Raw genomic sequence first — 72089 nt, forward strand, 5'->3', positions numbered from 1 at the left:
CAAAGGCAGAGGGTCCATCTCTTTGAATGGAAAGAGTAGTGCTAACAATGTGTACTAAGTGTTGCCTAGCGAAATGAAAGTGGTCTCACTCTGCAATTCAAGAATGGAGTTTGTAGAATCAAAGGTAAAGATGGCAAATTGGTAGCCACCGGCATGCAGACTAATGGTAACCTATTTCATCTAAATGCAAATATAAGTACATGTCTTATGGCTAAGCTTGATGATAGCTGGATATGGCATAGGAGATTCTGTCATATGAACTTTGATAACATTGTGAAGGCTAGTAAGATCAAGGCAGTTAGAGGGTTGCTGGTGCTGAGCAAACTAGATAATACCTTGTGTAGAGAATGTCAATTGGGGAAAATGTCTTCCTCAACCTTTAAAGGTAAATCTTTCACTGCTGACAACTTGCTTGATCTTGTGCATACTGATTTATGTGATCCTATGAAAACTAGAAGTGTGCAGGGTGATAGGTACTTCATGATTCTCACTGATGACTGCTCAAGAATGATGTGGGTCACATTCTTGAAAGACAAGTCTGAAGCTTTTGGGAAATTCAAAGTTTTCAGAGCATTAGTGGAGAAGGAAAGCAGTAAAAGGATCAAATGTCTCAGAACTGATCAAGGAGGGGAATTCACTTCAAGTGAATTCAACAAGTATTGTGAAGAATTTGACATCAAGAGATAGTTGTCTACCCCCCAAACTCCATAATAGAATGGCCTAGCAGAGAGGAATAACCGAATTGTGGTTGAAGCAGCTAGAACCATGTTGATCCAAGGAAAGGTTGCTCACACCTTTTGGAGAGAAGCGGTGAGCATAGTAGTCTACACTATGAACCGGGTACTCATCAAAAAGGGTAAGGACAAAACTCCTTATGAGTATTGGATTGGTAAGACACCTGTGGTTAACTACTTTAAGGTATTTGGTAGCAAATGTTACATCAAGAGGAGTGAACATCAGGGCAAATTTGAAGCTAAATGTGATGAAGGAATATTTCTAGGATATTCCACCAAGAGTAAAGCTTTCAAGTTCTACAACAATAGGACTCAGAAAATTATGGAAAGCATTAATGTAAGAGTTGATGAATCCTCTAAGAAGACTGAGAAAACTGGAAGTGAGCAAGTTGTAAATGAACCGGTTGCAACCTTCTGGGAACCGGTTGTCAGTCAACCTAGTACCAGTAACAGTGTTCCTGAACCAGTGAATGCTGATACTAATGAAGATGAGGATGAAGAAGAAAAGCAAGAAGAACCAGTTAAGACCATTCCTCGGTATGTCAAGTTGAATCATGATCCCAAGCAGATCATAGGTGATAAGGATGCAGGAATCCTTACTAGATGAAAGATCAGAGAAAACTCATGTATGATCTCTGAATTTGAGCCTAAGTCATTGAAAGAGGCTCATAAAGATGAAGACTGGATCAAGGCAATGGAAGAAGAACTTGACCAGATAGAGAAAAATGGTACATGGTCCTTGGTACCCAAACCAGAGCATAAAAATGTCATTGGCACCAAATGGGTGTTCAGAAATAAGTTGAATGAGGATGGCACAATGATTAGGAATAAAGCCAGACTGGTATGCAAAGGATATGCTCAAGAAGAAGGTGAAGACTATGGGGAAACCTTTGCTCCTATGGAAAGATTGGAATGAGTTCGTATGCTTCTTGCATATGCAGCTTTTAAGAGATTCAAGGTATATCAAATGGATGTAAAATCTGCATTTCTAAATGGTGTACTTGAAGAGGAGGTGTATATTGAGCAACCAGATGGGTTTGCCCTATCTGAAGACAGTGACATGGTATGTAGGCTACATAAAGCATTATATGGTCTAAAGAAAGCACCTAGGGCATGGTATGAGCGCCTACATTCCCATCTTGTGAAGATTGGATTTGAGAGAACAAGTGAAGATAGCAATATCTACTTGTAATCTGAAGGAGATCAGATCCCGATCTTTGAAGTTTTTGGTGATCACATCATCTTTGGTGGAGATGATAAGATGAGTCATGAGTTTGCTGATGAGATGAAGAAAGAGTTTGAGATGTCACTCATAGGGGAGATTAAGTTCTTCATTGGACTGCAGATCCAGCAGATGGAAGAAGGAATCTTCATCACTCAGTCCAAATATGTCAAAGAGGTGTTGAAGACTTTTGGCATGGAAGATAGAAAACCGGTTGGTACACCGATGGTGACCAGTTGCAAATTGATAAAAGAAGATGATTCCACACTGGTTGATGAGAAGGAATACCAATCAATGATTGGTAAGTTGCATTATGTAGTGCATAGTAGACCAAATATTGCACATGCAATTGGCATCACTGCAAGGTTCTAGAAGAGTCCAAGAGAATCTCACTTAAGTGCAGTAAAGCGGATTCTTAGGTATCTAAAGGGAACAATTGACTATGGATTGTGGTACCCATACAACAATAATTTCAATCTGAAAGTATTCATAGATGCTGATTGGGCCGGTAATGTGGATGACCAGAAGAGCACAATCGGTGGTGCATTCTTTCTCGGTGGTAGACTGGTCTCATGGATGAGTAAAAAACAAAGGTGCATCTCTCAGTCTACAGCGGAAGCGGAGTATGTTGCAGCTTTCATAAACTACACTTAGACAATCTGGATGAAGCATGTACTAGAAGGCTTCAAGATCCCTCTATCTGAACCGGTAAGTATATTCTGTGATAACACAAGTGCTATCAATATATCAAAGAATCCAGTTTTACATTCTAGAACCAAGCATTTTGAGCTTAAGTATCATTTCTTGAGGAAAAAGGTTCAGAATAAAGAGATTGCACTGGAGCATGTGTCCAGTAAGGAGTAGTTAGCAGACATATTCACCAAGCCTCTCCCAAAGACAACATTTGTGCATTTGAGAGGTAAATTAGGGGTATTTCCCCTTTAGGAGGTGAACTAAAAGTGATTGTTCCACATCAGTCAGGTACTGAAAAGATAAATCTTTTGTTGATTGGTGTGTTTATGGATGCTACTCCTCAGGGGGAGCAGCATGATGAAACAGTAATGTTTGTACCTCCACTTTAGCATTGTTGTCAAAGGGGGAGAAGGAATGAAACGAAAAGATATCTGTAGCAAATGGGGAGAAGATGTGAAGCAGAGAAGATATCTTTTGTATATTGCCATCAATGCCAAAGGGGGAGATTGTTGGCATTATGTGAACCGACATGAAGACATAATGATATTGTATGTTGTCATTGATGTCAATATGAGACATAGTGTGAACTGGCACATGTGATAAGTAAAGAGAGAGGAACCAGCATATGTGTGAACCAGTTTATATGCCAAAGTGAAGCAGCATATTTGTTCAAAGATGTACTGGCATGTAGTTATGGGAACTGGCACATGGAAGCACTGTATGACTACTGGTTGGTAGGCAGCTTCCACTTCGGGGTTTCTGATTGGAGTACCTCAAGTTTGTGTGACTCAATTGGTGATCTTTGTGTGATGAGTTAGCAATATGATGGAGGACAGATCGTGTTGCCACATAAACTCTGTGCGCATGAAGGATCTTGCATGAAGAAGACTATTCCTATCTACCTCGGGAATGTGTGAAGTCTGTCAAATGGTGATAACGCGTGATGGGTTATTCGCCATCATGAAAATGGTGGATAATGGACAATGGAGAATCTCTTGAGATTGATTAAAGATTGTTGCATTTAATGCAGTATGATTCAACGGTCAAAATTGAACCGTTTGAATTTCTTAACCTAATAGGTTTAGGGTTTAGGTTTTTTGCTACTAACCTATATGTTTCTTATAAGGTTGATGTTGTGTTTCTTTCTGAAGTTGTTGGCAAAAGTTGTGAGTGTGTATCCAAGGGAAGTGATACGTGTTTCTTGCCAGACCAAAGGAGAGAAGAGATATCTGCAAAGTGAATGTGCAGAAGGTGAAGAGGAGCAATAAATGGATCTGCATTAGCATTGGGTGTTGTTAATAGATCATTGTAATACCTGTTGATCTCTAACCATTTCAACAGTTGTAAAATCCCCTAACAGGGTAGCCTTAACTGGCTTGATTCAAAATCCCTTAAATCGGGTGGTCTTAACCGGCTTGTTTTAAATCCCTTAACTGGGTAACTCAAGGCTGATGAGTTCTGAGAAGCTAGAGAAGCTTAGGAGATCCTTTCAACTATTGAGTTCTTAAAATCCTCTAACAAGGTGACCCTATTGGGTTTAACCCTTAACCGGGTATCCCTTAACCGGGTGATCCTTAAGGATCGGTTCCTACCAGAACCTATTATAATATCCTTAACCTGATAAGGCTCTTAACATAGCAGACTTCTAAAGAATTCAAAAAGCAGCTTGTGGGTATTCGTCCCCACCGTGGCTTTTCCTAGTTGGGTTTCCACATGAAAAAAATTGTGTCATGTGAAATGCTTTTGTCTTGTGATGCTTTGTTTTATCTGTTAAGCACATGAAGGTTCTATGTTTTGTGCCTATCTACAAAACATATTGAACTCACTGTTGTGAAGATCTGATGGTTAAGTTTTCTTTTTTATGCATGAGAATATAATGATATTGTCGTATTGAGCTAAGAGGAAAGCTTATTGAGTGATTGGTTCATGATTGATTGAGCTATACTGGATGTTACCAGTTGCACTCTATTTTACCGGTATCCCTGTTTATCAATCATTTGAAGTATTTGCTGTGATTCCAGTTTTGGATAGATATTTGTGTTTGTACTGATTCACCCCCCCCTCTTAGTACCGGTTTGGTACTAGTGGTTCATCATTGAGTTCTCAGCCCAAATATTTGATTAAATTATGTACACATCAAGCTATCAAAGAGAATTTTTGGGATTGGTGGCGGATGGGTTTTGATAAACCACCTAGCAATAGTCTTTATGTCCCCTAATATTTTCTTAGGAAGCTATATGTTGAATTTATCTTGGGTAAGCATGTCAACTACTTTGACATGAGAAATTTCCAAGGTGTGGGTGGAGAATGCCTTACGATATACCTGGGGCAATTTGAGTGGTACAAAGCTTATATTTTCTCCCTCCTACTATTCCTTCCCCACCTCCAATAGATAATCCAATCATTATTGTTGATACAGCTTCATAGAGCATCATGGCCATACACTCTCTAACTTGCCATTTGATTACCCAAACCTCTCAATTCAGTTAGTTGATTGACCTTGATACATTGGGTGAATTGGTTGATGGCGGTGTACCCTCATCATCTCCACATATTTGTGTGCCACATATTTACATTATATGCAAGTGTACATGTTTAGGTGCAATTGGAAATCCTACTAAGCCTCCCATCAACATAGTTGAGTACAAGGTCCTTCATATATCACATGTAGCAGATTAGAGGATAGGGGCAGGATTGTATGTTGGAGAGTCATCAAGTGAAAGAGGATGCAATAGTAAGACTTAACTTGTAATTTCATAGTAAATTAAATTATATTAAATTATTTTTTTATAAGAGATATTAGTACTAACATGTATAATTATGTGGGATTTTATTGTTCATGTCAGATAATGATTTGACATAGGTCTATCAGGCCACCATGACAATGATTTCATTTGACCTAGAGAGTTTCATGGTATATTTTTTGCACATACATGTTTACAAATTTTATATTGTATATGTATATTTTATTTAAATTGTCATTAAATAAACTATATATTAATTTATATGTCAATTTCATTTTACTCTTGTAAGAATCCCCTAGTGTGAGTGAGATGCCACAAATCCCAGCCTTTCACACCACAACTCTACAAATTTCTCATTTCCTATATGGTGTAGGTGATGGGGAAGAAGACATGGGGAGACATTGTAGCCAACTATATTGTAGATGCGAATCGATAGGCTATGTTGGATGAAATGGAGGAGATGGAGACCCTTCTAGACATTGGGCTCATTGCTAGGATATTCGATGCCACATGATAAAGTAAAACCAAATATTAAGTCGGGCTCTCATTTTGTATCGTGAAGTCTTAGAACAAAAGTTTCTAGGAACAAATTTGGCTGGTTTATAATCCAATATGGAGATCTATGTTCTCCAAAACAAATAGATAGGTTCTATAAAATGATAGAGGTAATGATGTATTCAATGTAAATGAGGGAGCTTGGATTGGTTTACCTCTAAACAATTATATAGTTTTTTAATATATGGGAGTTGCCTACATAAAAAATATATGAAATGGTAGGTTAATTTTTAAATTTTATATAAATTTTATATTATTTATACATCTATTTAAAACATATAATTTTGATTAGGGATTATCTTTTTTTATGTAGTGCAACATAATATTTTTACAATAAGCACTACATAAAAACAAAGATATATCCTCATCTAAACTATGAATTTTTTGATAGATGCATAAATATAAAATAAAAATGAAAATATTTTAAAAATTAAGCTACCATTTCATATTTACAATATATGGAAAATATTTTTTAAAAATTATTAGTAGACTTTAAGAAAACTTAATTCAAGAAGTTTAAAATTTATTAGTAGGCTTCGTAATGATAAGAAGTTTAGAATTTAAATATAAAAGAATAGATCTAAAGATTCAAATTTTAAAAATTAGAATAAAAAAATTGTATTAGGTAAAAAAAAATCAACATAATTAAAAGAAAATTTAAATATCTTTTTATGTAGAAAATATAATTTAAAATAAAATAATATAATTTTAAGCTAAATAAAATAGCTTCAGTTGATCTCTCACCAGGATATATTTAATATATCTCTACTAATAATATATAATTAATAAAAATGCTTATAATAAAAATTAAAACAATCAAAACTAAAAATCTAAATTATATTTTATATTAAATATAGTTTTAACTTATTATATTGAAATTTGAAATTATTATAATATAATTATAAATGTTTTAATCAATTATATTATAACCCTACCTCTAATTAATTTTTTTTTTCTATTTTTATGTTATTTGACAATTTTAATTAATTATTAAAAAATTTTATAATCAAAATAATTAATTATACTCTAAATTTAAATCAAATCAAATACTAATTCTAATCTTAATCATTATTAATTATTAAAATTATGAAAATATTGTAATTATAATTAACTTTCAAATTAAGATTAGATAATTATTATGATTAGAACTATTTAATAATTAATTTACAATAATAATTAAATAACAATTACTATTAAGACTTTTGAATTGGCTTAGCTTTACAAGATAATCAATAGAACCTTACAAAAATCCAACATTAATCAATATTTCATCTGTAACAAAATTATTTCCAAAGCCAATCAATAAAAGAATATAATAAACTATATTTATAATATGCTCTTAATTATGATACATAGTGATAAAATATCCCATCATAGTCTCTAATAACTCTCAAGATCACCTCTCAAGATCACCTCTCCTGCCAATGACCTATTTACAAGGATTTTCTTCTTCTACCGATGAGGTTAAAATAGTTAATGGTTGTAAGAAGGAACACACAAAGATAGTGATAAGGTGGAATTATGTTTGTATTTCATTGTTTTGTGATAGTATGTCTTTTTTTTAAGAGCACAATTTTTATATCTCGTGATCTTTTATTTTTCTATTGTTCTATTACTGAATATGATGTCTTATTTCCATATCTTATTATTAATCTAATAGAAAAATTAAAAAAACTATCATAAATTTTTCATATATTTCTTTATGGCTGAAAAAATGGTAGATCAAAAAGTTCATGTTTAGGATTTAAAATATCCACTCCTATAATACCCAAATTCTTTCAACCAATCACAATCACAATCACAATCACCATAAATAATATGTAAAATTTATAGAATTAGAAATATCAAATTTTAACTTTATAAATTTTATTTATAAAAAAATTAAATAAATAAAGTCTTATAATTGGTGGAAAGCCAATTTACTAATTACTAGTTAGGTTTCATTGAATAATATAATATTGCCTAACCACAAATAAAAATAATATATAAAAAATACAAAAATTATATAAAATAAAAAATAAAAATAAACTTGTGAGTTTTGAAAAATTTAAATTTTTGTACAACTTGAGTTGGTCTAGTGGTGGAGAATTTGTGCTCTTGAAATAAAGGTCATGAGTTCAAATCCCATAAAAAGAGTAGGGTATGTACACCTTATCAGCTTAGGCCCATTACTTATAAAAAAAAAAAAAAAAATAATTAAAAATACATAAATTAAAATACAATTTGGATTGTGTTTTAATTTAACAGTTGATTAATTTTTGTTGGTCAAAAATTTATGTTCTACATTGAATTAAATTTAATAATAGCCATGTAAAAAGCTACATCTAACAACATTCAAAAGGTTTCCTAAATATATCACTCTTCAAAATTACCTATAAAAAAAAATTAATAATAATTAAAAATAAATAAATAAAAATAAAACTTGGATTGTGTTTTAATTTAATAGTTGATTTATTTTTGTTGGTCAAAAATTTATGTTCTACATTGAATTAAATTTAATAATAGCCATGTAAAAAGCTACATCTAAAAAAATTCAAAAGATTTCCTAAATATATCACTCTTCAAAATTCAAACATTTCCTTCTCTCATCATGTTTTATCTTCATCATTAGATACAAAAATATCACATTCTTCAATATTCAAACATGCCCCCAAGAAATATGGAAGACCATGAAAGAGTGGTGATATCATCATGCTTAGTAATCTTACACCCCATCCTCATCAAAATGTGGTCAATAATTGTTCTACTTATTGACCAAAATATAATTCCATATAATTTAAAAATACAAATATAGAAAATGATAATTGCCAATATTAAAAAATTTCAATAGATGTGTTGTGTTGTTTTTGTACTTTTAATAAAGATCAACAACACATGCATGACAAATGCTACTCTAATATTAGAAGTAATAATCTCATTATATTTAATTTTACACCTTTTCGTAATAATAAATAATTATCTTATTTTGTGTAACAATTCAAAACAATCCTATATAAAACTAACATTTTTCACTAACCAAACATATTTTGAAAAATATGGAAGATCAAGAAAAGTTTTTTCTGTCTGTTTTGGGGGAAAAGTTTGTTCTTATGATGTTGGAGGGCTCTGTGTGCTTTTTAAGTGATTGCCATACGAGGGCTTTTATTGCTTTTATGCTAGCCTTCCATCATGCTTCTCCTATGGAAGTGGTGAGTTTTCCTATGGAGGTGGACATCATTCTCTAAAAGAGGATAAGGTTTCGTATCTTTTCTAGTTGGTTCCCTCTCTTGCCTTTCCTATTGAGGTGGTGTTGTTTCTTATTAAGGCAGAGTTAAGTTATTTGAGAGAGGTTTGGTTTTGTTGAAGGGGGCTATTGCTACTCTTATTCTTGGCTGCAAGGGAGTTGTTGTTGTTCCTGGTAATTTTTCTTTTAAAAGTTGTGAGAGCCTTCTTAAAACCCATTGTTATCATGTTTTCAAGCTGGCCTACATAGAAATAAATTTAATTAACTTTATAAGTTATTAAGGTTGAAATCTTATGAAAGAGCTATAAGTGGACCAGAGGTTATTGTTCTTAAGGCATAAAGTTTGTATGCAAAACTTTTGACATGATGGTCATTGTAAGAAGTTCAAGTTTTAAAAGGTGATATACAGTTGAATAGTTGAGGTTGACATTTCTTTCAAGAACATGAAACATGCACCAATTGTCGTACTTCAAAAAGTTGACGAAAAAATAATTATTTTTCTTACCTAAAAGGTTGTTAATGTACAAATACAATATGTCAAATTGCTGCTTTATTTCTGGATTCCACTGTGTATGATTTTTGTTTAGTGGAATCCAGAAACAAAGCAGTAATCATAATGGACAGTGAATATCTAATCTTTCTAATTGCTGCAATATAGACCATGGCAATTTAAAGCAGTCCAAGAAATGGAGAAAAAACAAATACAAAACAATACGAAAGAAAGAAAGTAAGAATTAAAAAGAGGAACTTGATCATAAATGATTGACCATGAATTATTCCAGGTTAGAATAGAATATTGGATAATGTTGTTCTTTCTAGACTATAATGTGAAAATTTTAATTTTTGTGTATCAACATTTAGAATCACACTCTGTGTAATCCATCATCAGGATAGAAGAGAGCTAAGAGACACATCATTGTGAAAATTTGATATCATCAACAGAATATTAGATTTTGACTTAAGAATGTAATATGACATGAACTTCTATATATTCTGAGAGTAATACAAATAGGAAACCTAATTCAATCTAAAGTGAACTAGTTAAAGCTTAAATTAAATCTGATTACATGTGATTATCAACAAGAATGCATATTTAACTGTGTGACAGACTGAAGTTCAGACATAACAATGAACACTAAAAAATCAATTGATCCCAATAAAGTTAGAATGAAATATCAATATAAGTATTCCCTCAAAAAATTACGGGGCATGTTGGGAGAGGGTTGAATGAAGGGAAGTGTTAAATAGGAGAGAGGGGCAGGGGTTCCATTTTAAATGTCATGCAGAACTACCACTCTACATGCAATTTTCTCACCATTATATTTTTCTTTACCAGACCCAACAAAATTCAACACGCTAAATTACCAGCTGAATTATTACTGACAACGATAGATAGACACATCCAAGAAGCAATGATAAAACTCATACAGTATATACATTTATTGACAAGCGAGTAGAGATCAATCCGCCGACTTAACATTCGAGAAATTTTCTTTACAATTTTACAGCCAGAGTTTAACAATAACAACACACATTTAGATTTTTAACATCAATAACTTATCACTAACAATAAGTAAACTTAAAGCTCAAAACATGAAAGATTGCAGCATAAAATGATGAAAAGGTTATAGAGCACAGCTGCCCAGAAGAAAAAAAAGCTACTTTTTTTCCAACTATAAAACCATGTGTGATATATTTATTGTTATTTTTTCCACATAGACAGCAGTCCCCTAAGCTAACAAGCAAACTCTTACAGAATGGGTAGGAACCAGAAGTCAGTCCATGTAAGTTCTTAAAAAAACACATGATTTTGTATAAGAGAAAATGAGTAAACAACACAGCTTGGCTGCAAAAGGTATAAGTACCAAAAGTATTCCTAAATATTCAGTGTGCCTACCATATCAGCCCAGGCCGCATTTTTGTAACGTGCTCTTAGGTGATGAAACTAAGCGCCCTTTCACTTCCTCGCATTGTTTATTGCAACCACATTTGTTGCCTCTAGTACACAACTGATAATAAAATAAAGTTCTAGGGATACCAGCAGGATATGATAGACGATTTTGTAATGCAAATTCTAAGAGCTTTTATACAAAGTTTAACAATGCCCTTGTATAGAAAGGATAACACTACAGTGCAAAATCTCAAATACTTCAATACTCTCAGAAAAAGGTCCTATGATAAAAAACATAGAACGTTTATTTACATGAATAAAACTACATACTAATCTTTTTGCAGGATGTAGAATTTCAAGATTTGAGGTGTAAAGACCTAAGAAAGGACCTCAGCAATGGAAAAAACATTAATTGAGCAAAACCGAGAGAAATCAACCAACCCGGAAGGCTCAGGTCCCCACAGCATCTTTGAGATGAGTCAAAAAGATAAGAATTACAGTAGACTACTCCGGATCATCCATCCATATCTGTTTTCATAGGCGTTAATCTGCTTCTTCCTCATTGAAACCAAATAACGAAATTTTCCATGAAATAGACTTTGCAACATGTAAACATAAATGATTTGAAATGAACTTATCCACAATTATCTGAAACACTATTTGGAGGTACCATTATTGCTAGAAGAGGACTCTGAATTGGTATTGGATGATCGAAATGGCCACAGGAAAGACAGAGGATTGCTGTGCCTACCTTGAGCTTGATTCTCTGCCCTGATACCCAAATCTGAAACAAATCCTCTTCTAAATATTACAGAGGAATTTCTGGAGCTGCTGGACTCATTTGTGGTACTGCTGCTACCCCGGGGGCTGGAGAATCTGCCGACTGCAAAATCCCCACCAGGGAGGCCCCATATTGTTAGCCCCCCATTCTCTTCAGGAGTTGGGCCAATGCCATTCTCACCCTGCCATCAGCCATTTGCTGCCTCCTCTGCCGGCAGTTCAGGATGGAAATTAGGAGTAAGTCCAGCACTTCCACCAACAACTTCCCCTACGCCTTCGTGCCCTAGTTCTTCCACAAAACCCGAGTTACACTGAGGGCAGAGCTTCTCCTCATCCCTGGCAGCTGTCACGGCCACTTCACATTCGCACTGATAACACCAAAACATTGAAGTGGGCATTTTCAAAACCAGAGAGCCCTTTTTTCTGGGTTTGTTAATCTAGCAGAGAACTATTCAGAAGGAAGATTATAGAAGGAAACCAGAGCAAACCCAGATGGGCATAAATAAGACAGAAAGCAGACAAATACCCTACACAAATGAAGCAGTCAAAGGAAGAAAGGGAGAGGGAGGAAGTTACCAGGAAAACACAGGGAACAAACCACAAAACTGTCAATGGCTTGTTGATAAAGAAACGGCAGTATGGATTGATTAACACGTGTCTGCGATTTTCCAAACCATAAAACTGTCAATGACTTGTTGATAAAGAAACAGCAGTATGGATTGATTAACACGTGTCTGCGATTTTCTAACATGTTGCTATCACATTGTACGAAAGCACTGTTTTGAACCCACATAACTTCAACCCGAATAATAACCGAATAATAAGCAGAAATTTCTTTACCGAGTGAAGATAGAAATGACAGAATTTCACCGTTGGCTTTATGTTGGACGATCCACACGCGGAATTTAGGCAATAAGCAGAAGTTTCTTTACCGCGTGAAGATAGAAATGACAGAATTTCCCCTTTGGCTTTATGTTGGACGATCCACGAGCGGAATTTGGGGTCCCACCGTACCACTTTTGCATTTTTCAACGCCTCATTTTTACCTCGAAGGAGCCTTTTTGTTTGAAATGAAAGAGTTGAGTTTCCTTACTTGAAATGAAAGATCTGATTTTCCAATCTAACGGTTTATAACATATCCTAGTAGAGGCATTTTGCACAGTTAGATTTTGCAGTTTTTTCTCCTCCTCACTGAGTTCAAGTTGGCTTCTGAATAGATTGCAACTTGCTTGTACTCGGATGCTACGATGGACAGTGGATTATGTTGTCATTGTTTCCACTTGCTTATCTTCCCATTCACACTCCAAGTCTTACACAGCGAAAACATACACGATTTGTCAAGCGTATCATCAACGGATTTGGTCCATTCATCATCAGCCGGTCTTTCGTGTAGTGGTTAAAGTTGAAGCCCATCGACCGACCAAGCACATTCAATCAATTCAATGTGTACAGTTCAAGTATATGGACACATTCTGCACAAACAAAACATTTCAAACAAAAAAATCACTAACTTGGACAAACCCATCTGATTAAATACCAAATTCCACATAGGGAAAAAATCAGGTATGATCCCAATATTGTTTTTTTCAACACTACCTTTTAAATTTATATATAGAAATTTAAAAAAATCTTAATATATCTTATCAAAATTAATTATAGTTTGCAATATTATAACTTTATAATATTTTTTATCTTTGAATCTTCATAACGTGTGAAATGTTACACATATAGCCATTTATGTCTAAGTATTTAGTTCTTTCATTTTTCCCAAGTGGATGTCTTCTGAGTTAAGAGGAAATAAAAATTAAACTTTATAGTAGAAGCTTCAAGATTCAAGGTCTATATTTTGGATATTACTCAAAGAGGTCCAAAGACCATCACATATATATTATATATTTAATAGATAATTAAGCAATATGCTCCTCATGTATCTATTTATTACTAACTAGTAGTTAATTGAGTTTGTAAAATTATTGCCTAGAACTTAAAATACTCTAGTCATTGATTCAATGTCTACAAGATTACAACAAGCATAGATGAAAAGTTTCAATTCATATGAGGGATTAATATTTTGATATTTAGTACATGTTGTAAGAATTTTAATGGAACAATAAAATAATGCTATAGAAGATAAGTTTGTAATTCATACATATCAAGTTGTGTAGAAGTGTCTTCAAGGATTAGGCCCTACTCTAATGGAGTAAAGGAGACTTGCCACTATCAAAGCTAAATTTATGAAGTAGAATTCTATGATCATGTAAAGAAATCATAAAGAAAGATAGAAGAAATGGAAAAAGGTTCTCTATTTATAAATCATTCAATATATCGTGCATGGTTTTTATTTTAAAGGTCTCATTTGGATTCATTTATTTTAAATTTGAGATGTCTATATAAAGGAAAGTTTGCTTCTACTCTCTTTCAAATACAACAAGTTCAAGAAGAACAATGTGGATTTATATAATAATTTTCTAATTTTATATTATTATTATTATTATTTATATGAAAAACGTAGAAAAAAGAATTAGCTCCAAATAATATGGAAGAATTAGAGTAAATTTAAATGTAAGTGAACTACAAGCTATATAACTAAATTAAACACACATTTACATCTCAAAAATTTGAACTTGTCCAAAGCATGATTACAAAAGGGAAAATCTGAAATGCAACAATCAAATAAGAATGTCTATCAATATTAGATGTACAATGTTATTAACACTATTCATTGAAGCACCAAAACCTCATATGCCTATTTTGTTATTTTTCTTATATTTTTTTTTCTCTCAAATCAATCAAGGAAGCCATTATTTTTAACTATGAATAACAACTATTTTTCACAACAAATGCATCATTTAGTTAGTCATTTCAATCAAATACATGCATTCACATTAAACTATGTGTGTGTGGAATTCCATCACATCATCTGCTTCTAGAAGGCTAGGTAACCCCTACTTGAATCATATTCTCATCTTCACATCTGTCATCAACTCAAAAAAATCAATTTTGCATCAATATGTCGGTATACAAAAAAACAATCAATAATCATCATCAAACTTTCATGCATTTATAAATAAACATAATGATTAACTAGTCCATAATTTAAAAGTAAAATAAATATAAATAGTCAACATATTATTATTTTTCTACTTATGTCATATTGTGTCTAGAATATTAATAATAATGATGTTTGATAAAATTTAGGGTTGTGACACATAAAACATTGATGTACATTGTTAGTCATCCAGTTGATTGATCATTGTTTATATCAATCTTTTTTTGGTGATGTGTAGGAAGACAAATGTTTGTAGCAAAATCAAGATTTTCTTTTTCTATAAGATGTAGTTCAAACAGGATAAGAAAACAAGCAAGAATTTATCCTGTAACTATCATTCTCATAAATAATGTAAATAATCCACTTACAAATATTGAATTCGTGGCATTAACTCATGATGCTAACTCTCAAATTTGGAACAACTTTCTATATTTAGGTTGTTTCAACCATTTCTACTACTTAGTTTTCATTTTTTAGTGCAACCCTAGTTTGGAAGGACCAAAAGTTTCTTCTATATCTTGGAAGTAATTTCCACTAGTGGTATGAAGGAATAGACTATTATTAACAATACTGCTAATAAACCATTAACATGTGAGCATGTTACTACATATTTAAATATTAAGGAGACTCAAGTGTTCGCTTGGTGTTGCACTTGTCTTGCTTGCATGATCACTCTTCTCATTAATTTATTTTGCATGCTATAGGAATAATATTAAGAATGAACGATGCTTCCCTAGTGTTTGTATAGACACAAAAACCTTAGTTTTGTTCAATTATCTCCTTTAAAACTAGCACTTGGATAAATGAGCCAATTAATTCTTCATATTAGAACCACTAGTCTTTATGCTTAAATTTTCATTATTTTAAATAGTAATTTTATTTACATTAAAATATCCAAACGTGGCCAAGAATGGTTGACAAATTGATTAAAGGTACATTTTGGCAGATTACAGAAAAAAGTCAAACTAAAAAAATCTAGGATATAACTTGCTCAATAACAATACAAATTAAAATGATTAAGGTTTGAATAAGAAAAATGTGAAAAAAACCCAATGAAATTTTAATGCATTCTTGACAAATTTGTGGGTTTTAAACATTAGAAGATAAATAGATAATATCAATAGATTATATACATTTAATACATCCATGCCATCTATCGGAACTGATGTCTAGTAGTGGCAATTAATTAGAGTGAGTTCTTGTTAGCACAAATTCATTCTAATGAGCACTATTATAATGAGAATAGTAATAAAGATAAAAAATCATTTAGCTTCTTCATCTTAACAAAAACATTCACACGTGCTATATGGAATATGAGAAAAGCCTCAATAAATTAAGAGACATATACCATAAATAGAAAATACTTCATGTTCTAGGGCTTCATTTATTTCTTTGTGTTTGGTAATTGGGGGTTGAAAGGATCACACTTTTTCTAAAATTACTTTTATGTACTTTGACAAGTCTTACTTTGTTACTAGATATATATGGTTGTCTTAGGTCAAATTGAGTATTTTGTATAGAAATTTGAAGGCAACCAAAAAACTATCACAAAACCACATAACATCAATTGTTAAGTTTCTTAAGAAATCTAAACAAAAAACAAAACCACATAACATTAATTACTAAATTTCTTAAGAAATCTAAACAAAAAACAAAACCACATAACATTAATTGCTAAGTTTCTTAAGAAATCTAAACAAAAAACAATAACTTGCCAGTTCTTAGCAAATGAGAAGTACTCCAACTCTATCACAACTCTTGTTTCAATAATGTGTTTGATTAATTCTAACTTTATCTTGGTGATTTGTTGATTTGGGATGTGCATGTGAAGGAAAAATCATGAAGTCATTTGTAAGGAAAGAAAATGTTCTTTAGTAATGAAAAATCCAGAGTGCACAGAGGAGAAGCTGAGATGCTGAGAAAAAATAGCTTTTTGTTTAATTATGAGAGAAATAAAAATTGAGCAAGAGAATATAGTACATTGGGAAATTTACGACCACTAACATAAAAGGAGTAGAGCATGAATTGTGTTGATTCATTTCAAGCTTTTCTCTAAATTTTTTTTTTAATTAATTAATTGTTAAAAGGAATAATGACTTAATTTTTTTTATTAAAGTAAGCAATATTTTGAAAGGGTTCATAATCTTATATAGAAACACCAACTGAATTTGCAAATAGTTATAAACAAAACAAAAACTGCAAACCCGATAAAAACAAGAGTCATTACCAAACCTTAATGACTTAAATGTTAGACATACACTATATGTTTAATAATATGTGATAAAGAGTATTTTGTGATTTATGATTTGCTATTAGTTTTATATTTAGCATCATATTATATGTTTTTATTAGATTGATGAATTGATTATGTACTATTTTGAGTCAAATTCATATTGTGAAAGTGATCTCAAGTTTGTGAATTTGACATTTATTTGTTGATTCAAAATCTGCATTCTTAATATACAATAACATTTTATTTTTGGTGTTCACTTGTAATTGAAAATTTGTTTGTTTTGACAAATATTGTTGGTGATCATTACATATGTCAATAATTTTTCCGTATATAAAACCCTACAAAATAAATATGTCAAGAATTTTTCCAATATAAAACCCTACAAAATAAACAAATGAGAATATGAAAGAAAGCATTCACATTAGAATTTTTTTTTAAGCTTCTACATTTATGGACTAACAATGCTAATCTGTTATGTTTGAACTTTGGACTAATCATGCATATATAGAATAGTGTTATTCCCAATACCCATTACAAGTCGTCTAGTAAACCAAATAAAAACATATCAAATACAAAAGTATCACTATACGATAGCTACTAGAGAAAATTGGCAACATACCCAGGAAGATCACCTGTCAATCCGTTCTTTTTGAAATCCAAGTGTTGAAGCTGCCTACAGTTGGCCAAGGATGCAGGTAGATCTCCAGAGAAGAAGTTGGAATAAGTGGACATAATTTCTAATGAATTTAAAAATTTTACTTCTAGGTTTCCATGCATTGAATTTCTTGACAGATGCAGCTTCCACAGGAACGCATAGTTATTCATTGATTTTGGAACTATCCCATAAAATCTGTTCAAGATCAAGTCCAAATACTATAGTGCAGTGATATTGAAGAATGATTCCGCTAGCCTGTCTTCAATCTGGTCTTCCTCTAATGCAACAGTGGAGAGAGGAAGATGGAGTAGACTTCTGGGAACCCGCCCTACTATTTTGTTTCGTCTGAGATCCAGCCATATGTGATTGCTACAGATGCATATTTCAAGAGGAATAGAACCTTGAGCCTTAGTTGGTCCATACATTGATAACTAGTGAAGCTCTCTCAAACTTCCAAGTTTAGGTGGTCTAATACCTCACAATAAAGGATTATCTCCCATAAACAAAATGTTCATCAAAGAGAAATTGCCCAAGTTTATTGGAATGCTATATTCCAATCTGTTAGACTGTAGATAAAGGTAATTTAATAGGTGATGCGCTCTCAGTTCTTGGGAATGCTTCCTGTTAGGCTATTGTGAAAGAGTTCTATATAGAACAACTGACTACAGTTGCTAAGAGAAGGTGGTGTTTGACCACTTAGTGAGTTCCCTTCTATGTAGATGTACTCAATTTTTTTTATCAAACCTAAAACAGAAGGGATTGAACAGGTGAGATTATTATAGCCAATCGATATAATGTAATGCCCCGCCAAGAAACCTTAAAGGATTCAACTACAAACACTCGAAAAGCGTGTAAAATATTTTTTTTGTAAACAATACCGAACACATAAACATATAAGATAAACGTTGCATTAGAAAGTAGACAAGCGGAAGACATAACCTTAAACTCCTAAAGGGTTTCCAATGAACATCACTCAATTAAACAAATTAACAATAAGGTTGATTAAACTAGCTCATGATAGAATGACTATGACAAGATCATAGGAATTAAGTTTCATCAAGAGATAACTATAAGCATGATTGAATTCATACAACCGAGTTCAGTTATAATACATTTCTAAAGCTATAAACCTCATAATCCATGTCATTGCATTTAATCAATAATTCCATTCATACAAATACAAGATCTACCATCTAAGTCACATCATAATAAAATTTCATTTAGGTCATAAAGTCTCATAAAAAAATACATAATGGTTACATCAAATTACAACTTGCCATGAAGGCATACATGAACAAATGATACATCCAACCACATAAGGTCCAAGAGATACAAATATGATCCAGGAAGAACAAGAGGATCCAACTAGTACAAGGAATGGAGTAAATCCAAAAGAGCAATTGGAGCACCTATGAAGCTAATCCCTTGCAAGAATGGCACGAACAAAACACCCAATGGGAAGTGGCACTACCACCCACCATGTGGCCCAAAAAGGGACCACCCCTCCGTGCTCAGAGATAGTAATAAGGCCCTAAAGGAAACCACAATAAAGAATTACATGGTCTATCATGTACATTGAGTACTCACAAACAACATAAACATATAGATATGACTCTCACAAGAATGCTCCAAGTAAAACCAACACAAGACTACACACTACTGAACATAAGGGAAGAGTGCCATCACATAGCTAGTATGGGTTATCCTGGTGGGCCTCCATAGGCCCCGACCCCCATCCTGGGTTATCCTAGTAGCCTCTCTCGAACCCCCAACCCCCATCCATGACTCATGAGGACCCAACAAACCTTTCGTGAGGACACGGTGGTTGGTTTGCCATTCTAGGCCTTCCCACTACATCTTGAGTCTGTACAAGCACTCAACCATGAGCATGGCATAATTAATATTAATTAATATTTTAACCTTCCCAACCCTTAATATATTATTAGGTTATCACTTAATTATCCAACTTCATACGGGTTATCGTGACAGCCACTTTGGGCCCTGACCCCACTTGAAAGCCACTCTTCCTTATGACACTACACAACCTCCAAAGAACTCCAAGTCAAAACACAAAAGCCAACCAAACACTAGGAGGTCAATCAAAACTAAAGAAACATACTTGGTTAAACAAACCTTCTACCAAGGTTTAACCAACTGGATGTATGAAACAAACAAACTGGTCTATTCACAAGGCAAGACCACAATAGAGAATAAAGCATGTACATCCAAATCAAAGCTTAACTAATAAACTTGCACGATTGACTCGCATTCAACAACATACTAACATAAACACAAGAATTACATTTTTCAAATTAAACACCCAAAATCTTCCAACAGAGTAAATATCCAAGAAGAATTCACTTGCACACTTACCATATATCCATTTTAAGGAATAATAAGGACAGTTCAAGAATATAATTAAAATCTATTGTTATCCCATCGTAACTCTTTCAATTAATTAATTCCTCCTAGATAGCCTGAAATATACAACAGGGAAAACACATGAAAAGGGAAAAAACAACATATTCCCAATCAACTTGCACAAAGACTTGATTAAGAGTCCATACCCACACACATGAAAATTTCCCCTTAAATAAAATTAAACCCTTAGGTTCTTGAACCCAAAATGACTAATAGCCAGTTTCATATTTGCAATATCATTTCCAATTAATCAAAAATGAATACAACAAAACATACTTGAAATCAGAGTCATTATTTAATTCAAAAATAGGTCTTTTCCAACAAAAGCCATATTGACTAAGTTTAACCCACGAATACTAATAAAAACTTCATTTTCCAAAGTTATGACAATAATATCTAATTAGCATTAACATTTAATTCATACTTTCGCAATTCCAAATTTTACATTTATATATAAAAATATAGATCATACATATTTTAATTTGATAATTCTGAATTAGAATTAACCATTTTCATTTTCCAAACAACTTAATATATTATATCTACTTTTTTATAAATCAAATTTAATTATATAAAACAAAATTAACTAATAATTACATTTCAAACACATATTGTTGTTGGGCCCACGAAATGGGGAGGAGGGAGACAGTGGTTTGGTGGGACCCATGGTGTGGGCGTGCCATGGCACCCATAGCCGTGGGTACCCATATGGGCCCCCACGCTGTGGAGTGCCCACAACACCCACAACTATGGGTTCCCATAAGGCTCCCCATGCTGTGGAGTGGCATGACTCCCACATCTATGGGTTCCCTTATGGGCCCCCACACTATAGAGTGCCCACGACAACCACAACCATGGGTTCCCATATGGGCGCCCACGTTATGGAGTGCCAATGGCACCCACAAGGCAAATCCAATGCCCTCAAAAAATAGAGCCCCCCCCGCCCCCCCCCCCCCCCCAAATTAAATAGAACATAGTAAAAACATAAAAATAATTCCTTTCCCCTAATACGATAATTAACAAAATATATTTTACTCTCTTCTCCATTTTTTTAAAATAGAAAATGAAATAGAGATGGCCAAACATGGTTGTATTCAAACAACAAAACCAACAATTTCAAGATTCAAGATTCCCAATTCCAAATTTAATAACAAGGAGAAATTTATTTTCTTCTCCCATACTAAAACAGAGAATAAAATTTAATCAAACAAAAAAATAACACATCTGTATAAGGACAAAAAACAAAGCCATATTCTTTACTACCAAAATTGGAGAATCTGAAACCCCCATCCCAAATTTACAAAAAGGAAAGGAATGAACTCCATTTATGCTCACTAAAATGAAATTGATAACCGAAATACTCAGCCAAAGAGAGGATTTATCCACCAATTATTTCTTTCCAAACAGAGAGGGAAAGAAGAAAACAATTCTAGCCACACATGCTTAGAAAGACAAAAATAAACAAACAAAGGCTTTAAAACCCAACATTCAAATGCTTTCTTGGAAGAAGTTTGAAGAAGATCGAATGGATGCACACACACAACAAACCACACCAATCCTTCCAAATATTTTTTCATCAAAATAAATCACTTCAAAAACTCATCAACACCTCCAAGCAAAAACCCCCAATCCATAGCAGAGAGGAAATTTTTCAAATGCAAGAACTTTCCCACAGCAGAAAATTATTTTTCCCAAAATACCAGAACTTCTAGAAAAACCCCCATTCTACCACAGAGAATAAATTTTCCCAGAATGAAAAGAACCCTTATTTTGGAAAAATTCCCCAAATATAAAGGATTTTTTACCAAAAATATCTTTTAGGGCACAATACGTTTCCCAAAATAACAATTGAAATACTTTCCTCCAAAACACATTGGATTTAAATTTTAATTTGCATTTAAATTCCTCACACAATACAAAGCACAATATAAATTCCACCAATGATATAAATAAATCAATCATTCTTAGTTGTTTTGATTGATTTATTTATTTATTTAACCGTAAAAAGGTGCCTATAATACTTTATTCTTAATTTAATTATAAATGCAATACACATTAATTATTAATAATTATAAGGTATTAATATTTATTTCACATTAGATAATACTAGAAAAAAATTAATAAAGTCACAAAACACATAACACACAAACTCAACTAAACAAGGTAAAGACATGACTCACATATCAACGTCGGAAAGGTGGCCTAATTGACAAATCGGCAGGGTTCACAAATGACTAACAACTCTCACAATCGAGTAAGGCTAGGGACAATTTTTAGGGCCTTAAGACTATCTCCTCCACTTCCATCGAGTTAATTAGGTACGCTTAGACCTATGGAGCTAGGTGGAGTCAATACCTTGTACCTACAATTCCTGCATCATCGAACCACATGTATACATGTATATATACAAACATGATAACCACACCAGTGAAGGAGAATCACGAATTTCTGTGTCTCACCGAAGTGAGTGATCAAAAATCATCTCCTAACACCCCATATAGATTCTACACATACAAGAAGATAGATACATAGTGCTACTCATATATAAATTAAATGTGTTAGCCTATGGTCAGTAACACATAAATAAAATTACATTTCATCATCTATAAAATACAATGCATAAGTAGAATTAACATCTACTCATTCAAAGAAATAGTACATAATCAACATCTACTCCTCGATAAGAAATAATGCATAATCACATTCACTAAATCACACTCCAAAGCTCAATACCTAGATAAAAACATCAGAATCATAATGTATCAACAATCCACATAAGCCATTGAAAAGTCAACCATAGTCAACTAGGTTAAATAGAGTCTGATTAGGGAAGGGGTAGTACATATAAATTGGAGAGATGTAAGTAGCAACAATGCTTGGCTATTTCACATGTAAGCTTGTCATACATGTGTTGTTGGCCTTCATTAAAAGTATAAAGATGAGTGGACAAATATCTATAGGAGGTTTTTATATTCTTATGAATAAAAATCATTAATAATAGTATCTATAAAATTTTACATGCCCATTCTTAAACCACTCTCATTGTAATGATAAAATGTAAATTTTGGCTAGTGAAAAAATGGACAATTATTTACAATCTTTTGATATAAATGAGGCTTATGATTTGTAAGCATGATGAGAGCACTCCTTCAAATTTTGTATTTTGAAAGACTTGTTTTACTATTAAAGAGTGATATTTTCTTTTGAATATTGCTAGATGTAGCTTTTCACATGACTATTGTTACACTTAGTTTAATATAAATATAAATTCAAACAAAATATTAAATTAAATCATAAGCAAAATTGTATTTTAATTTATTTTTAAATAAAATAAAAAAACTATATTTTTTAAAAGTTACAAAATTATTCTATTTTATATTTTATATTAATTCTCATATTTTTATATTTCATTATTTGTACTTGTCTTTAGACACTACTATTGCATAAAGAAACCTGACTAGTTATTAATAAATTGGTTTTCTACCAATTATAAGCTTTTATTTATTTAACCTTATTTTTATAAATAAAATGTATAAAGTTAAAATGTGATATTTCTAATTTTATAAATTCTAAAAATTATTTATCTTGACTGTGATTGGTGAAAATAATTTGAGTGTTATAGGAACAAATTGTTTAGAATCCTAAACATGAACCCTTTTTTTTGCCATTTTTCAATCATAAAGAAATATGAAAAATTCACGGTACTTTTTTATATTTTTTTATCGGATTAAGAATAAGATATTGAAATAATACATCAAAAGTAGTAACAAAGCAATAGAAAAAAAAGCTTGGCTACTATCGAAAGTGGTTGTAATGAAATAAAATCAGTTCACACAACAAACAAAACAAAAGGTCATGAGAAAAAAATTAGCAAAACAAAAGATCACTGTTAGGATTAATGATAATCCCAAAGATACTGAGAGGGGGGGAGGGGGGGGGGGGGCGGTGGTGAATTAGTATCTAACCGGTTAACAGATTCTTTAACCTTATTAAGTATTTTGCATTCCAAAATAGTGTATCGGTAAATAAGACTTAATGCAGTAAATAGGAACAATAAAGACAACATAGAAAACACACCATAAAAAAAGATGTTTAACAAGGAAACCCAGTGTGGGAAAAACCTCGGTGGGATTTGTGACCCACAATATTCACTCACTGGACAATGAATGGATATTACTTACAATGTGGTGCCTCCACATGTAGGAAGGCCAACTGCCTAGAGCTCACTGCTCAATCTACAAAATGGAAGTCTCACTGACTTACAAAATGGATTATGAGAATCCAATATAATGTACTACTACAATTCAACATCTGCTATGCCAGGTTCAGTACTAGTTTAAGCTCATACTATAACCATAACCTTATACAAAATCTGTCTTAATATTCGCTTATCACTTCTACCATATCCATTATATGTCCATATCAAAATGATTTACAAGATCTCATACATATATGAGTCTATTACAATATGCCATGTCGGTTTTACAAAAGATATTTACAATTAAATACAATAAACAAAAGTCTATTCCTGTCAGCTGGAGTGCCAGTATACATTGCTACCATTGCCGGTGAAGTGGTTGTCAGTGCTGGTGCCTGCCGATGGTTGTCTGCCGGTGGTTTACTAGATGAATGCCACAAGTTTGCCTGAAGGTATCCACAAGGTTTCAAGGTTGTCATCAATGACAACACCTTCAATTCTCATTAGAGTGTATAATGCCAACAATCTCCCCCTTTGGCATTGATGGCAACACTCATGAGAAAAATCCAAAAATCTATTCCAAAAATGAAGTCCAAGATTTTACCAAAAATGTGTGCTCCCCCTGAGCAGATGATCTCCTCTGATTAGCCATCTTTCTCTGTCCACTACTCCCCCTTTGACATCAATGATAAAGGTTGTCAGAAATTGTCAAATGAGTGCAGAATTTCACCAATCACAAGGTAAAATTGGTTCACAAAGAACATTCGACCACATAAACTATATAGCCTCAAAGTTTGAGATACAAAAATTGTGCTCTTAAGACAAAGGACAAACTATCCACAAAACAAAAAATATATAGTTATAAAGATTGAAATAAAAACATAATTAAACCTTGTGCACTATCTTTGTGTGTTTCTTCCTACACCCATTTACTATTTTAACCTCATCTATGGAATAAGAAAATTCTTGTCTTTGTTTGAACAAGTCATTTACAAGGGATGTCATCTTCATAACTATTATGGACTATGATAGAATATTTTCTTACTATTTGTTGGTTTAATGGTACTATAGAATATTTTATCATTATATATTATAATTGTAACTAGGAATATAGGAAAAGGCATCAAAGCATACAATTAGACAACCACAAACCTAAAAGCTTATGAAAATAACTCCTAATTCAATCAATGAAAGCATGAAGAAAAAGAAATCAAATTAAAACAAACCAATGCAGATGTCTCCTTCATGTGATTCCATTGTTCTTCTTTCTCTTTCAAATGGATGTGGCTCTCACCTACAAAGTAAGTGTGTTGCAAGAAAGATAATGATGAAATGATAGAAAATTGGAAAGCGTAAGGATACTAGAAGCATGGTTGTTGAAATGAGCAATGAGAGCTCAATTTATAAAAAAATTAGATTGATTGGATGACTAAGATTGAAAAGATTTTTTGTTAGCTGGACAAACCAGATCGAATGCACAACAAAGTTGCCATTCAAGGAAGGATGATGATAGAAGAAAGCAAATGAGAAAATATTATGGGAATAAATAATAAAATCTTTAATTATCTTCTCATACATACCAAATTAGCAAGTTGAAAATATCATCAAGATAAATAGAAGAATTAAAAATAAATAAATAGAAGATAAATAGAAGAATTAAAAATAAATAATTTATCCTCTCACAAAAAGAAGATTTTTGAAGACGAATACCTCATTTTTTAATTTAAAAATTAAGATTAATGAGATATTGCCAAAAAGATTAATTTTTGAAAATCAAGGAAATATATTAGTTTCCAAATTTTAAAATTAGGAGGATTTTTGACAAGATTTAATAATTAAAAATTATTAAGTATCTCCATATAAGATGATAAAATAGAAGATTAAAAAATCAAGAAAAGCAGGAAATAAAGATGAATTAATAAATAAAATTTATTAATTATCTTTATTTTGGAGGAAGATAAATATGAAAATTAATAAAAATGATTTATTAATTTATTGCTTCATATTTATGAATTAGTCAATTTAAAAAAATGAATTTATTTAATTAATGGACAAAGGGGACAAATAAATAAATTATTAAATTTATTTATTTAGGACTTAGAAGAATTGTTAGTAAAAGGGGGTTTAATTAAAGACTATGCACATGATATGTTAAAAATAAGAGACATAGGTGTTGACTATTTTTTAGTGTCTACATTTTGCCCCTCTTTGAGACAATGTGATTTATGAGCGTTGTTTCAAAAAATAATTAAAAAGATCATGCCCCAGTAGATTGAGAGATGGAGGTAGGATGCCCCCTTGAGAGATTGTTTATGTATGAAAGAAATGAATGATCTCTCAAAACAAGAAAAGAATGACAAATGAAAGAGAAAATATGATGAAAGAGAAAAATGTTAATAAGAAGTGAAGAATGTTAATTGATTGTAGAAAAAGGGTTTATTGATATCAAATGAAGAAACTCTCGATTGATCAGATACAATATATAGCATGAGAATGATTGATTTGATGAATAGATAGAAGGATTGATGGGATAGAAGAAATGTGATATGGAAGAAAATGCAAGTGAGAAGTGAAGAATGATTAGTGTGATGAAATATTTCTTTCACAAATGAAAATAGTAGGTGAGAACCTTTATTTGATATGACAAAATGGATGTTATGTATCGTGGCATTGAAGGCTAGGGTGATAAGGCAATCCCTTTGTGTAACAAAAACACATTGCAGACAAGGAGTGAGTCAAAACATCCTAAGACAAGACATGTGTCAAAGGTCAAGGTATGTGCAGTGTTCATGAAGAGAGTGTACTTATCACAAACATCCAAGATGTATACATCCCCCAAAAATATATGAAACACTCTGCAAATAGAAAACAAAAGCAAAAATGATCATGAGCCATCCTGGCCACTCTAAATCACTCTATGACATCATCAAGTAGCATAGAAACAAGATAAAAGATAAATAAAAGAAAGATAAGATTCACAAGTTCAAACAAGTCAAACAAACTTCCTGATCTTCATTGCCAAAAGTGAGAATGTTGTGTTTAAAGGACAATCATGTTTTTTGGTTTCAGGGAATGCAGTACCCTGTCTAAGACATGAAACAGTCTAGTTTCTCGTATACCACACCCTACATAAGACCCATGATAATATTGACAAAGGACCAATAATGTTGATATTGTTGATTGATAGGACAAGTTCTATCAGTTTGAATGCTTGGTTGATTGAAAAGTTCATTTGTTAATGCGTGATTTTGTTAAGCGCAATGTTTAATATGTTTCTATCCAATGTCTACTCAAAATGTTTGTCTATGTAGAAGAGGGATAATATATTGATGAAATGAAACAAAAGTGATTGTTTTTGGATTTTTAATGTTTTCCAATTTTTAGGGTTTTTGAATATATTTGATTTTTAGGACCTTTTTTTGGGACATTTTATGAATGTTTTTGAATTATTTTGAGACATTTTTTGTTGTTTTTGGATTATTTAAGGACTCTTATTTTTATTTTTTAGTGATTTCTTCAGGACTTTATTTTGTTTTTTAGTTTTTTTTTTAGGACTTTATTTGATTTTTAGTGATTTTTAAAAAAAAATTCTTTGTATTTTCTCAAGATCATATTGAAGAATAGCTAAAAGAAACCTATGTATAATACATCGGAGGTGCATGTTGTTCACAAGATCTGATAGTGTTTCTCGCTCTGAGGTTGCATGTTGATAAGCACCTGAACCATATGTTGCAGTTATGATGAAAGAGCCAACCCAATTAGGTTCAAATTTGTCTTTGATGATCTCAATATATTGTGAATTCTTGGGGTTGGCTTTTAGGACCAAGTCTCCCACTTCGAAGTGTCTCCCTTTGTATTTCTTGTTATAGGTATGACAAAGATGGTTTTGATGTGCTTGCAAATGTGTCAAAGTTGTTTGATGTCTTTTATCTATCATTTCAAGTTGATGCAATCTAGAAACTCTGTATGCTTCATCATCTATCATGTGTTGTAAGGAGAGTTGCAGGGATGGAATCTCGACATCCAAAGGTATGATAGCTTCCACACCATACACCAAAGAGTAAGGTGTTGTGATAGTAGGGGTGTGGATAGACGTACGATAAGCCCATAAAGTTGGATTCAACTGTACATGCCAATCTCGGCCAACATCATTGACAAGCATTTTGAGTATTTTGATGATTGTTTTATTTGATGCATCATCTTGGCCATTACTCTGTGGATAATATGGGTTTGAGAAGTGATGTTGAATGTGAAACTCCTCATAGAGTTTACAGACATCTTTATTTTTAAATGGATACCCATTGTCAGTGACTATTGCAAGAGGGACTCCATATAGACATATGATATAATTCAAAATGAATTTAGAAATTTGTGTGCCAATGATATAGGTCATGGGTATAGCCTCAATCCATTTTGTAAAGTATTTTGTGGCAGTTATGATAAACTTATGTCCATTTGTTGATGTCAGGTGGATCTTTCCAATGAGATCAAGCCCTGATTGAGATATGACAGGATGAAGTTCTTGTGTTGGTGCGTGAGTGCAATCTCCATGTATCTGGAATTTGTAACACTTCTTAGCAAAGTCATAGGCCTCTTTTTCCATTGCTAGCCAATAATATCCAACTTGGACCAACTTTTTAGCCAAGCTAAGACCATTGAAATGGTCCCCGCATATACCATCGTGAACTTCATGTAAATTTGTTTGTGCTTCATCATAATCTAGACACCTGAGGAGGGTGTGGTGAAAGGATCGATGGTAGAACATATTTGGCAGCTTGTCTAATAAAGTCTCGATGTTGGTCGGTAGAAAGGTTTGGAGGTATGGTTTGGGATTTTAGGTATTCATAGATATCTTTGTACCATGGGGAATTAGGACCAATAAGGACACACACCAGATCTGATGTCAAAATTTCAAAATATAGGACTAACAACTGCTCTACCAAAAATTCATATTTGTCCATTATCTGAGGTATATCCAACATAGATGCAATAGTCATCATAGCATTTGTTGATTTGTTCTGAAGGTGAGGGACTTGATTAAATTAGATAAGAGTGAATTTTGTCTTGAAATTTTCTACCATGTGCTTGTAAGGGAGAAGCTTTTCATCTTTTGTATCATAGTCATCATTTACTTGGTGGATGACTAACTGAGAATCTCCATAGACCTGTAGATGTGTAATGTACCACTGAATTGCTATTTTGAGTCCAATAACCAAAGCCTCATATTCTGTGATATTATTGGTGCAATAAAAAGTTATGCTGTAGGATTTTGGAATTGCATCACCTTGAGGGTTTACAAATAAATACCCGCCCTTGAACCAAATTTGGTATGGGATCTATCAAAATATAGTTTTCATTCATTAGAAGATGTGACAACAAAGACTAATTCATCTGGGAAATTAGTCAACATTGGATGATCATCTTGTATAGGTGCATCCACGAGTTGATCAGCTATGACTTGTCCTTTTATTGCGTTTCTTTTAGTGTATTTAATATCAAACTCACTTAAAATCATGACCCATTTTTCTAGGTGATCTGTGAGAGATTCTTTGCTAAGAAAATATTTCAATGGATCAATCTTGGCTACCAACAAGGTCTTATGATTTATCATATAATGTCAGAGCGTTTGAGTTGCAAATACGACTACCAAGCATGCTCTCTCAATGGTAGAATAGTTTAATTCATAGCCCAATAATGTCCGACTAATATAATAAATAGCCCACTCTTTGTCTTGTTCATCTTGTTGGGCCAAAAGAACTCCTAATGTTGTATCTGTTGTGGAGATATAAAAAATGAAGTGCTTTTCATCTATGGGAGGCATTAAAATAGGTGGTGATAGAAGATAATCTTTTAAAGTTTGGAATGCCTGTTGAAATTGATCATTCCATTTAAAAACTACCCCTTTATGCAGCAGATGTTGGAAGGGGTGACACTTGTCTGCCAAATGAGCTATGAATCACCGGATTGATTGTAACTTTCCTTGAAGGCTTCTTAGTCGATGAAGATTGGTAGGAGGAGGCATATCTAGGATTTCTTTAACCTTTGTAGGGGAGTAAAAGCACAAAATTGTGTCACGTTTTAGCCCAACTTATCAGCACAAGTGAGTTTAAGAAATTCTAACTAAATATTAATTTTAGTCAAACATATAGTCTATATATATATTCATTATAGATATCTAATATATGGGCCACAACTTATCCAATTGGAAGTGTCTACTAAATGCATATTTTATACCACTTTAGGTCTAATTACTGAAAAAACTAAAATTAAAAAAACTCAATGTTTTAACAACTCCTACTTTTATAAATAATTTTTTTTTTGAAATGTAAAAATACCCTTATATAGATCTATAAGTGAATTTTCTAAAATATGTATCTTTAAATATTTTAATTATTTTTTATATTTTATATTTTATTTTTATTGAAAGTAGGTCATCAACACTAAAATATAAGGTTGATTATCTTGTCGAGGAATAATAATAAAATTTATTTAAAATTTTTGAAAAAAATATGATGTAGTAGAGAAAAAAATCTATGTCAAGATGATATAATTATTTTATAATTTGCATAAATAATTAAGAAAAAAGGTGGTGGCGATTGGAAAGAGTTATATTTCAACACAAGCAACTTTTCAAATTTATTGAAAAATAGTAAAAAATATATCCATGCACTAAATTTTCAAGTTATCAATATACCTAAAAAAATTGAAGAAAAAAAGGTAAAATTTACTAAATAAAGTGTGGTGGCTTGTGTAACTTCAATTTCAGCATTTTATCAGCAACTAAATTATAGTGTTTAATTTATAAAAAATTATATTCAAATAATTTTTTAAATTCATGTTAAAATTACAAACATAAAATAGACAAAAGAATATAAATTTAATTAGTTTACATCATTTAAAAATTCAAAACATATATTTCACTTTCTATTGATTTAATTTAAAAACTTGAATCAGCATTGACCATTTCCTTTATAAAAGTGCGACACAGCTTTGTAAGTACTTTTACCCAGGGTCGACTTCAATACCTCTTCAAGAAATAATGTAGCCTAATAATTTGCTAGATGTAAGAGAAAACACACATTTTTTTGGATTTAGTCTGAGCTTGTATTCCTCCATCCGATCAAAGATTGGGCCTAAAATAACCAAATGACTATCTCTTGTTATTGATTTACATAGGAGGTCATCAACATAATATTCCATCAAAGTGTGCATGTAGTCATGAAAAATTGTTGTCATGGCTCTTTGATATATTGCTCTTGCATTTTTTAGGCCAAATGGCATGACATTCCAATAGTACATTCCCCAAGCACATATAAAGATAGTCTTATGCTGGTCTTCAAGAGCTATTCAGATCTTATTGTACCTAGAAAAGTCATCCATTAGTGACAACATCTCATATCCGGTTGTCATGTCTATTATGATAATATGTGGCAGAGGAAAGTCATCAAGTTAGGGCATGCTTTGGTTAAGTCTCTAAAATTAGTGCAAATTCTGATGCCCCCAGTTGCTTTGCTGACTGGCCCTAAGTTGGAGATCCACTCTGCGTAATCAATTGGTATAATAAAGTCCACATCCAACAATTTATTGAGTTCAACTTTGACTAGTAGGGGCACTTGCAGATGCATTTTTCTCAATTTTTGTTTGACGGGCTTGGGACCTGGTTTCAAAAGCATATGACAAAGGACTAGTTTTGGATCGAGGTTGGGCATGTTTGTGTAAGACCATGCAAAATTGATCTTATTCTCAAGGAAAAGGCTGACAAAATCTATTATTTCTTGTTCTAACAACAAAGCAACAAAATGAATGACCTTAGGGTTGTCAAGTGTACCCAAATTTATCTCTTCGGCCATTTCCACAAGCAATGTTGATTTGTCCTTAACTAATGGGGTTATGTCCAATCTTCCACCTTTGGGCACTTCAGAGAGGTTTTCACCCATAGGTACGTCCTTTGTTTTTACTTTTTTGCGGTCAGAGGGCGCCTTGCGGTTTTCACCAGGAGACCTATTCTTTTGATTTTTTTCTTTTTTATTTTCTTTTTCAATTTTGTGGATGGAAGATGGAGTTGACTCCCAAAAATATGCTATGGAATCTAAATCAATAGAAAATTTGGCCTCGCAATCACCTTGTGGTATCTCTTCTCTAATCTCAAGGAATCTTGTTGTTGCCTCATCATTTTCAAAGTAATCTAATTCAAGTGGTCCTTGTTGGCCGCATTGGATAAGTTGTGGGTATACAAGGGGCATGTCATCATCAGTTTTAGTAAAGGTTTGGATCAATATAGTAGAGATATGAATGTCACTGGTATCACTATCTAAGCTACTTGTGTCAGATTCAGTGCTAAGATTCCAAAATGATTCTATCCAAGCTTTCGGGCATGTTTTGGGGGAAGGAGGAATTTCATGTTTGTCTTCCATAGGCAAATCGTTAGGGTCAATGAAGACATTATCAAGGGCATAGGCGCTAGAGGAATAAGAGTCCCATTCTAATTCATTAGAGTTAGTTTTAGGATGGGTCTCCTCAAGTGTCGTTTCATCATCAGAATCATGCCCTTTTTCAAACGTAGTCACTTTGGTAGATGAGGTTCTAATTTGCAATGGTACAAAACCTAAACCCAAAATTTTATGTCACATCTCAGGGATGATAGGCTCTAGTGTTCCTTTTTTGTCAGATCCCAAACCACTGCATCCATCATATCCCTTCTTCTGCATTATGGTAAATCCTTTGCCATATTGTTCTATTGGCAATTTGATAGGTGGAGTGTCTGTTGTATTTTCTTCATCTTTATAGATCCATCCTGATACGTCATCATCCAAAGTTTCTTTGTTCAATTCACCCCACTTTTTTAATACACTGGGAGGTTGATATTGGTTCTCTTTTGGATTCCTTTCGCAACAAATGTGGTTTTTCGTGTGATTTTGGTGACATAGGCAGCTTCCTAATAAGAAATGTTTGGGACATTGAATACTCTTCCCAGCCTTGATCTTGTATTTTCATCCTACCTTTGATAGATTCTAATAGTGTATTAGGATCCACATAATTAGGTGAGGACGCCTCTCTATTTACTAGCACTTGTTGTTGTAGAGTATCCTTTAGGTTAGCACAAAATTGAAATGGATTAGGATCTCTAGGAATTTTTATCTCGGTTCCATTGTATGAATATTTCAGACACTGGTGATAGGTCGAAGGAACTGCTTTCATTGCATGAATCCATGGATGACCTAGAATCATATTGTAGGGGAGATCCTGATCTAGCACTTGTAGAAAAGTGTTCTTTGTTGTTGGACCTTCTCTGATAAGAAAAACAATCACTCCTTTAGATGGGTGTTCAACATCATCATAGGCTTTTATTGTTATCTTCCTTGAAGGATCTATGTCATTTTCAAAGTAACCAAGGCCATTTATGACTCTCATATTCCATTTATTCAGGCATGTTCCACCATCTATCAAAACTCATTTGATTTTGTAATTGTAGCATCCTAAAATTGCAACACTTGCAATTTCGACCGCATTTGGGTCTTCACGATGGCGATGCAACATGGAACCTGAATGGAGACCCCAAAACTTGTCCACGACATCAAAAACTGCATTTTTCCAGCACCCTAGCCTGACCCTCCTTGCACCCTGCTGTCCCGGGAGGTGGGACCAGAGCGCCCAGCACCCTGGTCCTTCAAGACCAGGGCACCCAGCACCCTGGTCCCCCAGGACCATGGCTCCTAGCGCCTTGGTCCCTGGCCCTATTTTGGGCCCGGTCTCCTATGGGGCTTCGGGTCTTTTTGTTTGCAAATTGGAAAATTATCTTTCCTGGTCAGCCTAAGGTCGGGAAAATCAGTCTATCAACCCTAATTGACAAGTATATAAACTACATTTTCCTCTCCCATTTTGGTAAGTAAGAGGAATAGATGGAAAAAGCGTGGAAACGATACTCAAGCATTCAAGCATTCAAGCATTCCTTCAAGCAATTGATCATTCTAAGTCTCCATTCAAGGCTAAGTGTTGCATTCAAGTCAAGGATTCAACCATTGAAGAGGAGATCACTTACTACATACAACATACAACATACAACAACATCTATACCTTCGCACATAAGGATACAAACATCCTTACAACAAGGTACTAGTACTTGTTTTACATTACAATCATTTACATTTACAACATTTCTCATTTCTTGGTTAATTCCAAAACTGGGGTTTGACCTAAGGGCAAACCCCTAATCCCTAACCCCCCAATTGTCTTCGCTTTTCTGTGTGTAGGTTGCAGGTACGTGGCTGAAATTGAAGATCTGGAATCCTTGTGCAGAGACAAGCATATCCCCCTTCGTTTCGTGGATTTTTTGGAGGACCGTGTGCACGCCGGGCGCCATCGTCTTGTCAACTTTCACTCAAATTTGCAGGACAGCGCCGTATCAACATTTTACTGCTAATTCCAGGTCTGCAGCTTCATCCTATATCCCTATCTCTGTTTATAAGTGAATCTTTCTCACTTTCTATGCATTCCTAGCTTAATTCTTCTATCTACATTCTTTACAAAAGAGGGTAGCCTTGCTATCTTAACCCTTGAAACTCATTTAGAATCCTATCTTGCATTGTGTAGGATTGGATCTTGTGGGTTTCAACCCCTCTTTTGAATGTAAAGTCTCCCCAAGTGAAAACCGTCAACCCTAGTGACCTCCCTTCTCTCTCCTTGGAGTTAGAAGAGGGGAGAGCAACTAGGGTTCGATTTTTTTCCGCTTTACATTTTGGTGAACCCGACGTGAACATCCTTTCTGATTATTCATGGTTAGATCTGAAAATTGGATTCTTTGATTACATTTCCGTGTTTGATCTTTTGCAAATTTTAGAGGTTAATTGCATAAAAACCCTAAAATTTTCTTTTTAGTAATTAAGCTTGCGAAATGTTTAATTGTTAATGGTTGTTTCAGATCTACCCTTCCATTACAAATTGTCAATTCATATTTGTGCTTTAATTTTGAAAATTAAGTGGTTAAGTGTCAAAACCCTAATTTTTGAAACCCTCTTGATTCAACCTTTGACCGACAATTTCACTGATCAAAACATCTCCAAATCAGCTGTAACTTTGGATTCCACAATAAAATCACAATATCTTTCATCCCTGAAAATTTGGAAAAAAGTTGCGAGGACCGTGTGCACTCCGAGCGCCATCGTCCTCGACATTTTTTCCGAAATTTCGGGAGCTAGATCTTACTGTATTTTTCTACTAAAATCCAGAATTTTGGCTGATTTTATCAATTATAACACTTTCAAAATTACAATCAAAGTTGGTCTAGTGATTGCTTGGATTAAGGCTCCTAATCATTCAAAAATTGTTGAAATTGAAATTTTGTGTCAAAATTGTGTTCTTACTGTCCTAAATCTGAAAAGTGTGTTTGCATTCATTCGAAATTTCAGTGCTTCATTCAAATTCTTGCAATTTGTGACTTTTGAAATTAAGTGTTTAATTACAACAACTTTGATTTCCACTTTCAAAATTGAATTTTGCATGAAATTGAGTCAACTTTTAAATTTCAAAACTTGCATTTCTCTTAACATTCCCTCTAAAATCATAAAATTCAAAATTTCAGTTTCCCTCTCTTTTTCAAAATTCAAATTTTGCATTTTTTTGACAATCTTGGTAGGGTTCAATTTTGAGATTGCAACTTTAATTTGGCCTATCTACAGATCGTAAAATCACTCAATTTTTTCAGATTAGCTTTAAAATCATCATAACTTTCATCCCTGCAAATTTTGAAAAAAGTTGCGAGGACCGTGTGCACTCCGAGTGCCACGGTCCCTGACATTTTTTCTGAAATTTCGGGAGATTGTCGTGATTGCATTTAACAGCTTAAATCTAGGAGATTGGCTGATTTTATTGAAATTTGCTACCTCTAAATTCAAAATCTTCTCTCCCTTTCTAGTGCATGAGTTTTACAACAATAAGCCCTACTTACACTATTCCCGTTAGACGAAACTGTAGAATTAAGTCTTTCCGAGGTTTAATTACCGAGGAGATGGAACCTAATTTGAATAGCCTTTTTAACGAGGACATGGGTAATTCCTCTAATCCTCCTAATGATGAAAAAGCTCTCCATGAGGTTTCTGTAGAACAACTTTCGAAATTGGATAATCAATTTGATGATTTTCGACAATGGATGTCTCAAGAATACCCCGATAGTCAAGCTCTTCCTTTAATTGAGGGTCTAAAACATATGCTTCAAAGTGATAAGAATGGAATTGATATTTTGCATGGTATTGCACACATTGGGGATTCGAATGTGATGCCTATAAAGAGTTGTGCCAAAACTTTAGGTTATACACAACCTCCCACTCAAGTCAATCATTCTATTCCTTTGACAACTTCTATTGCTAGCATACCTACCTTTACATCAAACATAATGGCTACTTCTATACAAGACATTCCACCTATGATCACCAGTCATGGGGGCAATCCTTCCTCTTCAATTAACCCTCTTCCTTCATTCAATCCGACTTCTTCATTCATTCCTTCAATGAGTGTTCCTATTACATCTCCACAAATGACCATGACGCAAGGGGGCAATTCATTCAACCATTCCATTCCTCCTTGTAGTGTTCCTCCTTTCCAATCCTCTCCTATGACTAACTATCATAGTGTCCCGCCACCTTACTCTCTACCTTCTTTCAATAACAGAACACCTCCATCTCAATCTAACACATCTAATATGAATTCTTCGACTGAAGCGACCATAAACAATCTTGCACAAACTGTCTCTTCTTTACAGCAACAAATTGCCTCTATGAATCAATCTAAGTTTAGTGTGCCCACATTTGATGTTGCGAGCCCACTTTCTCTTGACATTGTTCGAGCTATCCCTCCTAAACATGTTGAAATCCCGCATTTGGAGCTCTATAATGGTAAAGGTGATCCTCTAACACATGTTAAGAATTTTCAAACAATATGTACTGATTTTGCTTATGACCAAAGGTTGCTTGCAAAACTGTTCACTAGAACAGTAAGAGATAAAGCCCTACAATGGTATTGCTCATTGCCTTCTTATTCTATTACTTCTTTCAAACAACTTGCAAATGCTTTCATTCAACAATTTCAAAACAATATAAGTCCTAAAGTTACTTTGATTGATTTAATGCATTGTAAACAAGGTGTTAAAGAAAAAGTGACTGATTTCATTGGTAGATATAAACATTTGTATGCTCAAATTTTTTTTCCAGTCCCTGACAATGATATTCAAAGAATCTTTATTTCTAATTTACTAAAAGATATTCGAGACAAACTTCTGTTTTCTGAGTTTACTTCTTTCCAATAGTTGTGTGCAACTCTTCACAATTATCAACTGACTGTGAGTCAAATGGAACAATCACATCCTATGGCTCCGAGTGATAAGGGTGATAGCAGTCAACAACCATTTGGAAAGTTTAAACCGAATAGAGATTCCATCAAATTCAATGAAAACATCATCAACAACAATGTGAATGCAGCATCAGGTGTGCCTCCTATTTCTAAATTTTTCAAGAAAGAAAGAAAGTTTACTCCTTTGAATGAATCATTGCATAGTATTATGAATAAGTTATTGGAACAAAATGTGCTCACTCTTCCTCCTATAAGGCAAATAGATCCTGCAAAGATTAATTCACCTTATTTTGATAACAAATCTTTTTGTCAATTTCATCGTCAACCTGGGCATGATACTGAAAAATGTTTTGCTTTAAAGGGTAAAATTCAAGATTTGATTGATAATAATACTATCTCTGTTTCTGGAGTGAATGATAAAGGCAATACATCTGTAGCTCCTCCTAACCAAAATCTTAAGATTTTTACTGATCCATTACCTTCTCATACCTCTAATGCAATTGAGGCTAATGATTCTTCTTTCTCATCTGATGGTCTTGTGTCTATGACTCCAAATGTGATTAACTTTGTAGAGCAGCAAGAAAACCCTAAAGAACCTTCCATCACATTTGATTCTAGTGAAACTATCAGGGCACCTGATGGTCCTTTATACATAGTTGCAAAAATCAAGAATACACCTTGCCGTGGAGTGCTATTGATCCTTCGTGCATGGTTAATGTTATTACTAAAGAATTTCTTTTTACTTTGCAATTAAATCAAGTGATCTATGACAAAACAGATGTGGTTGTGAAATTATTTGATGCATTTTCTTCTCCTGCAATTGGTTCTACTACATTACCTATTGAGGTCCATAATAAATCCCTTGATGTGAACTTTGCTATTATTCCTTCATCCGAACAATTTTGTGTGAAGCTTGGCTATCCTTGGCTATCTTCCATGAAAGCTATTGCTTCTCCTATTCACAAGTGTTTGAAATTTCCCCATAATGGTGAAGTTGTTACTGTCAATCATAGTCTCTTTAAACCAGCTGAAAGAACTTCTAGCGTTCCTATTGATTATTTTTGGCCTAAACAATTCCAAATTCTTCCTCCACGAAGTGATCATCTTTTCAAATCTTATCAAAAGTGGAAAACAGATATGATCCTATCTCTAAGCGAACCTAGAACACCCAAACTTGATATTCCTATCGTTCTTCAGAAGGAAGTTCTTCCTTTGAAAGATAAAACTAATGTCTTTCCTCAAGAAGATTCCCAACCCATTCCTATGGATGTGACTATGTCTATGCCGAATAAACTTTCTAAAGGTAGACCTATACCTCCTCGTCATGATGGACTTGGTCTCCTTCCTAAACCAAATATTCCTCCTTTATATGGAGCAGTTCCTCCTCCTTCCTTTTATAGAGAGAAGAGACCTTCCTCTTCTCCTATTATCCAGCCTAAGAGACCACAACCTAAACACCCAAGTGATAAGGATGAGAACATTCCTCCTCCTCAATCTTCTCCACTTCCTACTAAGACTAGACGAAATCGTTTTGCACGTGAACGCCGATGAAAGCATCGTCTTAGAGCTCAAGCAGCTGCTTCTCAAACTTTGCAATCTCCAAAAACACCTTCAACAAGCATTATTCCATTTTCTCCTCAGTCGGAAATTTAGCCGAAATCTCCTAAACACAAGATGCATGATGGTCTTGATCCTATGCGAGTTAAAGATCCTATTTTTATAAATCTTGATGATGATATAGATGAAAATGTTATTCATGATGAAAATGTTACTTCTCTTGCTTCTGATAGTGAATATGAACTTGTGGATATTGATAACCATTTATCTAATGAATTTTCTAAAGCACTTATCCTAGCTCCTAGACAAGAACAATGTGGCTTGGAACATGAACACAACCCTTGTTTGGATCTTGTGATAGCTCCATCTGCTATGTTGGATGTTCCTCCTCTAGCGTGTTCCCTGCCTTTTCGAAACACTGATCAGCAAGATCGGGGGGTAGATGACATGCTAGACTAGTTACATTAGCATAGTAGATTCTCTCCTCTCTTTTGTTACTTCTTCTATATGATTCTCATTCTTCTATTTGTTGTCCTTAGTGTTGTCTACTTGAGGACGATGCAAAGCATTGAGATCTCTTTTGGTCTCTCTCATGTTGACTCAAAAGACACATGTGTTCCCTTCTTCTAGGTGACCTTCCTTGATTGGGGAATGAAGAACAATTATGCATACATACATATGATATACATGAATTATCATACAGCATACTGACCCCGAGGAAAGCAAAGTCACCTCGTGCTTTGTGTTTTGTGTCTATTATCCTTGGGTTTATCTCACACTTGGGGGCTAAATCTTTGTGATAACGTGCTCCTTTCCCTTCTCATTTCTTATGTGTATCACTACCTTAAAGCAATCACCCCCTTTGAGGCATGTGCGATCGCTTTAACGTAGGGGGGCATACACCCCATCTATCCCTTCAGGATACTTGAAAATTTCTTGGCGAACTTAGCTTTGCCTTGAAAATTTTTGGTATTTTTCTTGCATGACTCATAGTGAGGGAACCTTACTACTGACAGTCATGGTTCTCCCTCGTGATCTTCCCTTTTACTTTGTCAATCGAAGTCGTAAGATCCTTAGTCCACTGGGGGCTTGGTGTGTCTTGCCTCCTTGACGTGGTGAAAGTCTTTCAATGTTGTTTCCTATACTTTACCGGAAGTATGAGCGTACGCTTATACTCCCGCTAAAGTGGGGGCTAAATGTAGCGTCCTAAAATTGCAGCACTTGCAATTTCGACCGCATTTGGGTCTTCACGATGGCGATGCAACATGGAACCTGAATGGAGACCCCGAAACTTGTCCACGACATCAAAAACTGCATTTTTCCAGCACCCTGGCCTGACCCTCCTTGCACCCTGCTGTCCCAAGAGGTGGGACCAGAGCGCCCAGTGCCCTGGTCCTTCAGGACCAGGGCGCCCAGTGCCCTAGTCCCTGGCCTTATTTTGGGCCCGGTCTCCTATGGGGCTTCGGGTCTTTTTGTTTGCAAATTGGAAAATTATCTTTCCTGGTCAGCCTAAGGTCGGGAAAATCAGTCTATCAACCCTAATTGACAAGTATATAAACTACATTTTCCTCTCCCATTTTGGTAAGTAAGAGGAATAGATGGAAAAAGCGTGGAAACGATACTCAAGCATTTAAGCATTCAAGCATTCCTTCAAGCAATTGATCATTCTAAGTCTCCATTCAAGGCTAAGTGTTGCATTCAAGTCAAGGATTCAACCATTGAAGAGGAGATCACTTACTACATACAACATACAACATACAACATACAACAACATCTATACCTTCATACATAAGGATACAAACATCCTTACAACAAGGTACTAGTACTTGTTTTACATTACAATCATTTACATTTATAGCATTTCTCATTTCTTGGTTAATTCCAAAACCGGGGTTTGACCTAAGGGCAAACCCCTAATCCCTAACCCCCCAATCGTCTTCGCTTTTCTGTGTGTAGGTTGCAGGTACGCGGCTGAAATTGAAGATCTAGAATCCTTGTGCAGAGACGAACATATCCCCCTTCGTTTCGCGAATTTTTTGGAGGACCGTGTGCACGCCGGGCGCCATCATCCTGTCAACTTTCACTCAAATTTGTAGGACAGCACCGTATCGACATTTTACTACTAATTCCAGGTCCGCAGCTTCATCCTATATCCCTATCTTTGTTTATAAGTGAATCTTTCTCACTTTCTATGCATTCCTAGCTTAATTCTTCTATCTACATTCTTTACAAAAGAGGGTAGCCTTGCTGTCTTAACCCTTGAAACTCATTTAGAATCCTATCTTGCATTGTGTAGGATTGGATCTTGTGGGTTTCAACCCCTCTTTTGAATGTAAAGTCTCCCCAAGTGAAAACCGTCAACCCTAGTGACCTCCCTTCTCTCTCCTTGGAGTTAGAAGAGGGGAGAGCAACTAGGGTTCGATTTTTTTCTGCTTTACAGTAATTATGGATGAAGACTTCAAGATGGAGGGGATCATTATGATGGGTTTAATCACAAGGTATATCTTTGTCTAAAAAGGCAACATGATGGGAAGTCGCAAGGTGTCCTATCCTAGCTTGAAATTGGTCAACATCAATATCAATAGGTATGGTTGAATCAGTTAGGGCTTTGTCTAAGACAATGCAATGGGGTAAGTGCACCAATTTGTGGTACCAAAAAGGTGCCACTTTTTATCTTTTCATTAAAAAGTCTCATTGGCATGAAAAGGTCATCCAAACCTATAGGTTGGATGCCCAAGGAAAATCCAACCCAAAGGGTTGGTATTTTCCCAAGAAAACCATTTGGTGAGTGCCAAATATGGTGCTCACCCTATTTGGCACTCACCAAATGCAAAATTTTGAATTTTCACATTTAGCACTAGCCAAAGGTGAAAAGTCATTTTTTGCATTTGGCGAGCGCCAAATGTTCTGTATTATCCAATGTGAAGGTTTTGTGAGTGTGTAGATTTTCCAATCTAGGCACAAGTTATATCCACCCCCAAAGGAGAATATATACATTAAATATAACATTTAAGTATAGCTCTATAGAGCTTATAATGTAGATATTAGTTTTTAGAGGACCATATAAAATTTCAGACTTAGTCAAATTTCAGTAATTAGCATGCTCCTATTATCATTCTTTAGCTATGTATCTCACTCTCTTCATCTTCTCCAAACTCTAGACCTATCTCTCTCCCTCTCTTGTCTCTCTCACTTATTTATCCTTGACTCTCTCCCTCTCTTGTCTCTCTCACTTCTCTATTCTTGACTCTCTCCCTCTCTCTTCTCTCTCACTCTCCTATTGTTTCTCTCCCCTTCCACTCCTTTCTCTTGGTCACTACCTATCCCTTTTATCCTCTCTCTCCCCATATCTAGGGTTGTCCCTCCCTCCCTATTCACCTCACTACCTCTCCCTCCCTATATATTACCCACATTTATCTCCCCCTCTAGGTTTCTCACTTATCTAATTGTCCACCCTATAGTTCTTTCCCTTCCTCTCCACATTTCTCTCCCTTCTCCTTATCTCTATATATTTATAAACTCTCTCTCTCTCTCTCTCTCTCTCTCTCTCTCTCTCTCTCTCTCTCTCTCTCTCTCTCTCTCTCTCTCTCTCTCTCTCTCTCTCTCTCCAAACCTAGATATATCCTTATTCTCTAGGTCTCTCACTCCCTCCATGTATACCTCTCTATCCATCTCCTCTTACTCATCTCTTTGTTCTTCTATCTCTTCTATTGTCCCTCCTTCCCCTCTCCAGGTCTCTACCTTCCTCTCTTTCTCTCTCTTTCTTTATCTCCCTCTCCCACTCTCGCGTCTTCTCTCTTCCTCTCTTATTCTCTATCTTCATTGTTTAGGTCATTACCTCTCCATCCCACCTTCTCTTCCCTCTATATGTTTCTCCCTCCCTTCCTCTCTACCTATCTACCTCTGCATATAGGTCTTGTTAACCACCTCTTTGTATCCCCCTCTATCTGTCTCACTCCTCTCTGGCCATCTAGGTCTCTCACCTATATATATTCCCCCTCTATAGTTCTCTTTGTCCCTCTCTAATTCTCTCTCCCTCCTCCTTAACCCTATCCCTTTATGAACTCCCTCATTTTCTCTTCCTCCCCTAACCTCTATATTTCCTCCTTCCATAGGTCTCTCACTCCCTCCATGTCTACCTCTCCATCCATCCCCTCTTACTCCTCTCTTTGTTCTTCTATCTCTTCTCTTCTCCCTCCCTCCCCTCTCTAGGTCTCTCCTTTACTTTCTTACCCTCTCCCTCTCTACCTCCCTATCCATACATACCCCCATATATATCTCACTCCCCCACCTTTTTATTCTCTCTTCCTCTTTTATTCTCTCTCTACATTCTAGGTCATCAAATCTCTCTCACCTCTCTAGGTTTATCACTTTCTTCTTCTCCACCTATCTACCTTTGCATCACATCTCATTAATTACCTCTCTCACACCCCTCTATCTATCTCATTCCTCTCTCTTGTCATCTAGGTCTCTCATCTCTCTTTCCCAATATATTTCTCTCACCTATCTATTTGTCCCCTGTCTAGTTCTCTCACCTATCTATTTGTCCCCTGTCTAGTTTTCTCTCTCTCTCTCTCTCTCTCTCCCTCCCCCTTTACCCCTATTTATTTTTAAACTCTATCCTCCTCTTCTCTCTTTCCTCCACCTCTCTATCTTCTCCTTCACTAGGTCTTATAGTCCCTCCATGTCTACCTCTCCCTCAATCCCCTCATACTCTTCTCTCTCTTTATTCTTTCATCTATCTTCTTATCCCTCCCTCCCATTTATAGGCATCTCCATTATTTTCTTCCCCTCTCGCTCTCTATCTCCCTCTCCCTCCTTATCCCCATCTCTCTCTCCCTTCCCTACTAATTCTTCTTCTCTCTTTACTGTCTACATCATCCACTTTCCATTACACCCTCTCTACCCCTCTCTACGTTTCTCCCCCATTCCCTCTCCACCTCTCTACATCTCCATCCATATCTCATTACCAACCTCTCTCTATCCCCCTCAATCTATCTCAACCCTCTCTCTCTCACCCTATCTAGGTCTGTCATGCCTCTCTCCCCCTCTAAGTATCTTATATCTCTATATAACCCATCTGGGTATATGCAAGAGAATGATGGGCCATATAACCCCTTAAGAAACCATTACTATATATCTTGGGACACCATATGACCTCTTAGGACAACATATTGTGTCATTACAAGTCATATGGTGTCGTTAGGGGTCATATGGTGTCCTAAGGGGTCATATGGTGTCCTTGTTGGCATTGCATGAAGATTGCATTGATGAAGTATAGTGTTATCATTGATGTCAATAGTAACCAATAATGAAGTTGTATTGCAACCAGTAATGATGTAATGATGCAGTGAAAGAAATAGGTAGTAAAGTACTATAGGCAATCGGTAATTGGTATTATCATTGAAGCATAGAGATCAACCAGTAACCCTAACCAGTTGATAAGAAGAACCCTAACTGATGGAGCTTGGAGAATTGATTATGATGATCTATGATAGAATGGTGTTTAGAGATGAAGATGCCACATAAGCACGATGCACGTGATGAGTTTCAAAGTGGATTTGGCACGTGAAGATAACCTTTTATCTTGGGAATGATCAAATGCATAGCATGAAGTGAAAAACATGTGATGAGCTACAGGATCCAATGTGTGGTGATCTAGGAGCAGTTGATGTTGTCTAGAACAATGTGTAGTTGATTGCTATGTAATCTGACGGTCAAGATTGAACTGATATGTTTGTAATCTCTATGAGATTTGTATGTTTTGTGTTGTGTTACTGACCTATTGTATTTTCTTATAAGGTCAATGATTTGTTTCAATAGTGTGTTGGAAAATTTGGTTAAGTGTGATTATTGCTGAACCAAAAAGTGTGTTTGTAGAATGTTGTGAAGGCAAATAGGAGTAGTAAAGGATCTGATTAAGCAAGGAAGTGCTATTTCCTGATCAACAAAGAACCTATTGTTCTCTAACCATTACAACAGTTAAATCCCTTAACCGGGTAAGATTTAACAAGATTCTTGTTTAAATCCTCTAACCAGGTGATCCATTAGCTTGGATTTGAAATCCTCCATCGAGGTTACCTCTAATAGGGTATTGCCTTTAACAAGGTATTGTAGCCAATCCCTTAACCAGGTGGTCCTTAACCAGATTTGTTCTTAATAGGACATTATTGTATAACCTTCTAACAAGGATTGGCTCCTAATGGGGCACACTTCATAAGAGTTCAAAATACTTGTGGGTATTCATCCCCACCATGGTTTTTTCCATTTGGGTTTCCACATGAAAAATCATCATGTCAAGTGGTGAATGATTTTATGGATATGTTTTGATATGATTTATATGAATGACTAGTAAATCCACTTAGATATGTTTAGATGATCGTAAATGATTTAAAATGATCTATTACTGATATTAGTGAAGTGTTGTAATGGTTTGGTTAAATGATATTTGAGTTTCAGATCTGTTGCATTGTATCATTGATGTTTTGGTCAACTAGTAAAGTTTGATAGTGCAGTTGCAGTTTTTGATATAGTGACTAAACTAGTTAAGTTTAGTGATTGGATTATGAGTTGAAAGTTTGTTTGGTGAAAGCTTAGTTTATTTTCTATTTAATGATTCACCCTCCCTCTCAATAGTTGACTGAATCCTTATAGTTTCATCATATTATCAGTCCTAAGGGTTCATTTGGTGTTTTATGACCCCTAAGGACATCATATGACCCCTTAGGACACCATATGATTCCTAACGACACCCTATAGTGTCCTAAGGGGTCATATGGTGTTCTATGATCCCTTATGACACCATATGACCCCTAACGACACCATATGGTGTCATTAGGTCTCATATGGTGTCCTAAGGGGTCATATGGTGTTGTCAGGGGTCATATGGTGTCCTAAGGGGTCATATGGTGTCCTAAGGGGTCAAATAATACCATATGACCCCTTAGGACACCATATGATCCCTAACAACAACATATGACCCCTTAGAACACCATATGACCCCTACTGACACCATATTATGTCTTGGGGGGTCATATGGTGTCACAAGTGGTCATGTCATGTACTAAGATGTTAAAAGAGGTCATATGGTGTCCTAAAGAGTCATATGGTGTCGTTAGGGATCATATGGTGTCCTAAGGGGTCATATGGTATTCTATGACCCATTAGGATGCCATATGGCCCCTTAGGACACCATATGATATGGTGTCATTAGGTATCATATGGTGTCCTAATGACCATATCATAAAGTGTCCTAAGGGATCATATGGTATTCTATGACCCATTAGGATGCCATATGACCCCTTAGGACACCATATGATATGGTGTCGTTAGGGATCATATGGTATCCTAAGGTGTATATGGTGTCCTAAGGGGTGATATGGTGTCATAAGGGGTCATATGGTGTTCTATGACCCCTTAGGACACCATATGACCCCTAAGGCCAGCATATGGTGTCCTAAGGGATCATATGGTGTCGTTAGGGGTCATATTGTGTCCTAAGGGGTCATATGGTGTTTTATGACCCCTTAGGACACCATATGACCCCTAATGACACAATATGGTGTCCTACGAGGTCATATGGTGTCCTTAGGGGTCATATGGTATCCTTAGGGGTCATATGGTGTTCTATGACCCCTTACGACACCATATGACCCCTTAGGACATGTCATATGGTGTCCTAAGGGGTCATATGATATTTTATGACCTAGTAGAACACCATATGACCCCTAACGACACTATATTGTGTCGTTAGGGGTCATATGGTGTCCTAAGGGATCATATAGTGTCCTAAGGGGTTATATGGTGTTTTATGACCCCTCAGGACACCATATGACCCCTAAAAACACTATATGGTGTCCTAAGGGGTCATATGGTGTTGTTAGGGGTCATATGGTGCCCTAAGGGGTCATAAGGTGTTCTATGACTCCTTAGGACACCTTATAACCCCTAATGACACCATATAGTGTCCTAAGGGGTTATGTGATGTCATTAGGGGTCATATGGTATTCTATGACCCCTTAAGACACCATATGGTGTTATGAGGGGTCATATGGTGTCGTATGGGGTCATATGGTGTCCTAAGGGGATATAAAACATCATATAATCCCTTAAGACACCATATGGTGTTTTTAGGGGTCATATGATCCCTTAGGACACAATATTGTGTTCCAAGGGGTCATATAACACCATATGACATCTTAGGACACCATATATTGTCATTGGGGGTCATATTGTGTCCTAAGAGGTCATAGAATACCATATGACCCCTTAGGACACCATATGGTGTTGTTAAGGGTTATATGGTGTTGCATGGGTTCATAGGACACCATATGACCCCTTAGGACACCATATTGTTGACAATATGAAAGAATTGATTATGTGTTGCATTGATGTTTTTTCATTGATGTCAACACTAGTTGTTATGATCGGTTACCGATAGATAGATTTTGGTTATTGGTAGAAGAACCAATGTTACCAATGGAAGGGACTATCAGTTGGATACTACTGACATGTTTGGATCAATGGAATATATTCAATTTGATGTTTCTGGAGTATTTTTTGGTTAGTTGGTATTGAATTGATGATCAGATGCTATCATACACTCTAGTAAGCCTATACCGGTAAGGGTTTAGGGTTTTACCGACATAGCTTTTACAAAGAATCTTTGACAGGATGCATAAGTGGTGTTGGTGTGGCTTCTAGATGAAATTCAGGATGTAGAAGGTGATCTTTGTTTGTGCCTCAACTGATTAGAGTCATCACTTTGGCGTGGGTGGACCCAAATTAAGTCTGATACCTATCCAGGTTATGGACTGGTATCATGTTACGTGTTCTCTACATGTTACTAGGATGATTTATGGATTGGTTAATGTTGTTTTGGTCTAAAGCCAACATGGTATATCATTGTAATGAGGATTTATGTAATGATCTTATTGTAACATCTTTTAGGTGGCTGACCTAATTGGTTTAGGCTTTAGGGTTTGTATAAATTGATGTAAGATCTCATTGTAGATCATTGTGGTCATGGTAATGGAATGAAGTATCATATGTGAAGGAGATTTGGTCGATCATAGGTGATCGAATTGGGTTTATGTAAGAGGTCAAAGGCCTCTGGTATTGAGCTTAATCGAGACTGTAATCAGGCATGGTAGATGCTATCATTGGTAGTTCATTTTTTTGGACTGTTGTCCAATTATATTGAGGTGGTTATAACCTCTCTATAGTGAGTGAGACTCCTTTGTAATGAGCAGTACGCTCTAGGTAGTGTGCCTTCCTGCATGTGTAGGCCCCTTATTATATCATATACTTTCTACAAAGGTATTATTTGACTGTAGGTAGGATTTCGACCATAGTTTTTCCCTTTATCAGGTTTTCCACATACAAATCATGGTGTTTATGTGGTATGGTTACATTGTGTTGATTCTATATTTCATTCTTATTTTTTTATTGCTTATCGGTATCTATTTCTGCTATTCTGGTATTTAATGTTTATGTGCTTTGGTTAAAGGTTATAAAGTGGCCTGATGAATATAACTTGTTGACAACTAATTCACCCCCCCTCTCAGTTGTCCATCGGTTATTCTAACAATTGGTATCAGAGCTTTGATCCTCTTTTGTAGAAGCTTAACCGCTTGAGGTAGATCCTATGGCAACTAATAATTCAAATCCACCAGCAACTATTTTCAGAAGAAAAATCCCTAAGCTTGATGGAACAAACTATGGGATATGGAAAATCTGAATGGAGACTCATCTTAGATATATTGGCAAGGATATTTGGGAGATCACTGAGAAAGGATATACATCTTATGATCCAACATCTAGCAATCCTACTCCTGCAGACTTGGACAAAAATATTGAAAATGATTACAGAGCTAGAGAAGCCCTCTTGTGTGCACTCACTGATCAACAAATCATGGGATTGAGTGATAAATCATCTGCAAAGGTTATGTGTGATAAATTTCAAACTCTTAATGAAGGTGACCCTACTGTCAAAATTGCTAAACTTTATGGTTATCGAGTAAGATATGAGAACTTGAAGATGAGAGATAATGAAAGAATTGCTACATTTATGGAAAGAGTAAATGAGATTGTCATTCAATGTTGTGGAGGATCTCTAAGTGAAGATGAAATAGTTTCTAAAGTTTTGAGTGCCCTACCAATGGCTTACAAGATGAAGGCTACTAAAATTAATGAATTAAGAACAATGGAAAACACTTCAGTTAACAAAGACATTCTGATTGGGAAATTATCAACCTATGAGCTTGAAGAATTTGGAGCCTCTGGAGCTGTAAAGTTTGAACCTTCTTTTCATGCATCATCATATACCAACAAAAGTGACTGGAAAGACCTATATGCAAAAGAATTGGAAGATATGAGGAAAGTGGATGAAGAATTTGAGCAACTTGAAGCCTTATTTTCTATAAGAGTACCTAAAGGACCGACACGTAGTAAGTATGAAGGAAAAACACCTTTTAAATGTTTTGCATGTAATAAGATTGGTCATTTTGTATCTAGATGTTTTGAAAGGAATGCAAGATTTGAAGAAAGAGTTAAGAAATCATTTAAGCCTAATCAAAACAAATATATATTCAAGAAAAACAACCTATGCTACATAGTGGATGAGGAAAACATTACTGATTCAGAGGATGAACCAACAGAAGACATTGCTAGTGGATCTGGCAATGGAAAGGAGTGGGTGTTTTATGCTATAAAGGAAGATGAAATGGAACTGGTTATCAAGAATGAAGAAAAGGCCCTAGCAGCAAAAGTTGAAGACAAGGATGAATGGGTAATTGATAGTGGATGCTCACATCATATGACTAGAGATAAAAGAAAATGTATGTCCCTACAAGAATACAATGGTGGTCAAGTCAGACTTGGGGATGAAAAAACATGTATGATCAAAGGTAGAGGTATTATTTCTCTGGGTGGTAAGCATAATATTGATAATGTCTATTATGCAGAAGGTTTAAAGAATAATCTTTTAAGTGTTGGTCAATTGGTGGATAAGGGATTCCAACTTCAGTTCAAAGATAGAAAATGCAAAATCATTAATAGAACTAGTTTGGAGATTGCAACTGGTACTCAAACTAGAGGGAATATCTTTCACTTGAACACTGGTGATAAGACATGTTTGATTGCTCATATTGATGAGAGTTGGTTATGGCATAAGAGGTTGTGTCATGTTAATTTTGATTGTATTGCTAAGATCAGTTCAACAAAGGCAGATAGAGATATACCTAAGATTATAAAGCCTCATAATCTTGTATGTAAGGAATGTCAATTGGGAAAGCAAGTTAGAACTTCTTTTAAGAGCATACATGATAAATCTAATGATGAGCCTGATTTGATTCATACTGACTTATGTGGTCCAACAAGGACCAAAAGCTTTCAAGGTGATAGGTACTTCATGCTAATAATTCATGATTATTCTAGAATGACATGAGTGACTTTTCTAAGGGAGAAGTCTAAATCTTTTGAGAAATTCAAGATCTTTAAAGCAAAGTTGGAAACAAAAACTAGATTTAAAATCAAATGTCTGAGATCAGATCAAGGCGGCGAGTTCACATCTCATGAATTTAACAGTTATTGTGAGATAAATGGAATTAGGAGATAGTTGTCTTCACCCCGGACTCGTCCGCAAAATGGAGTAGTGGAAAGGAAGAATAGAACTTGTAGTCACATAAATCTCTCCAGCTTAATTAAATGAATATTTGTTGTTTATTTGATTAAAAATACACTAGCCATGAGTTAATTAAATTAACATTTAATCAATTCATCTTCAAAATATTCTTCTATTAATTAAATAAATTATTCAATTATTTTAATTAATTCATTAAACCAAGTTCACAAATCAATTAAATGAATAAAATCTATTTATTTAATTAAATCCCCCTATTCCTCTTTTAAATAAATTAAATTAAACATTTATTTAAATCATTATCCCCCACCCACTTGCATTCTCCTAAAAATGCAACTTGCACACATTTATTGAAATAAATTAATTTATTTTAATAAAATCCTATTTTCCCTCACCCACCAAACCCACTTGCAATTATAATCTCCTTCTAGATTCTTCTAAACCCTTCCTAATTAGCCTAATCCATCCCCTAATTATTGTCACATTCCTAAGCAACATGGAGTCACTTCTCAAAGACTTCAAAGTCTTTGAAAAGCATTTAATGCTTTGTGTGTTCAACAATTTAACCTCCAAAGTCTTCCAAAACCACTAATGGCTCTTACATGACCATTAATGGCTCTTACATAACCATTTATGGTTAATTCAACTTGTCTCCTCAAGCATTTATTGCTTTGACCATGTTTATCCCCTTTTTCCTTTGCACAAGAGTTTATCCATTGGATAAAAGCTTTATTCTTTGAATAAAGAGTTTATTCATTCAACTAACCTTTACCTTAACTCCCAAGGTCATGTCAAGCATTTAATGCTTATTCCCTCTCCTCTCAACCTATCTCACATTGACACTTGTCATCCTGGGATTGGGTTGAAAGCTCTCACATGGATTTGAAATCATTCAATCCTAACCCTTGTTGAGATTGCTCAATCTCAACAATCCATTGCTCTATTTTTCCTATAAATAGAGCTCATTTCTTCATAATCTAAATCCTGAAAACTTGTATGCATGTAAGCTATAGGCATTTTGAGAGAGCATTTTAGCATAATCAACTCATATATTGTCATTTTGGTTAAAATAAATCATTTTAGTATCAATAGCTTAATATTAGCTCTTTTATTCACATTTAGAGTAAAATACTTCAATCTCAATCCTCCATAAGCATCCATAGTGCAAAAAGCTGCTGAGAGCTACACTATTTTGGAACTTGGAGAGGAGAGGATCAAAGGAGAAGAAATCAAGAGCATGTTAGGAGGCATTTGGAGATGCCTCATCATATTTATCTTCTTAGTTAGATATTTTGTCATGCTTTTGATATCTCTTTTGATATGCCTGTTTAGATTAGTTTTTGATTGATTAACACTAACGGTTTCTTGTGTGTTGTGTATTATTTATCATTGGCTAACCTTTCCCCTTTTGCAGAGCATCATTTGGTGAACCCGACATGAATCCAAACACCCAAAATATCATTTATTTTTGACCAATAACATGTTTGAATGTTGAAATTGTCACACAGGTTGCGCTTTAGCACTATTGATCATGTTATAGCGCTATTGAAACTTATTGTTCTAGTGCTATTGTTCTTACAATAGTGCTATTGTATCAAGTTTAGCACTATTAACATTGTTTGACTGCTTTTGACCCTATTTTGGTGCTTTTGATCATGTTTGAGCGCTTTTGCCTTCCCTGTCATTTTTCTTCTTTTAGTGCGTTTGTGTTAAATAGCGCTTATGTTTAAACACAGATTAGCACAATTGTAATAGAATGTTGTAAAAAAGACCTTGTAACCGAAAAAGTGAAAAATTTTAGGCTTGTGGAAGCCCCCCTTAGATATGGATTTTACTAACTGGTTATTGTTTGTGCAGGTTTAAAAACTCACCTCTTTAAAATCAAAAACTTTATTTTGGTGTTTTAAGAATTGAACAAACAAACTTTCCCTTGCTTTCCAGTTAGGATCACTTGTTTTTGGTGCCTTAAACTGAACAAAACAAAATTTGTTTTCTTGCAAGTTAGGAAACACACTTTATTTGGTGCTTAAAATCAACACTTCAATTTTCTTGTATCAAAACTAAAGAATTTACAATCCACACTTCAATTTTTGGTGCACATAAAATACACAATCAACTTGTTTAAAACTTTTGCAAAACGATTTTCCTTCATGCATACGTGCTTCAATTTCAGTTGACCAGGATTTTCAAAATTCTAGTTTACTCAAATCTTTGCATTTGAAGTTAAAAAGAACACCATGAATGTTGGAGCAACATCTCCAAATAGTTAGATCACATTGCAATGGCAAGTTAAAAAGAACAAGTGTTTTCATGCTTGGCAAACTTGTGCAAAAATTTGGTCTAGTGGTCCTACTTCTAACACACACTATCCTCTCCCTTGGCTTTCATGGTCCTAGGTGCAAGAGAAAAGTGTTAGTAACACTCAAAAAATTTATCTTTTTAAGAGAGGCCTGCCAAGAGACACATCACTCTTGGGAATGACCTCGTGTAGTAAATCCTTTGAGCCGCTATAGAAATCAGGTGAGAGCAAACGATGTAGCCTTGGGTAGAGTTGTTCCTAAAGTGTAACTAGTTGAAAGGACAAATGGGCCCCACCACTAGTTACAAGGCTCTTAAGTGAGTCACTGCAGAATGAACTTATGTCCAAAAACATCGAACATGACTAAATACCTTTAAGTAGTAGCCCACCCATTCTATTGATTGAGGATATTTGTGATATAATTTAGTGCAAGAGCATAGATGGTTTTGCTCCCAGGATACTCACCATACATATTTCCTTGAGTAGAAACAAAGCTTTTTGAAAAGTCACTTGTGGCTTGACAAAAGTGGTGACTTCCCCATCATAGGGATCATCTATTTGTTATTCTTGTGCAAGACTTAGTATATCACATCCTTACCTACCACGATGCGATTCATAAGGTATGTAGTACCAAAGTCGAAGAAATATCAAGATGTGGGCTAAATTTATCACAACTAGCCATTTGACCTTAGGGATACAAAGTGTTTGAATTGTTTTCATTTTAGTCAAGACCAAGTGCAAATTGAGCCGACTTTAGGCTTTGGAAATACACCTTAAAATACATCTAAAAGGAAGGGTCATATAAAAGTCCAAGGATTGGGTTGATCTAGACCCATACTCATTTGTTCCTTTAAGGCAACATTCTTGTGTTTGTGTGCTTGCTTTGTTTTCTTGTCAAAGAAACATCAAAAAAATCAATTCCAAAACAAAGTATTCATCCAACCAAACATCTTTCAAAGAAACCACCAAAATATCAAAAACAAAGTGCAAACAACAAAGTATCAAACTTTATGTCCATTCTTCACATCTTACGAAAGAAGAAACGTCATCAGAATGTCAACTTGAAAAGAAGACCATTAAGCTCAAGGGCTTTGATCAAAAGGAGGAAATTCTTCTATCTAAATAGACAAATATTTTTCTCCCATAGAGTTTTTCTACATCACATGCATCTCTACCTTCAAGGCAAAAAAAACAAATTTGATTCAGAGTCATTAAACCACAGAGCTTTTATGCAATATAGAGCTTTGAGTTATCACAAAAACCAAGGAGGTAAGATTAATCCCAACTTTTTCCCAAACATTTGTATCACATACAACATAGCTCAAGAAATACCACCAACACCCAAAAGGGAAGAGGTATAGTTTGTTCCATTTGTGACACAAAGCTTTTATTGAAATTAAAAACATTTTCATCCATTATCTCACTCATACATCATCACTTCATCATCAGTCCATTCCAACTCTCAAAACATTAAGAGGTTCTTGTCCCAAGTTCTCTTTTTAGATATTGCTTGAATCAAATGCATCACATCACTTTTTAGATTGTTTCTACATCTAGGAAAAGCTCATCCTAAGAGACACATCTACACAAGTTAAAACTAGTTCATGAGTGATTCCTCTCATTACTAGGTAGTTAAATTTGTAACACATCTTAGATTTCTCTACACCTTATCACATCCAACCTTATCAAAAACAAACAAGTAATTCAAAGAAGGAATTTTGGTTACATCTACCTTAAAAGTGCTAGAGATCCACATGCAACACAAGTCACCAACCATCAATCTTTCATTTCATCAACAACTCATCATCATTTTCACACAACTTCAATAAAAACTGGTAAACAAAATGGCTCACACCCGATCACACTCAAGGCAACAAGAAATAGAAATTGAAGAAGAAGAAGAGGAAAATCTTAATGACTTTCAAGAAGCACTTGGAGGAAATGCAAATGATGAAAACCCAAGTACTCCCACTCCTGCAACAATAGAAAGGGCCCAGCATAACCCTCTTTTTAACAGACTTTTTGACGAAATACTTAGGAGCAATGCGGATGCTCACTTTTTAAAGCTCTCTCAAGAAGGAGCAAAACTCCCCTCTGACTTTGATCTTGCCCAATTAAGACAAGCATCAGAATGAAAAATTTGCCATGAAGAGGAAAGAGGTAGAGATCCCATCAGATATAACATTCCTCGAGGTAACCCACCACCTCCTCCTCCAAATGAAATGGAAATGTTGTGGCAACAAGTCGAGAATCTCACCCAACAACTTCATAGTGGTGTCAAAACTAACCAATTCTCACTCAACGACATCTGTCCCTATCCTTTTGATAGGAATCTTTATATGCCACCCTTTCCATGAGGATTTGAAACACCTAAATTCGAAAAATATAGAGGAAAGGGAGATCCTTGTGATCATGTCAGAGAATTTCATTTTGCTTGCCTCGAAGTGGCATATGAAGACACATACCTAATGCACCTTTTTCCCCAAAGCTTGGGTGGAACAACCACATCATGGTTTTCCCGACTACCAGGTGGCATTATAACATTTGAGGAACTCATCCAGAAGTTCCTAGCTCATTACTCTCATAACATTGAATGCGACATCACCATGGCTGATCTATGCAACACTAAACAAAAACCAGGTGAACTATTCTCAGTATTCTTGCAACGATGGCGTCAAATGTCTAGCAGACATTCTCTTTAGTTACCTGAATGAGAACTAGTGGAAATATTCATTTCCAACTTAAACGAAGAAATGGAATTTCACCTAGATGTCAAAGACATAGACTCTTTTAATGACATGATCACCAAGGGTTTGAAATGTGAATGGGCCCTCATCAAGAAAGGACTTATCAAAATCTATAATGAACCAAAGGATAGTCCTCACCCATGCTTCAATAGTGATAAACCAAGCTTCTGGAACAAAAATAAGAATATCATCAACGATGGGGTTGTGGATGCCAGGACTATAAAAAGTGCACAACCTATCATTCGGTTTGTAGGACATAATCCTCCACCTTAGAATAACACAAATGTTCCTTCAAATCAAGGTTGCATCAGATCTCATGATGAACCTAGACCTCATCAGCAAAAACAAAAATGAACATACACTCCCTTAGGGGAACCCATTGAAATAGTATTGCAACAACTCATTTCTCAAAATTTGGTCACTCTACCTAAAACATCAAACTATAAGCCTCAGGTCAAACCTACATGGTGGAGAGATATTGAACACTATGATTTCCACCAAGGGAGAGGACACAAGACAAGTAATTGTCACCAATTGAAAGATCTTATTCAAGATCTTATTGACCGAGGTGAAATTGAAATCGAAGGACATGACCCAAAAACAACAAACAATGATCATTTGATGTTCAAAAATCCACTTCCATCACAAGATCAAAGGGGTCCTTCCACTTCCATTCGAGGCACTGATAGCATGGATTATACGCAGGCTGCATATAATTGCACTGTAAATCACTTGTATGATGCGAGTGAGCAAGTTGCAACTATAACCATCAAAAATATCAACTCCAATTGCAATGTTGTTACACATCGTGGCAAGGTTACCATAAAGGCAGCTCCACAAGGCACCACCTCCATACCAAAGCAGTACAATCTTGTGGAACAATTAGACAAAATGCCTGTGCTTATATCCATTTTAGAGCTATTGTGCCTATCGCCATCTCATAAAACAATCCTAGATCAAGCACTCCAAGAGGCGTCAGTCCCTGCAAACCTGAATACAGACCAATTTCAAGCCATGGTTGGAAGTCTAAAGTCATCACCTTGTCTCACTTTTTCTGAAAGTCACAACTCTTCCTTCCAGCAACCTCATAATGCTTCGCTACATATTGAAGGCTTTATCAACTAGCACAGGATCAAGCGAGTCTTGATCGATAATGGAGCAGGCTTAAATATTTGTACACTATAGTTGGTCACAACATTGGGATATGCCATAGAATCAATGGATCCCTGTAAGAAGATCACAATCAAAGCCTATGACAATGCAAAGAGTTCATCCAAGGAGCTATGGTACTACCAATCCGAGTGGGCCCTGTGGTGAAGCACATCATCTGTTAGGTTCTAGACCTTCCTCTACCATACAATATATTGTTAGGAAGACCTTGGATGCATGCCATGCAAGCTGTTCCATCTACCTACCATCAATGTATCAAGTTCCCACATAACGGTGTAGAGATCACAATCCTGGGCGATGCAAATCCCTTTGCATATTGTCATAATATTAGCCATCAACCAGAGATTACTGTTCCTAATAATAGAGAAGCCATTTCCTCCACATCATATATAAGTCTTGCCTCTCTTGCTAGTTCAAACACCACTATACCAAAGAAAGAAAAGCTTAAGATGAAAATAGCAGAGGAAGGTCTTGGGGAATACAACTTGAGTCAACTCTTTTGTGTGGGACAAATGCCCACTTCTCCTAGAACACATGGTAAACCACAATGGTTACTCCAACAACCACTAATCATGCTAGCATGTGCTTTGACACCTTTCATCCTTGGAAAGAGTCAAGAAGAAGAAACCTAAGATGAGGACTTAGTGGAATGGATCTAGAAAGATCCCATCACCATTGATATACCGCAAGTTAAGCTTCTCCTCATTATGCAAAGAATGGGGTATGATGGTCAGAGTGCTTTGGGATATTGAAAACAAGGACGACATGAACCTCTACTGCCGGCATTAAAGTCTAAAGGTAATATAGGCCTGGGCTTTGAAAAAGAGATCTTTCCTAAACTCAAATTCAAAGGAAAACCCAACAAACCATTATGTCAGCCTATTGCAAAGAGGACACCTTTCATTATCAAAGCAGCATCAAACACCATCGCAACTGCCCCACCAAGGCTCAAAATCCTAGCACAACCATCTATGATGCCAACCATGCCACCAATCAAATCAGTAATCCCATTCGTAGCAGCCATAACATCAATAGCACCATTAACAACAGCCACCGTATCAGAACCCATAGCAGTATCTACGACACCAACAATTCCAATAGAAGCAACTGAGTCAACACTACCGGTACTCCCCATATTGGATTCCTTAATCCCCATCGACCTTCCTACAACACCGATCATTTCATCTACAAAGGTACATCAACCAATCACACCTACAGTATTTAACTTAAAGGACATCCCAGTATGGTATAGTAATCGGATGCTGGAAAGAGACTCAGAGACTAACTCACATGAGTGGGAATTTGATTATGTCCATCTTAATACTTTAGATGAGGAAGACACATCACTGCCTCCACCATGCAAAGACATCCCTGTTTACGGAGAAGCACAGATAAAGACCTCTTGGGTGCTTGAGCTAGAAACTTCTTCCACAAACCCTACGTCACATCCTACGCCTGATTCTGATAGGGAGAGTACCATCAATGACCTTCACCACAACATCTTAACCCTCACTGACACATCTAATGAACTTAACCTAATCGATGAAGTAATGCCCATTATCCATCCTGAACTCATCGAATGGAACCAACCAAATCCCCCATGTCTTGACCTTTTCCAAAACGATGAGGCCATCATTGACTTTTTGGAATTAAGGGATAACTTGCCAAGCGGGGATCACAAAGTTGGATTCGCCATAGAACTAAATAGCACAACATACTTCGTGGTGGATGCCAAACCTTTCAACTACAAAAATATAACAATAAAACATGGATCTTCCAGTGAAAACCACGCTATGGCATTGTTTGGTTCAACAAAAGTAAAAAGAAAGAGCGTATCCAACTATGAAAACCTCTCTAAGGCACCTGAGGATGAAGGGTTTGACGTTCTCCCTACTAGTACACAACAGGAACGATCAATGATTCTCATTGAGGAAACCAAAGAATACAATGTGGGGACTCTTGAAAATCCTCACCTCATACATCTGGCATCTCTTCTCACTCCAGAAGAACAACCTAAATTTATAGAGTTCTTTCAAAAGCGTCAGATCAACTTTGCATGGTCATATGAAGACATGCCTAGGCTTGATCCTGATTTAGTCATGCATCACCTCACCATAGCAGAAGGAGCCAAACCTATCAAGCAGAAGCTTCGTAAGATGCACCCTTAGATTGCAGTGCTAGTCAAAACAGAACTCAAGAAACTCCTAGATGTTGGTTTAATTAGACCAATTGATTATGCAGAATGGATCTCCAACATTGTGCCTATCGAAAAACCAAAAGGGGGCATCTGCATTTTTATAGAATTCAGAGATCTGAATAAGGCATGTCCTAAGGATGACTTCCCCCTACCAAATATCGACATCATAGTAGATCTGACAGTAGGACATGCCATGCTTTCACTCATGGATGGCTTTTTAGGATACAATTAGATAAAGATCACACTAGAGGATCAACATAAGACAACCTTCACATGTCCATGGGGCACATATTGCTGGAATGTAATGCCTTTCAGTCTAAAGAATGCAGGAGCGACCTATCAACGAGCAATGACCACCATCTTCCATGACATGATGCATACTATGATGAAAGATTATGTTGATGACTTACTAGAAAAATCACTCACTGGAGAAGGGCATCTCAACATATTAGATAAAACCTTTGATAGACTAGAACAATACCATGTTCAACTCAACCCAAAGAAATGTGTCTTTGGAGTAACCTCCGGGAAGCTTCTAGGATACATTGTCTCAAGCAAAGGTATTGAGGTCAACCCAACAAAGGTAAAAGAAATCATGGACATGCCACCACCAAAGAATATCAGTTAGCTAAGGACATTACAAGGGTGGCTTCAATCCATCTGAAGATCCATTGCACAATTGGCTGATAAGTGTCACCCATTCATACACCTGCTACACAAGAACATCCACTTTCAATGGGATGCCAGATGCCAGCAAGCATTCCAGATTCTCAAAGACTATCTCATGAATACACCATTGCTGATCCCACTAGATCCAAGTAGGCCTCTACTACTCTATATATCAGCAACAAGTACAGCATTGGGGGTACTACTGGCACAACATAATGCAGAAGGAAAAGAATGTGTTGTTTACTACATCTCTCACACACTGGTTGGTTATGAACTCAATTACACACCTATTGAGTGAGCTTGCCTAGCAGTAATCTTGGCTGCCACTAAACTGAGGCACTGTCTGTTAACACACAAGGTACAACTCATTACAAAGATTGATCCACTCAAGTATTTACTCAACAAAGCAGCATTGACAGGCCACTTGGCCAAATGGGTGATGATTCTAAGTGAATTTGACATCGAGTATGTAGACCATAAGGCTATCAAAGGGCAAGTTATTACAGATCAGTTGGCCGATGCACCCCTCATAGGCGATCATCCTCTCATTTCCAATTTTCCAGATGAAGAGAAATTCATGATCACAATAGCACAACCATGGAAACTATACTTTGATGGTTCATACACTAGCCATGGATCGGGGGCAGGCATTCTGTTTATCACACCTCAAGGTGATAGCATTCTGAAGTCTTACAGGCTCACATTTCCATGCACTAACAACATAGAAAAGTATGAGGCCTTGATCACAAGACTCAGGCTAGCCATACAATGGAAATTACAAGAACTACAAGTATATGGCGACTCACAACTAGTCATTTGACAAGCAACAAATGAATATCAGACCAAGGATGATAAACTCATGCCATACAAGAAAATGGTGGACACTTTAAAAGCATCATTTCATACTATCACCTTTGAGCAGATACCAAGAGATCAGAATCGAGTTGCTAATGCTATGGCTACCATCGCATCTCTCCTAGATCTTCCATAGAATTCAACACGCTACGAGTTCTTGGTAGAATAGCTTTGGATCCCCGCTTATGATATCCCTAAATCCGAGATGATATGTCACCTTGTTATTTTTGAATCCCCATGGTACAGTGAGTTCTACACCTATCTCCATGATCACACCCTTCCTCCCAACCAATCGAATAACCAACATAAAACCTTCATTCGCCAAACTGCTTGATATACCATTATTGTTGAAACCCTATACTGAGGCAGTCTTGATGGTACTCTTCTTCGATGTCTGGAACAAGATAAGATAACAAAGTTCTTGGAAGAGGTACATGAAGGAATTTGTGGAACTCACTCAAGTGGTTCGTCACTAGCTAAGAAACTCCTGCGCAATGGATACTATTGGCCATCTATGGAAAAAGACTCCTACTACTTTATCAGGAAGTGCAAAAAATGTCAAATTCATGGAGACCTAATACATGCACCAGCACAAGAATTGCAACCCATCACAACACCATGGCCTTTTTGTCAATGGGGTCTTGACCTTGTGGGTAAAATCCATCCATCTTCATCCAATGGCCACAAATTCATTATTATCGCCACCGAATACTTCACAAAGTGGATCGAAGCTGTTCCACTTACCCAAGTCACCGACAAGTAGATCGCTTCATTCATCCTTAATTACATCATCTACCGGTATGATGTACCCATGTCCATCATCATAGATAATGGGTTTCCTTTCAAAAATCAAGATGTCCGTGAACTTTGTGAGAAATTTCACATCCAACACCGCTTTTCCACTCCCTATTACTCACAAGGAAATGGTCAGGCCGAAGCATCAAACAAGAACATATTGAGAATCCTTAAGAAGACAGTCAATGATGCCAGTCGTCATTGGCACATTCAATTGAATCTAGCACTATGGGCATATCGAACTAGCATTCAAACCCCTACAGGCACAACCCCTTACTCATTGGTCTATGGTGCAAAAGCTATTTTACCTATTGAGGTAGAGATCCCATCACTATGGGTTTCCTTGCACAATCTCATCGATGATGAAGCATATAGAGTATCCCATCTTCAGGACTTAGAGTTACTTGATGAGAGGTGACAAGCTGCATACAACCATCTCAAAACCTATCAGCAACGCATGAGAAGAAGCTACAATCACCGAGTTAGACCTCGTACATTTGAGGTAGGTGATCTTGTTCTCTGAGAGAATCCTCACAACCAACCAAATAGAGAACATCAAGGAAAGTTTGAATCAAACTGGCTGGGTCCATATGTTATCACTGCTATATTTGGGTCTGGGGCATATCAGTTGGCTACTTCAGAAGGAGAACTGCTAGCAGATCCAATCAATAGCATGCACCTCAAACGGTTTTATACCTAAGCTGTACAGAGCATCAGGCTCCCCTACATACCAGAAAAACAATCTAAAAAAATTTAGATAAATTTCCTGAAGAAAATACAAAAACATCAAAAGAATAAAGAAAAATCATGCATCCAAATGGTGAACAAACACTCTGGTGGCACCTTGGGTAAGTACAATGGTTAAAATCTGGCAAACAGGCGCCACTCATAAAGGCTACGGCTCCATCATCTTTCAGGCTCGTTGTGATCACATTCATTACATACACACATCCATCCATCCAAACCATGGCTTGTTATTTGATCTGCAATCAAAGAAAGATCTTCATGTGTCTTGCATCTCGCTTTTTCATAGTCATGTCTAACTTGGGGGCAATGCCCTTAATCTAGTTGTTGGAAGTGGATTCTACATTACTTGTGATTCATTGGGTTCCAACATTCAAAATTGTTTCACAAAATCCAAAAACATTCAAAAATGTCTCACAAAATCCAAAAACATTCAAAAATGGCTCACAAAATCCAAAAACATTCAAAACAATCATCAAAATACCCAAAAAATTCAAAATCACAAAATCCAAAAAAACAACAGAAAACATAAAAAAAAACAAAAAAAACATGGCACCACATTGTACATACTCATCTGAGCAGATACCAAATAAACATTGAACAAAATACTCGCACGATGATCACTTCTCAAATCAACCAAACAATCAACATAAACACTCAGACTGTCTTCAACAAGGATGCATCCTTCCTTATCTAAACAAAGACAAAATGAAGTTTTCTTTGACAAGAAAATTATGTGTTAAGCTATCAAATACTTGGTTAAATTGTGAGTAAATCATTCATTTATTTATATAAAGTTCTTACAACATTGTTTGTATGTCTTTTGCGTCTTTATCTCGATGAAGTTCTGGGGCATGTCCTAATGGTGTCTATGTGGGAAGTTCACTAAGCTATGTGATCTTATACAAAATATAGTCATAGATCATTGCGGCTTGCTGACTACAGCGTATACCTCAACCATATGAGCATGAACCATTACCAAGGATCCATATTCTTTATTCTTTATGTATATACTATTTGTTAGCAGGTACAATGCTCTTCCTTTGGTTCCTTCTACCTCATCCAAATTGGATAAAGGTTTTATCTCTTATTATGGTATGAACTTGTCTCAGGATATGATCAGCCTAAGATCAAGGTGGACGATCCAAGTCATGCCTAAACGGAGATGATCCTTGTCTGTTCCGCAAGCAATACTCTAGTCGACTTGACCCTTATATCAAGTCATTTGTATTAACTTGCTATATAAAATCCATGTAAGAAATACTCAGATCATCTTGAATCATTATGTCAAGATGCTTGTATTCTCTTCCAACATTTTAAAGCTCAATGATGAAAATAGGGCACTATGGATCGTCATTTCATCTCATCTGTTTATATATTGCATTCCATTGCATATCACCCATCCATTCGCTCATTCATATATATGATTTATATGCAAATGTGAACAAGGTTCATATGAACAGTTATGTGAACATTAAGCTGGTCTTGGATACAATCACGATCGAGTACTCTGATACATCATCAATGCATCATGCAAAGTCTCAAAAACCTTGCCTTCCTTAGGATCATATCATCATTACATTTAGTTGCATGTTGCATTAAGTACACTCATGACATTTTAATTAAATTTCATATAATTCATTTAGTTTATTGACATTAGTCTTCATTAATCATTTGCATCATTGCATAATCATAAATAATTAGATTCATTCATGAGATCAAATTGTCCTTGATTGTATTAAACCATTTACTATGCATTCATTTAGTGTCAGTTATTCATTATCATTTCATTCTCCTTTATCATTTATCGTTGCATACATTCATTTATCTATTCATTAGTTAAAAGGTGCATTCATTCATCCATTATTAAGTATCTTATTATGATCATGTTAGGATTCATTTACATCGCATTCATTATCCTTTTTTAATTACATTAAGGTGCAGTTATTAAACCATAAATTGTAGTACCATCACATTATCATTTTTACTTAATCATATTTAAGCATTTAAAAATCATAAAACCATTTGTTTCCAAAAAACATTGGTTCATATCATTTTATATGTCCATTATACATATGCATTCATCTAGACATTATCATATAAACATTTGAACTTTACATTTTGTTTATCCATATTATATTCATTTAAAAACATCTAGATGCATAACCATACATAACATCATTTTTATTCAAACATTGCATTAACATCATTGCATAATTATCTCGTCATTATATCAAAATAGGAAACACCAGAATCCTATTCATAACTCATCATAAGCATACATTATCATCATGACATTACACACATACAAACAACGCATCAAATCAAACATGCACACATATATAAACCTGCATTCATATGTCAGTATCCAACATCATAAATCATCATAAAAACATGCGTATAAGAATTATCTCATCCATGCATACATATCCATCTAAGCAATAAACTCATAAACTCGTCATCCTGCATAAACATCCATACATATCAAATGCATATCATCAAAATATAGGATCTCCTCATATATATCATCTCATGTCTCAAAGTCCAATGAAGTCTACAAATTCGGCTACCAAGAGCAATCCAAGATACAGTCCAAAAATAAACAATGATAAAATACATATATGCAAAAATGCTCTCTTAGATGCCTCTAGCCAGATGTTGTACCACCATCGCCACCTGCTCCCCCATTGGTCCCCACACCATTCGATCTATCTCTCCGTGGAGGCCCCATCAAACCCCCACTCACTCCTGCATCCCCTGATCTATCCCTCCGTAGAGGACCCATCACACCCCCACTTCTCTGCATCCTCTGTGATCGCTCTGATCTGGCCTACTGCATCTGTGAATAGCTAAGTGCTCACTGACTAGCTGGCACCACCTGCTCATATAACCCCCGCCAGTAATCTATCTCAGCCTGTGCTCATCGAATCTCCCTCATCACCTCCCCCGTAGGCCCTTGTGCTCCTACTCCAGCCTGGAGTCTCTCCTAAAGCTATGCTAATCTCTCCACCACACTATCCCTCTCCTATAGCACTATAGCCAGCTCTGACTCCCATGCAAATAGTTGCACATCTCTAGCTGCCACCTCTGCCTCCAAATCCTCTACATGGGTCTGCAAATGTACTATCATATGATCCCTAAGATCTCCAGTGGCTCCCTCCCCTATATCCATAGCAACCTCATCTGTATCACCCTCTCCAATAGCTCTCTCCCCTCTGTCCATCGGGATCTCCCTCTGCATACCTCTACCACCCAATCTAACTCCTCCCTGCATCAACGGTCCCTACGATATTTGCAGTGGTAGTCCACCTCTCCCTCTCCATTGAATCTGACTCCCCAACCCACCACCTCCTCCACCACCTCCTCCTCCACTACCTCCTCCTTTGTCTCCACCATCTCCTCTGCCTCCTCCACCTACCATCAGTCCTCGACCTCCTACCCTCCTCCATCTTCGTCCCCTCTCATCCTCAAAATCAGGCACCGGCTCTGCTAGATCGGATATCCATAGAATCGGATGCGCTGCCCAGTATTGTGTGTACTCATCTGATACCCCTGCATCCATGACCCTTGGTCGCATGTCCCAAGGTCTCCCTGCAGCATCTGAAACTCCACCAGTGCCTGGTCATACGGTAGCACTGGCCACCATGCATATCTCTCTCGTATCACCCAAGCATACTCCCCTGATCCACTAGGCAGTCCCTCTTGCCGTCCAAACTGCGTCATCACTCTCCCCAGCACTTGTCTCTCTACATGGTATGAGGTCCTCCCAATGAGGAATCAAGTCATAAACACATAGGGTAGGGCCTCCACATCATCATCCCAGGGCTCGCACTCTAGGTACGGTCTCCATATAACTGCATCCAAATCATTTAATGCCCACCGCTACCACTCTAACTTCCCCAGGTGGGGTTGACTCATCATACTACTATACATAAACATATACGGCTGATCCACTATGCAAAACCTAAGAATCACTAGTTGAGTCACTGATAGGTGCTCCCATGCCCAAATATGTAGCAGCATCACTCCCACTACTAAGGAACCCCTCCCATGGTAAACCACCTCATACAACTCCTGATAAAGGTGTGCCAGCACGCACAACCCCCAAGAAAATTGGGTCCCCTCGGTAATCATCATCTCAATCACCTACCCCCAACCAATGACTAGCCCATTTGATCGCCTATCTAGACATAGTAGTCCTCCCACAATACCGACCATGGCTACTGGTAACAGCTCATATAAAGCAGTTATCTCCTCCCAAGCAATGGAGCCATCATCAACGAACACATCCTCATCGAAGAACCTCTAAACCACTAGAGTCCCCCATAATCCGTCATATGTAACCAGCTCCCCCCGAATCGGAATACGCAGGATGCACCACACATCCTCCAGGGTCACTGTCATCTTCCCTTGTGCCAGATGAAAGGTGCACGTCTCGCTATGCCACTGCTCTGCTAATGCCATAATCAATCCGTGAATCATTCGAATCACAAGCATGTGCATCACATCATATAATCTAGTCACAACAATACAATCAATCTCCGCCTTTGTCAACTGATCTAACAACCCTAGTGTCATCAGATGTCTCTCGCATAACTGCAACACGCGTAGATCCTCCTACACATGGGCATCCATCAATCATCATCAGTTGTTTTGTTTCAAACTTTCTCTAGTTTAAACCTATACTATCAACAGATACTTTGATCAAGTATCTTCGGGTCTCAACAGGTAAGCAATCATGGCAACTTAGACTTCAAACAGGAATTTATCCTAACAATGACCTAAGTCTCATCAAGCTACTATGGTTCAAAATGACTCCCACTTCGCCTCCCTATCCATCCATCTTTGGCATCAGGAGATTATCACACAAACTGGGGCATCCCTTATCTTGCAAACAAAAGTGCTATTTTATACACAAAAGTACACAAAAGCGCTACATACCTACAATAGCACTGAACTCCTAACAAAAGCGCTTAATCAGCTATCCAACAACACTCAAACTATAAAAGTGTTAGAACAACAACACAATAGCACTACTTCATAACAAAAGCGCTCAATTAGGCACCCAATAGCGCTCATCCATCAAAAGCGCCTAAACTAGCCTACAATAGCGCTACAATTTTCAAAAGTGCTCAAACAACACCTCAATAGCGCAATTGCGACACAATAGCGCTAGTTAATTGGACAAAAGCACCAAAACATAGTTTTAGCGCTATTGTTCCGACTCAACTTTGACTCAGCAAAAAGCGTATTAAAAATGCATAAAAATTAAAATTTCAAATTTGCGTACCACTGGTCTATAGTCATCTGGCTGCTGGAACCGACGAACTTGCTCGAGATGGTGCTCTACTACTGGTATTGACATCCTGACTGCTACTTGCTCCTCTTAAAAGTCACTATCAGAGCTATAGTTTCACACTGGTTACGGTCACAAATGATCCTATTTTCACCCCTTTCTCCCCATTTAAACCCTTCGCAATTACCATAATTTTTCCCCACTCACCGTCATGGTCCCCATAAACTTCCCGAGCCTCCCATTTCTCCATTTTACCATTGATTTCTTCTATTTTTCACCCGCCTTGCTAACTTCTTCTCTTCTAACACCCTGCCAATTTTCATTCTTTCGAGAGAGATCACTCGTTTTTTTAAAAAAATTTTGACCCATCTCTTGAGGGGGCATACCACCCACTAAATTTACATTTTATGGAGCATTTCTTCAGACTAGTTTTTTTTTCTTTGAAACAACGCGATAAATCGCACCATCTCAAAGAGGGGCAAATATAGTCACATAAATCTATCTAGCTTAATTAAATGAATATTTGCTATTTATTTGATTAAAAATACACTAGCCATGAGTTAATTAAATTAACATTTAATCAATTCATCTTCAAAATATTCTTCTATTAATTAAATAAATTATTCAATTTATTTTAATTAATTCATTAAACCAAGTTCACAAATCAATTAAATGAATAAAATCTATTTATTTAATTAAATCCCCCTATTCCTCTTTTAAATAAATTAAATTAAACATTTATTTAAATCATTATCCCCCCCACTTGCATTCTCCTAAAAATGCAACTTGCACACATTTATTGAAATAAATTAATTTATTTTAATAAAATCCTATTTTCCCTCACCCACCAAACCCACTTGCAATTCTAATCTCCTTCTAGATTCTTCTAAACCCTTCCTAATTAGCCTAATCCATCCCCTAATTATTGTCACATTCCTAAGCAACATGGAGTCACTTCTCAAAGACTTCAAAGTCTTTGAAAAGCATTTAATGCTGTGTGTTCAACAATTTAACCTCCAAAGTCTTCCAAAACCACTAATGGCTCTTACATGACCATTAATGGCTCTTACATAACCATTTATGGTTAATTCAACTTGTCTCCTCAAGCATTTATTGCTTTGACCATGTTTATCTCTTTTTGCCTTTGCACAAGAGTTTATCCATTGGATAGAAGCTTTATTCTTTGAATAAAGAGTTTATTCATTCAACTAACCTTGACCTTAACTCCCAAGGTCATGTCAAGCATTTAATGCTTATTCCCTCTCCTCTCAACCTATCTCAAATTGACACTTGTCATCCTGGGATTGGGTTGAAAGCTCTCACATGGATTTGAAATCATTCAATCCCGACCCTTGTTGAGATTTTTCAATCTCAACCATCCATTGCTCCATTTTTCTTATAAATAGAGCTCATTTTTTCATAATCTAGATCCTAAAAACTTGTATGCATTTAAGCTATAAGCATTTTGAGAGAGCATTTTAGCATAATCAACTCATATATTGTCATTTTAGTTAAAATAAATCATTTTAGTATCAATAACTTAATATTAGCTTTTTTATTCACATTTAGAGCAAAATACTTCAATCTCAATCCTCCATAAGCATCCATAGTGCAAAAAGCTGCTTCGAGCTACACTATTTTAGAATTTGGAGAGGAGAGGAGCAAAGGAAAAGAAATCAAGAGCATGTTAGGAGGCATTTGGAGATGCCTCGTCATATTTATCTTCTTAATTAGATATTTTGTCATGCTTTTGATATCTCTTTTGATATGCTTGTTTAGATTAGTTTTTGATTGATTAACACTAATGGTTTCTTGTGTGTTGTGTGTTATTTATCATTGGCTAACCTTTCCCTTTTTGCAGAGCATCAGAACCATTTTGGATGCAACAAGAACCATGATGATGGAAGCCAAATTGTCTCACATCTACTGGAGAGAAGCAGTGAGTACAACGGTCTATAGTTTAAGTGCACAAAGATTGTGGTAAAAAAGGGGGGTATAAGTGGACACTTTTTTTCTAAAATCAAGTGAACCTAAACTTTGAGGAAAAATTTGAAAGTCATCCACTCAAAATATGAAGATAATCAAAGAACAAATATTATAGTACTATGAATCTAGTTTCCAAACTACTAAATATTTTCAAATTTGGATAAGATTAAGGGGGTCAAATCCTTCGCGCACGAAAAATAGACCCTAATTTTTTCTAAAAAACATAACATAGTGTCTAACATGCACATGGAAAAAGTCATAGTTAGATTTAGTATTTTGACAAATCCTTTGGCAGAAAGATAGTTATGAGTGAGCACTAGAAGATGTCTATTTTTTTTGTAATTTTTTGTTGAGTTTTTTTTTTAATGATTCTTCCAATCGAGCACATCCTGAAAATTAGGTCCCTATTCATGCGTGAAGCATAAATTGCACTAAACAAATTGAAAATACAACTTTTTTTTTCAAATTGTAAAGAATCAAGTGCACTACAATAATATATAAAGTTTTTTAAATTTGGATAGGTATATCAAAAGTTATTAAAAAATGGTGCACCTATGTCTGTGAGAACTATGGAGACACTGGTAAAAGAAATTCAATAATAATATGTTATTGTTGTTCAAATTTTAAAAAAATTATATGGTTAGAAAGCTTAGAAGATGGGTGAAAATATGGTGGCAATTTTAGAAATACCCACTTGATGAAGTGTAAACTTGATGATGACAAAGTTGATAAACCAAGTTGATAAAATAAAACATGTCAAAATAGAGGGAATTGGAGGGAAATCAAACTTCCAAACCATAGCTTTGTCATCCAGACCTATTTCCAAGCCTAAATAGTGAAAAGTGCATACGGGGTACTTATGGTATAAAAAGCGCATGCAGGGTACTTATGGTGTAAGAAGTGCGTACGCTCTATCTTAACTATAAACAAAAGTGTATGCATTATGTTTACTATAAACAACGTGTACGCTCTACATCTGTTTAAATTTTGGGTGTGTAAAATATGATATTGTATATATAATATGTCTATATACATATAATATATAATTTATATATATAATATAAGTATATATATACACACATATAAGTGTATTGTCTCCTCCTCTCAAGCATGTACAAGGTGCCTCTCTTTCTCTCCCTCTCACTCTCCCTCTCCCTCTCTCTCTCTCCCTCTCTCCCCTCCTCCATACCCCATCCCTCTCTCTCTTCTTTTCTCCCTCCCTCCCTCCATACCCCACTAGAACTGTGTCTGCACTTCTATAGAAGTAAGTGAATTTATTTCTTGTCTACAACTTCCTCTTTGATTTTTATCCTGTATGCTCTCCTAAGAAAATTGACTGATGGATTTGTGTATGTATATTGAATAGGAGGAAGAAGGGTATGAAATTGAACCACGGGTGCATTACCATGACAAAAAAGGAAACCTTCAGCAATATTGTTCTTGAATGTGTTTTTAATGAGTTGAGTATATGTGTTTGTATCCTTCTAAAACACATATTGTGACATTACCATGATGAATTAGACTAGCCGCAATATGTGTTTTAGAAGGAAACAACCAATAGGAAGAGAAAGAGGAAGAGTAACATAGATGATGTCATAGAGAATTATGTCACAGAGAATGATAGTGGTGGGTATGCGAGAATTCCCATGCTTTTACACAAGGCCTACCACCTAAATAAATAAAACTTTATTGTAAGCATGGTAGTGGTAGTACATGATGATCATCACTTGTCAAAAGGCATGGAAGGGTACATACCCATGAATGAAATCAAGTGTGTAATTCTTATAATCACAATCGAGATTAGTCCTATAGCCTTGCAAATTTAATAGCACCATATATTTTAGAAAGGCAGTACTCTTAGGGTTAGGTCAAGCTCTTACACTTTCTTTTTAGTGAAGCCTCATTGTTTGTTCACTTGGAGTCTCTCTTATGCTGAAAATGGTCTAACTTAGCTATATCAAAACTAAACTATTGATGTTCTATTGTATGATGCTCTATTCATAACTTTAAATAATATATCATTTTATTAGCCCACCATATGACTCCTTAGATGTCATTAGAGGTCATATTGTTTCCTAAGAGGTCATATGGTGTCCTATGACCCCTTAGGACACCATATGACCCCTTAAGATACCATACAACCTATAACAACACCATATGGTGTCTTAAGGGGTCATAGGATGCCATATGACCCCTCAGGACACCATACGACCCATAACAGCACCATCTTGTGTCCTAAAGGATCATATGGTGTTGTATGACCCCTTAGGACTCTATTTGGTGTCTTTATAGGTCCCATGGTGTCCTAAGGGATCATATAGTGTCCTATGACCCCTTAAGACACCCTATGACCCCTTAGATGTTGTTAGGGGTCATATTGTTTCTCAATGTTCA

Source organism: Cryptomeria japonica, chromosome 1, assembly GCF_030272615.1.
Source record: "Cryptomeria japonica chromosome 1, Sugi_1.0, whole genome shotgun sequence".
Lineage (NCBI taxonomy): Eukaryota > Viridiplantae > Streptophyta > Pinopsida > Cupressales > Cupressaceae > Cryptomeria > Cryptomeria japonica.